This window comes from Camelus bactrianus, chromosome 13 (genome assembly GCF_048773025.1).
Source record: "Camelus bactrianus isolate YW-2024 breed Bactrian camel chromosome 13, ASM4877302v1, whole genome shotgun sequence".
In the NCBI taxonomy this organism is placed as follows: Eukaryota; Metazoa; Chordata; class Mammalia; order Artiodactyla; family Camelidae; genus Camelus; species Camelus bactrianus.
In genome coordinates, this window is record NC_133551.1 from 16,724,300 (window position 1) to 16,796,388 (window position 72,089).

General features: G+C 42.6%; 1 long non-coding RNA gene across 6 annotated transcripts; it reads left to right on the top strand.

The window, feature by feature from the left end:
* Positions 1-7,181: 7,181 nt before the first annotated feature.
* LOC141579562 (uncharacterized) lies at positions 7,182-58,669 on the top strand. Of its 6 annotated transcripts, none has more exons than XR_012511154.1 (6): positions 7,182-7,337; positions 39,644-45,069; positions 46,016-46,233; positions 47,189-54,906; positions 56,564-56,706; positions 58,181-58,669. It is a non-coding gene; the product is annotated as an uncharacterized LOC141579562 (long non-coding RNA). The 6 variants fall into 6 exon arrangements; XR_012511155.1 differs by lacking the exon at positions 7,182-7,337 and having other exon boundaries at positions 35,194-45,069; positions 47,189-53,774; positions 54,701-54,906; XR_012511156.1 differs by lacking the exon at positions 7,182-7,337 and having other exon boundaries at positions 35,194-45,069; positions 47,189-52,338; positions 53,647-54,906.
* Positions 58,670-72,089: the final 13,420 nt, after the last annotated feature.

Here is a 72,089-nt window from a genome sequence, read left to right on the forward strand (position 1 = left end):
GTTTCAGCCACGATGCACAACCTGTGCAGACCTTCACATAGCAAATATCCTCTCCACTCAGGGTGCTTGTGTCAGCAATTCTTGCTTTTGACTGTATCATCAGACCAGTGCTGATTAGGTAAATGCTGGGGGGCGAGGAGAGGGAGCTGGCAGGCCTGCGGAGGGATGAGGGATATTAGAAGCAAAAAAAAAAGGTAATAACTTCAGGACAAAGCTACCCCTCTGGGGGCTGGCAGAACACAGGGGAGAGGTTGGAGTTATCAGAAACGAGTAGCTCAGAAGAGTGGCCCCAGGGGTCTGGGACTCAGACCTGGGAGAATGGGGAGCTGTTTCCTCAGTGAGACGGAATGAGGCTGGTCCTGGGAGCTGCAGTAAAAGATCTGGAGGCTGGGAGGATGACTGCTGTGGGGTGGCGAGGCACTGCTGGAGTGCCGCTGCCGGGGAGAACAAGCATGTGGGAAGAAGCAAGTCCCTTCTCCGCCCGCCTCTTATCTGCCAGTCTCTACATTAGTCTGCTCAGGCGGCCATAAAAGTACCACAAGCTGGCTAGCTTCCACAGCAGACCCCAAGTGGGGTCTGTTCATCCTGTGGACTGAGTGGCATACATGACTGTGGGGGACCACTACCTGTTTCTGTCCCTCCTTCCCCCGCTGGAGGCCTGGCTCTGAGAAACTAGGATAGAAATGGAAGGATCCATTCCCTACCTGGAGTTACTTGTGGAGCCACAGGGTGATGGCTGTGGAAGAGTTGTGAGGGTCATAGCCAGGGAAACGCACCATCGAAGCAAGGCGTCAGGACCTGGCCGGGCGGCCCAGCAGCTGGTCAGCCGTGCAGTCTCCTAAAGCGCCCAGGACGGGTGCGAACATCGGGGCTTCAGGGGTGACTTCCCTGGGAGTCAGGAAGAGGCCACCTGGAGGGAGGCTGGCAGGCCCTTTGGGGTTAAACACAGGGACAGAGACAGAATGAGGGGGGGATATGGGCCAAAATCTGTGCTGGTGCAAGTGTTCCCTGCTTCCTGAAGAAGAAAGATGACTCTTTATTTCTCTTCTTCTTCCTCCCTTTCTCCTTTCCTCCATCCTTTTTTTCTTCCTGCCTTTGGCTTTTTTTTTTTTTTTCCCCAGTTGGCGTATAGTCAAGTTACAATGCTGGGTTAATTTCTGGTGTACAGCATAGTGATTCAGTTGTACATATATATATTCCTTTTCATATTCCTTTTCATTATAGGCAATGATAACCTTCCTTTCTTTTCAAAGAAGTTGAAAGAAAACCTAAGGTAGGTGCTGGACTCTGGAAAAAGCTCTGAGGGAGCATAGAGCTTAGAATCCTATAAATAAGCAGCAGCTATCGGTCTAGGGCGTGGGGCTCCTCGCCAGGTCATCACCACTGCTTCTGTATCACACAGGGACTGTAGGCACAGAACACAAGCCCGTCTGGGAAGAGAGCATTTAAATGTTGTTGTCTTGGCAATGTGATGAACAAAATGCATTATCAAAAGTGCTTAAAACCACATGAAGGAATCAGCTTCCCTTGGTTAATTTATTCCAAAGAGAAAACTTTGGGGCTAAATTTAGCGTCGGGACCCTTTAAGTCAGTTTGCCTTTCTTGAACTCAAGCTAATTGGTATAGTTTGGATTGTCCTGAAAGTTCTCTTTGTCATCAGTGACTTAAAAATACTGCTCCTGGGCAAAAGAAATCAATGATCTCTACATCGCTGGCTGAGTAATTACATAATAATGATTTGCATTAATGAAAAGACAAGGTGGTCCAGATCCAGATGTGCCGGTGACCACAGTTCCCAGCGACGTCGAAGTGGAATGCTGAGGTCGGAGAAATTTCGGCGTGAGTTGTGAGACAAAATGACTGGTTACAAAAGTCCTTCTTAATCAATGCCACTTAATAGCTCCGTAATGACTGACTCATCATTTTCCTCCAAGTCAAAGTAAATTTAAATTTTAAAATAAAGCAAATTTTACCTCTATCTGTGGCACAGACGCAGATGTTTCCCTGACATGTGCACACAAGCTGTTAGCTGTGACCTTGCAGGAGAAAGCAGTTTTGAAAATGAGCTTTTGTCTCCTGATCTGGGGAAAACAATGCTGCAGTGAAGATTTAATAAAAAAGTCATTGCTGCTCACAGAAGCTCATTTCAGCAAAGTAAACTATTAATTAAAATAACAAATGTCAGCTCTTTCGGAGGCTGACAGTTAACACAAAGCAGCATTTGCTTACCTTGACGTACAGCACGCGTGGGCCACTGGAAGGATCCGTGGTTCATTCGAGGTATGGCTCTCCCATGCCCTGATACACTGATAACAGAGTGATAAATTAGCTCCCATTCAGCAGTTTCGTTAGCAAAAGCACTTGAGGGTTTGGGGGATACGCACTTAGAGACAGCCTTTCGGCAGCTGAAGGAATACACACAGCTAGAGGAGAACTTTCATGGAATTCCTGGAAAAGCTGAGTACCAAGAAAAACAGGTGGGGAAAATGTAAAACCAGGGGAGAGGAGGAGGAAGAGTGACAGCGTTCAGAGCAGCGGCTTTAATCTGCTTTTGGCTAAAGTAGGGGAAAAAATCACCTCTGAAAACCAGGAACAAAGCAATGAGGGTCAGATTTCAGAGACAGAAGTGGGGTTGGGGAGGCAGGGAAGGAAGGGAGATTGACAAACATCCCCTGCCCACCCTCTCTCAAGTCAACAACTTAAAAGGGGCTTTGGTGCAGATGAGGCAGAAGTACGACCCAGGGGGACCTTGGCCCTAAGCTGTTTTTCTAACGCGCTTGCATGGGTGAGAATGATCAACATGAAAAGCCCACATGAGGCACAGAGGTGGGGGAGTCTGTTTTAGGGCTCTCTATTTGGACAGCTCAGTAATACATCTATTAGAATATTAAGGAGGGAAGAAAAGCCTCGGAGTTAGGGCACCTGAAAAAATGTGCACCAAAAGCTTGAAGAGTTGAGAAGTGGGAAAGGAAAGGTGACCTGGAGGAAATGCCTGGGCAGAGCAGGCTAGGGGAGCGGCGGGGGTGGTGTGGGCACGGTGGGTGGTGCTGGGGGAGAAGCCGGTTACCGTCAAGACAGGTGCACTTAGGGAAATGCAAACCCCTTCAGGTAAAAATAGTTGTAAACGACTTCCTAGAGCAAAGGCGTGTATCCCACAGCTCAGGTATCCATGTTTCTTTTCAAAAGAAAAGAAAAGAAAAGGAAAGGAAAAACACTAAGCAAGAACCAATTAAATGAGGAGCTGGCTGCATGACATTCCAGCTATTCATTTTCTCTTTAATAAAACCCATGATGGTCCAATGAGGGTTTTTTTTTTTCCATTTCTGGCACTATTTTAATATGTTGCTATAGAGGAGGCATTTGCATTTTAAAACTCACTTATTATCATTTTTACTGGAGTCAAAGTTTAGTGTATCATTAAGTGTGATGCAGGTCACTTGCTCAAAATGAGCCAATAACTGTTAGAGTCCAGAGCAACCCTGTGCATCATACCTGTTCCCCATTATTCTCTCTTTCCTCATGGGCTAGGAGGCTTCAGCTAAGGTCTGGGTTGTAAGTGAAAGTTATTTGGCATTCATAAAAATGAAGAACATCAACTTATATGTGAAATCTAAACAATGATACACATGAACTTATTTACAAAACAGAAACAGCTCACAGAGAAAGAAAACAAATTTATGGTTACCTAAAATAAAGGAAGGGAGAGATAAGTTGGGAATATAGGATTAACAGGTACATACTACTGCATGTAAAATAGATAAACAAAGACCTACTGTAGAGCACAGGGAACTATATTCAATATTTTGTAAAAACCTATAATGGAAAAGAATTTGAAATAAAATAGATATATACATATATATGTACAACCGAATCACTTTGCTGTATACCTGAAACGAACACAGCATTGCAATTCAACTATCCTTCAATAAAAAAAAAAAAAATTCTGCAAAAGAATGAAGACCATCAAAAGCATATAAACCAGTCTTTTTGTTACATGGGCTTCAGTCAAGCTAAAAACTTACTCTAAATTAATGACTGAAATCAACATGCAGGACAGAAGGCAGGTGAAACATTTTGGATGAAATCTTTCTGACCCTTTATTAAAAATATGCAGCAAACAGAATCTTTTCAAGTGATCTGAGAGCATCAGCAACTTTCAACGCAGTTATTTCTCATCGGAGGCAGAATTCTTAGGTGCTGGGTGATGCTGCCTTCGTAAGTGTGATGGAGCAGGCCCTCAGCAGAAGCAGGGAAGCACTTGCCTCCTCAGAGGGCCTGCTCCAGGCACCAATCAAGGCAGGGCCTGCAGGGCCACCTGCCCACCTTGGGTTCCTCCAGCTGGGAGAGCAACTTTTGCATCCAGTGTGAATCTGCCGAGGACTTTGTGCACATATTCCAAAGGATTGTATTGACTCATATCCCAATGTCAGAAACCCCTGCGCAGCCCTCACTTTCTCACTTTCGTGGTGTTAAGACCCACGGGAGTTTTAAGGCAAGTTGGGTCTGGACAGTATTATTATAAACTCCCTGAGCACCAGAGAGAATCCACATTCCCACACGAATCGAACTGAAAGCCACCTAAATCAAGGGCAGCTAGTATTAGACGATTTCTGCTTTTTCCTTCTTATTTTCCCTGCAGATGCTTCTGTGACACTAAGTTGTCCCCTTTGATGGGCAATTTGCTTCTGTGCGGTGCTGCCATTAGCACTTGTCTCCAACACGCTGCTTCTCCCTCAAGGGGCTTTTCCACCAGAGTTCAAATCTATGGCAAAGAGTCGGCTGCACTCCAAGTTCAATGCTCCTGTAAGATATGCAAAAAGGAGAAAAAAAAAAAAGGTGGAATGCCATTGAAAAAGTAGGACACAGCTATCTTTGTATTGGGTTTATTTAGGGAGGAAGACTGAATTCTGTCACTGCTGCAGTTTGTGGATGCTTTACTTCTGTGTAATTGCCGAGGAATTAATGTGATTTAATAGCCACAACAATAAATACAACCTTGACAAGGTGATTATCCCATAAGACTAAAATCATGATACAGCATAAATCAATACCAGCCCTAACTATGTCTCCGAAAGGGGTATATATTTCTACATTCACTGCTAGATGTTGAACTAATTTTGGAATTAGAAGCTGTATGAAATGCAAAAGCTATTTTTCTCAGTGAAAAATTACAGAATATGTATGATGATCACTCAGAATATATATTGCTCATAAAATGAGTGGAAGGAAAAGAGTAGGTGAAAGTCGCCAAACTTTTAAAGCTAGTTCAAGTGCAAACCTCTGCTCCACTCCACACTGACTTAGCTCAGCCCAGCCCCCTGACGGCCCTGTTTCTGCCCCACTTGTGGACCATCAGCCGACCTGAGAGACTCCTCTTGGGCCACTGGCCCTTTCAGCTGGCATGACCAGAGCAAGTCAGTTGATTCACCGGCTTGAGAGAGCTCTGCCTAGTGCAAGGACCACTTAGAGGCTCTGTGGCTGGAGCTGCGTTATACAGAAAACAAGGGAATTGATTAAGCAATCTGGCTTAGTTCGGTTGAGAAAGTTTCCCAGGGGGACACAGGCACTTCTTGATTTTAAAGGTCAATATTAGCCACTCTCTGAGCTGGGTTCGCTAACTAAGGCAATCCTGTTTGAGCTGGCTTTTCTGGGAGCCTGGCTCTGTGCCTATCAACCACTCCTCCCTCCCTCCCGGGAATCCAGTGGGAACTTGAACTTGGAGGTGAGCTCCTCCTCTGCCCTCAGTGTCAGGCCTGCTCCATCCCTGGGCCCTAGGAGACCCTCCTACCCTCACCACACCCCACCCTCCACGAAGCTAAACATCGCTAGTGGATACTGGGCCCCTCCCAACCTCCAGAGCGGCTCTTGCTTAGTAAAGAGGGTCCTAAAAAAAAAACAAAAAACTATTTAGAGCCTTAATATATGAAGTGCCTTCTCTCCAAGCTGAGTTTCCCACTGTCAGATAAGTGCCGTCTTAACTGCATTTTTGTGAAGCAGCTGCAGTGGCACTCGATAGCTGATTATGTTAATCCTTCAGCGATATTCAAGAAAATATCTGCAGATTCTTCCTATAGGATAGTAATCAAGATTTGATTCAGGTATCAACCGCCCGACAGGCCTTCTAACTTACATGTTCTCAGTGTGCCACATATTGTATTTTTACTTCTCAGCACTGTACATTTTTCCTTGAGCTCCCCCCACCCACAGTGCACACAAAGATTTCCTTAGTCACAAAGGATTGAATAATTCACCTATGAAGAATCCTTTTAAAGCATCAGTGCGTGTCTTGAAAATTGCTTCCCCTCCTTGCTTTTTTTTTTTTAAACGGAACAAAGAAAAGTGTTAATCTTTTGATAATTGACTCTATTTTTACTGGAATTTCTCTTGTGATTATTTAATACATCCCCAGTCAGTTTCAAACACTGTCTTTTTTGGCACACATCCCCTAACCAGAGACGAGTTGTCCAAGCAGGGGGGCTGGGGCGGGTTGGTTGGCGGAAACAAAACCCTAACACAGTAATGAATGCAGCCCAAGCATACTATTTGCAAACGAAATTGACATTACTTACTTACACCAAGACACAAATGTACTTGTAGCTTCATTTACCACACAGAGCTCTTATGGAGAGTCTGTCTGCAAAGGGATAGAAAACTTCCTACTCTGATGGGGTGTATCAGTAGGGATTTTATTTGTGTCTTCCTGTAAATGCAGGAGAGCTCAGCTATTGATGGCTTTAATTCTACAGGCACCAGTGGTTTGTATTTAGCCTGAGAAATAACATTAAGCGAGCTTATCTGATGGGCCCCGGAAGGTTTAGCAGCGCTTCAGATGGACCGGGATACAGTTTGAATATATGCTCCTTCTGGAACCTCTCCCCTTTCTCACCGCCCCCTCCCCCGGCTCCTGCCTGCCTGTCTTTTCACAAATGCAGAGAATCCAACAGATGTACATCACTACCTTCATTATTTAGGCTAATGCTACACTATTGATTCAGCCCGTGCTGTCGAGGTTGTGAAAATCTGTATTAACACATGGGCTAAATGGAAAAATATTTATTTAATGCTTTTGTTTACTCTTCCTCCTGCTCCTGACCCTGGGAAACACTCAGGGACCCGGAGAGGCCCCAGCCGGGCTCTGTCTGGCTCCTTCCTGGGTTAATCACATTTCACACGTCCCCAGTTCTGGCAGATGCAGCACCTGAACTCCCCTTTGTCCCTCTCTGGATGAAAGTGTGAGGCTCCACAATTTCCCTCAGGCAGGAGAACAGTTTGCTCTCCTGCTGGAGGTGAAACTGACTCCGGGAGAAGGCGCAGCTGGGGCTTTTATCTCCCCTTCAGTAAGTACCCGGCGGCTGAGCTCTCTTTCACTTTGCATGAAAATAAGGTTGAGGTTGGAGCGGCTCCGTTTGGCTCTTCACCACGTTGCGGGGCAGGGGCAGGGGTGAAAAGAACCTCGGGGCCGCGGTTCACAGTGCAGGAATTAGGCTGGGAGCGGAGCCCGCTCCTTGGGAAGGAGGTAGCGAGCGCTCCCGACAGGGGCCGCGCTGGGCCGCGCCAGCATCTGCAAGCGAACGAATCGTGCTTTGCAGGAGCGAAAGCGCTGGCACAGCTGTGAGCGCTGCAGGGACTGCCTTAAGGGTGGGAGGTGGAAGGGACAGGGCTGCGACAGGAACTTGCGGAGCGCAGACGATCGGAAGCGCGCTGCTCACCTTGGACAGCTCCGCGATTTCTCCGAGAGCCTTTTCTCTCCCCTGTCCCTTCCCACTGTTTTCAACACTGGTAGCCGGCTGACCCTTGCTCTCCACGGGACGGCCTGCTGCGAAATCAGTAGCCGTTCTCTGTGGGGCTGAAGTCAGCAGATCCGTTAGGTTGACTAATGGTGATGGAAAGCTCGCTGGCCACTGGTTAAGGTGACATTTATATTTGGACACCCTATTATTACTGGCAGGCCCCCGGGTTGCTTGGGAAATGTTCTGGGAGCTGGGGCTGCGGAGCACCTCTCCGGGAGGGTGGCAGGGGTGAGAGACGAGCCATGACAGGGACCGAGCCCAAGTGGCAGCCTCGCGTTGGAGGCTGTGCCGAGTGGCAGCCGCTCGCAGGCGCCTGGCAGCGGAAGGCCATGTCCTAAGGTGTTCTGCCGACATCCACCAGAGCAGCTGGCGCCTGGTGGCAGGCAGATGGTGTTGGATCCCCCAAGTGTCACTGTCTAGCGAGATGCCATGTCCACTGATTAAAAATAATTAAACATTCCTTCCTCCAGTGAAGGAGAGTGGCACGCACGCCAGGCAGGGTGGTTGACAATGGCATTACGCAGCAAGACATGGCAGGGGCAGTGAGCGCCCAGGGTAGCAGGTGCGCCTGGCTTGGAGAAGGTGGAGTGGGAGTGGGGCGCCTGGTTTAGCAGTGACAGCAGGAAGAGTTTAGTGAGGATGCATATGCATGAGAGAGGCATGAACAGGATCATACTGGATGACTGTCTACTGCTCAGACTAGTTTATGGAGAACATTTTCCAATTTCTGAATGAGCATAACACGCTTGACGTATATGACCTGGTGCAGGTCTCCATGCTCCGTGTGGCGGACAGCGTATGCTAATGGATGATGTTGTCCATGTCCTCTTTGTCCTTACTTTAGTTGAATTTACCCACTTTGTTTCTCCATATGTGCATCTGTTTTTTTTTTTTTCTTCTGCAGTAAGGAGCCCTGGAAAGAATTTGAAAAAAGAGTTGAAAATACTGACATTTCTCAGTTGTATTTTCATGTTCGATGACTCAGCTGTATTGTCATGAATGGGACCACTTTCCAAATCTACCCAGGCTCCTGAGTACCCAGACCCTGTCCCCTTCCCCACACCCTATTCTCATCCCTCACACCACCCCTTCCCTTTCACAAACAAGTATGTTGTCAGAGATCTCCTGAAAAGGCAGGCCACTGTACCGTGTATTTGTCAATTGGTTTGAATTTGTACGTTGCTAACGTGTTCTCCCAAGTTTAGAAGACATATGGAAGATTTCAGTGTGGATTGAATACATTTGACTTCAGGCCATTTGAAACATTCTAATTTCCTGGTGGCTCTAAAAGGAAGTTTCTCCTTCCTCGTACTTACTTGTGTTTGAAAGCATCAGTATTTATTGGATAAATATCTGTTGTATGAGTTCTACATGTCACGCCATTGTTGAGAGCAGGGTGGTGCCATATATACATGAAAGAAAGAGTAAATTCTTGTAACTCTGATTTGACTCATTGAGGAGGAAGACTGAGGGGTTTGGGATTGAAGGAATGATCACAGTATGATAGTGTTGCTGAGGGAAGTGAGGTATAGACTGGCTTTTGAAATTTGGGGTTGCACACATACTTGTGGTGAAGAATAGGAATGTTTCCCAAGGATGGAGGCGAGATCTCAGCAAAGGCACAGAGAAAGGAAGGAGTGAACAAGAAAGTTTGACTTAGTTAATGGAGAGAGCCCACATTTTTAGAAGGAGATCAGAAAGAAAGCACTTCCTTGAATATTACCTTAATAAGCACATCTGTTTGTTCAATAAGTCATTCTTTACAGCACTTTCTGCTGACAGGAGACCCTAGAATGCTGAAAGCTTAGAATTCCCTTGTGGTGAGCTCTGGAATTTGGCTCTCTCAGCATCCATTCTGGTTTGCGCCCTAGTTCGACTCTTAAATCACAAAAGCTTGGGAAAACAGAACTTAAAATTCCCCAAGTCCCTTGTAACTAAGGTTTTTAACACATGATCTAACTTCCACTGAATAGACGTCCCCTTGTGAGATGTGGACGTGGAGATGAAATCCAAGAGGCAGCAGACACTGGAGGTGAGGCCTGCTCACCAGGTGTGCCCAGTGACGGAGGCATCTGGTCCTGTAGCGAAGCCTGGATGGAACTTCTGGAGTTAGTCCCAAGTGGCCTCCATGCTGAGCAGTTGTCAGCAGTGGTCTTTTTCTAGAGCAGTCCTCAGTGATTGGATGTTTTTCCAGGCTGCTCTGTTTCTGATAGTGAATCATCTAAGCCTGATTTTCTGGTTCTACTTGAGATTTTGTAAGTTATCTAATACTAAAACTTCTACTAAAACTTTTTAAATTGTATTTTTTATTGAGGTGCAGTTGATTTACAATGTTAGTTTCACTAAAACTTTTTTAAACCTTATATTAGGTGAATTTTGTTGCCTACAAATAAGGACACTGGTTACTATAGTTCCCTTATGATTGTTCCTTCTACGTGGTTCCAGCTAAATGAAGAAATCGTAAGATACATACAGGTGATCATGTGACACCCCACCCCACCTTGGACACCATTGAGTGGATCAGGGTAGGGTGTCTGATCCAAAGGGGTAAATTGGTTGACTAGTAGCCTAAGAGGTGACCTTAAATGAGATCTTTGCCAAATAGGCCGAATAATTACATACCGGATCCTCTTCATCAAGAGTGTCAACCACAAATATGAAAAAGTCAGATGACATACAGGAAAGGAAATATGAAAGACATACAGAAAAAGAAAGCAGACAGTAAATCCACGTGTAACAAGAAACAGAAGCATGTGCAGAATATCGTGATCTTGGTTAACAGTCGCAGGATTAGTGAAAGAATGTTAATGGTTTTAAGGGTATGTCGAAATGACACCTGCTATACCCAACTTCCCCTTCTAGATGATTCTGCCTTGACCGTCGCTTCCGGCTTCAGGAAGCAGGGCTGGTCCTTTCTTTGCTCAGAGTGATCCATAAAACTGGACCAAGGAGCCCATTTGCAGGCTAGCGGGTAATTCATGAGATCACTGGTATGGGCGTCGCAGCCCAACAACCAGTAGGAACCTTAGCCAAACCCATCAGCCCAGTTTATTTTGAGTTGGGTTGGCAAGTCAGTAACGAGAGGAGAATAAAACAGACATGAAGCAAAAGCAGAGATTCACGAGAGAGAGCGAACCAGTGGAGCTGATTCCCAGGTAGGCTCACTTTGGCCTGGATTTTTCCCTCCCGTCCGCATAGACCTCTAGGATTGACAGTCCCCTCTGTGCCCCTGTGCCTAGGGTGGTACGAAGGAGCCTGCTCTTCTGAGGAGGTTTCCAAGCACATGACCTCAGCCTGAAGAGACGACCTGATTTACAGAGTGGCACTGGGTCCTGAGTAACCATCTAGTCCCCAGAATCATTTGGCTCAGCAAGGCCAGCTCCACTGTGCCTTCTCTTCCGACAAATTGCTTGTTCAACTTTCTGCATTTTTATTTGCCTTTTTTTTTTTTAAATTTCTGCTTTTTTGAGACCTGGCTACCCAACAGAGAGATTCTTGCTCTTTTATCAAGAAAATACCTGAGGTTCTGCTCCCACCTCACTCACAGCACATAAGATACCTTGAGCAATTGTTTCTTGTATCCTCAGGACCCCAGGTAACAGAATACATTCAACTTAAAAAAAATATATATAGATGATCATTCTTCTGCCCTGCTCTCTTGGAAATTTCAGAAATAGGAAGAAGAGCAAGGGCCAACGCCTTGACCTTGGATTTAGAAACGTGTGAAATGACTTGATTTTCATTTTTAAACATTGAAATACAGGTGAATAACCCTTGGAAACAGAATGTTGCCCAACTAATATGTGGGCCACTATGTAAGTCACCCCTTAAATGTAAGGTGTGATTGCCACGCCTTCTGAATAAGAGCTGGCAGCTAACGTTACCATCAACAGAAACCACACGAGCAGATCTCCACATGAGAGTGGTAATGTACCCTTAAATTAAACTATTTTGGCCTTTTTGAAAGTCAAACCATTTTTAGTAAGTGCTTTCTGAAGCCTCATTATTATTATGACTAGTACTAATTTATACATATATAATGCATTCTGCCTTTTTGTACTCTGAAAATTATACTTCAGAATCACTTTACCCACCTGGAGAGAGGCATAGCGGCTGTTCCACAGCACTCAGCAGTGTCTCAGACCTGGCAGCGCACAGAGGAAATGGACGTAAATATGCCACTTACCACAGAGATGTGGAACACCCTTTCCAAAGGGAGGTTGGCTTTGACAGTGGGGTCCAGCTCTTTGGGAGGCCTGTATTTCTTCATTCTCACCAATCGTTCATCCTGGCCTAGTTGGGTGCAGAAAAACACCCACCTTTGGCTGAACATTAGAATCTCCTGGGGAACTTAAAAGCCATCTATGCCGAGGTCTCACCCCAGCCAAACAGAATTATCTCTGCAGGTGAGGCCTGGGCATAAGTGCTTTAAACTTCACAGATTACATCAATGGATGACTAAATCTGAGAATCACTGGACTACAATGTTCATTTTCAAATTTTAGTTTCTATCATGTTCACTGGGGAAGAGCCTACTCACAGCCGCTGAATCCGGTGGCCCTGATGCCACCATAAAGCCTGCAAACCACAGAGTTACACAGAATGAGTTTGGCTCTTTTTCCCCAAGGCCTCCGTCCCCAGTCTATCCCAATATCCTGCTCCAGCCCTGGCAGTAACCACCATTATATGTCCTGGTTACCATGCAACAATGTTCATTGGAATGATAACATATCAGACTAATTAGTCATTCTGAGAGTATTCTTAGCACAGAGCAGGGCCCCGATGGAGTGGACAAAGGCTGGGTAAATTTCGCAGATAATAAGACGATTCTAACGCTCTCTTCTCCCGTGTCCATCAGATTCATAAGGCATCCAGCCACCGCTGTCCACCACAATCAAACACTGAGTCATAGGGCCCCTGGCAAAACATCAAAAAGAATGGTTATTTACCAAGAGCCTACGCCAGTCCTGGAGCACTGATGGCATTATCTCATCCCACACTTACTGTCGCTTCATGAGATGTGTGTAATTATTTTTGGTACCCGGATGAGAAATCTGAACTTCAGAGAAAGTAAGCGCCTATCTGAGGGCCTATAACCAGTGAGTGGCTTAGTGAAGGTCAGACCTCAAGCCCTTAGATCAAGGCTGCTGTCTTGACTTCCGTAGACTTGTCTTACATTGGCAGATATTTTAAATAGAGAAGGAATCTGGGTTCAGAACTTTGAAGGACTGTCATGTAACAGACCTAGTCTGTGTTGCTGCAAAGAATAGAATATAGCTTAGTCAGGAGAGGTTCAAGAGAGACATATTTCACCTCAATATATTATAACTAATCTTAATTAAAATGCTACTGATAGCTATTTCTTGAACACTGCGTGGCCAGCACTGAATTAGTGCGTCTCATCTCATCGTGGTAACAACCTGCACTGACACAGGTGCTGTTATTAACCCTATTTTATAGGTCGGCAAACTGAGTCTCAGAGAAATGAAAGAACTTGGCAAAGGGCGTAGAACCCACGCTTGGTGGCTGCAGTGGCGGAATCAGATGCAGCGTGAAAGAGAAATAGAGCTTAATCCAAGCTCTTCGTGAGCTTCCTATCGGTCACTGGACACACTTGAGGGAGGATGGAGGGCCATTAACCATTCTGGCTTCACCTCCTTGCTGCCTCCCTCAGGTCCCGCACATAGGTGACTGGACTGAGGTTGGCTATCTTCCCCAGGAGTTTGGAATTCACATTGAGAATGAGTTAATCTCTCTGAAATGTGTGAATTTGGTTGCCGTGGGTGCCTTCTTCCAATTACCATATAGGCTGAGTATTCCTGCGATGGGTCCCCCCTTTTTAAATCTAGCCAGCTCAAAGCGACTTCTGCTTGAACCAGTCCATAGGTGCATGGATGTCATGAAACACAAAACTAAAACTAAATATAAGTATGGTGGCACCTTGTCATAGGCTCAGGTCAAAGTGGCCGCCAGCTCACAACAGTGTCAGCCTTATCTACTCTTTCTGGTAACAAGCCCCGCTACCCTAAACACTGGGATCATAGTAATTTAACCCTCCCGACCTTGGTGATCAGTCCAAGAAGTGGATACATTGCCTGGGTTGGGCAATCCTTCGCCAAGAATTTTTAAAACAGCACTCCTGGCTCAGGTTATGACAATGAAAGGTCATAATTCCGTGCTTGCTTCCAACTCTGTTCTCTACCACGAGGAGAAAGCCCGTCCACGGTAAGCTGTACGTGTAGGGGAGCAGAAGGGAGAGATGGTGGGAGACGGATGGAGGGTGAGGGGGGAGTAGGCAGGGGGAGAGCAAGAGTCTGAGAACACTAACTCCACTGGAGGTGGCCGCCCAGATGGAGAGAACGGGCCAGCAGAACTGGCCGCTGTGCTCTGGTAGCTCCTGGTTCCCCAGGGCGCCGTCCCCGGTTTCTGACCTCACACCAGTTCTCTGGCGTCTTCTTCCCAGGCTGCTGAGTCCTTTTCACACCCTACTCTTGGATCTTGATTTTTCATGTCACTTTCACAAATGATTTTCCTTACGATTCCTTGCAAAGGAAGTTCTGTCACTTTGTTTGTGACCCAGACTGCTGTGGCCTGGGAGAGCTATCCTATTCAGAGAGTCCAGCAGCGTTCGGGCCCCTCAGCAAGTGGGGCATCCGAGAAAGGGTTCCCTCCATTCGTGTTCACTCCGGGAGCAGGCGGGATCATTCTGTGAGCTGGGGAGCAGGCAGGGCAGGAAACGTGATGGCGGGACCCAGGGGCATAGAAGAGGCACCTGCCCTCCTCGCCCACCTTGACGCTTGGCTCTAATATCCTGCTGCAGAAGCTTCCAATCCACTCACTCAGGGTTTCCAACCTTTCCCGTGAGAGTACACCCAGACGAACAGGAGAACGAGTGACCCTCAGTTCCTGCCTCTGCAGGTCAGATTTTTTTCCCCAAACCCTGTGTTTCATTTCAAAAATTCTTATCGAACTTTTTGTACATAATATGTCTACATCTGCTTTATGATGAAAAGAATGTTCTTTTCTGCTATTTACGAGTAGGATTTGTGGGTCAGCATTTATGTCATGTTTACTTTATGACCAGTGTGCCCCCGACAGGCCAAAGCTCAACTTGGAGATGACATGCAACTGTTTAATTTACCTTGTGCTGAATATCCTTTTAAAATGCTAAGTTTCTGGAGGACTCGCCATAGTAAGCCATTAACACCTTAGCCTAAAGCTGCTTTTATCTTCTAAAATAATTTTTGCATTTATCCAAATAGTGTATGCATACCATTAAAAGTATGAGCTACCAAGAAGGTCCCTAGGCCTTCTCTGCTAAGGGTTTTCCTAAGGCAGTTCTGTTGATTCTACTAAATAAAAAGCTCTTGAAACTATTCCCCTGTAACGGGGTGGCCGCACATCCTGGGCAGTCTTGATTTATGTCTTATCCCCTGTATACATTATTATTATTATTATTTCACTCCCAAGTATCTTGATTTGGATGTCAAATTTCATGGTCACCGTACCTACCCAGAGGCTGCTACTTTTGACGCTGTTCGTGTTTGTTTTCTAGCAGTAACCTCCATCTCTTAAAATTTATGGTCGTGTCCTTGTTTCTCGATAGTGTATCTAATTTAGACTTTTCCCACTGACTTCCTGCTATCATGATTAAGTATTTAGCTCACACAGATCCCCGTCTCTTTTTCCTCACTCCCTTTAAATAAACACATCGCTCTTTAGCTCCTCTGCCGATTACCTCTGTACCTGTATTTGTTGTTCCATTAATTGTAGGTAATTTCTCTTGACTTTCTAGTTCATAAGGTAAAGATACCAGCGCCTCCCCAACGTTCTCTACCTGCTTTCTCCCTTTCGCCCCGATCCTGCCCTTTTACTTTTAGAGTGTCAAAGTGGATAACGTCTAGGTCCTGTCCTCTAACCAAATTTAATCTACAGGATGACTCTGAGTGTTGAAGATCGGTTGGTAGCATTTGTCCTATTCTGTCCATGTATTTATTCACTGCTGAGTAAGACAGCCATATGCTGTGATTCACTCCTTTAGTTTTAATAGCAACCCTGAACTAGGGGACTATCACAGAGAAGAAAACTGAGGCACAGAAAGGTTAAGTCTTGCCCACGGCCAGGCAGTTATTAGCCGGAGTCAAATGTGCACGCAGCAGCTGGTCCCAGAGCCAGCGCTCATTTTGTCTCCCTCCTGGGACGCTGCTCAGTGGCTAAGATGTCTTCATGCCCCGCTTTTCCTCCGAATCCAATATTGTGCGTGGAAAGTCGGATACCAGCCTGCTTGTTGCTCCTTTATCAGTGTACTTTTCTCTTCCAATCTCCTCTCCTATCCCATGGGCTGCTTCAGACGTTCTCTTTTTTGTTAGTATTTTGGAATTTCACAATAAATTGTCTAAGTATGGGTCTCTTTTTCATTCACTGGTCATTGTCACTAAGTCCTTTGAATTGGAAGATTCATATCCAGCTTTTACTCTGGGATGTATTTTTGACTCTTCTCAGTGAAGGTTTCTTGCCCTCCACTTCCTCTTGCGTCTCTGGAATTCTTATTAATCACATGTTAAATATACCATGACTCTTACATCTCTTATCTTTTATCATATTGTCTCCTCATTTTCTCATTTATTTTAAGTCCAGAAATAGTCGCTGGACACTGTATATTTTAGTGAAGGACACAGAAAATAGAGAAGTAAGTAAACAAATAATCTGATTTCAGAAAAAGGTAACTATAGAGAAAATGAAGCACAGTGTTTGAAGTTCCTTCTTTGTTTTATCAACTGTGAGGTTTCCTACAACTTATCCATCACTCTATGGAATATTTTGTTTTGATAATCAATTTATTCTTCCTGTACTTTTTTCAAAGATACCTATTTTTGTTTTATGAATGTAACGTATTCTTGAATATCGTGATGGCAAATCTCTGAGGATAAAAACTAAGGTATAATGAAACCTCTTTTTCATCCCCAAATCATCTTTGCTTGCTCTGTTTTTTGTTTGTTTGTTTGTTTTTTGTCCTTTTATTTATTTATTTTTTGGTATTTCTTTGTCATATTTCTGGCTTTTCTCAAATGTCTTGGCTTTCTATTCATATTTAAGAAAAAGGCTACAGAAAGGCTGCCTAAGGGCTCTGTGTGTGGTCAGGGATTGTCACCTGGCAGACCACACTGGAGAGTCAGCATAAGTGCCAGGATGACCAAGAATTTTATCTGGGACACTGGAGCTCATGTCCACCACCCTAAATCTTTTCAAGTTATTTGTTCAATTTATTTCAAGAATGTCCCTGAGTTTTATGATGACTGGGGTAGAATTGTGTGGCTTTGAATCACTTTGCGTACGTAGACAAGGAAGTGAGGTCAGAAGTGGTTCCACTCCAAGTTACCCCCCGTTCTCTGTGCCTCTTCTGACTCCTGCCCTCCGCTGTCACTGCCACCTCTCCGCATCAAGCCTCAGAAGGATTCTCTTCCCTGTGCCTTCACATCAAGGAACTGCAGCTTCCTTCACTCTGTTTCCAAGTTCCCAGCTTCCAGTACATTCGAAAAATCTCTCATCTTCTTACGGCCTCCCGCTTTTGTTAACTTTCCCTTGACCACAGGTGTATCGGGATTTCAGGAGCTTTAGGATAAAAATATACCTGCTCAGCTTACCATCAAACTCTCATAAATATTTTTAAAGACGATATTCTGAGGGTGGGCTTTATGAGTACAGAAACATGATGGAATCATCCTGGGAGAGGACGATGGGATGGAAAAAAGATAGAAAGTCAGATCTGAAGAAAGACTGAGAAGGGTAAGCTGGTTTTAAAGGGGCTTCACGGTTGCCGAAGAGTTAACTGAAATGGACTGAATTGTGTCCCCCACCCCAAATCATATGTTGAAGCCCTAATCCCCAGTGTGATTGTATCTTGAGATAGGGTCTTTAGGAGGTAATTAAGGTTAAATGAGGTCATGCCAGTAGGGCACTAATCTTATAGGACTGTTGGCCTTATAAGAAGAAGAGAGGAAGGTCTCTCTCTTTCACTCCATCATGTGAGGATACAGGGAGAAGGCGGCCATCTGCAAGCCAGGGACTGCATAGCCTGGCACCTTGATCTTGGATTTCTTATCCTCCAGTTCCATTAGAAAATACATTTTTGTTGCTTAAGCCACCCAGTCCATGATATTGTGTTATGGCAGCCGGAGCTGACAAATACACCAATGATTAGCACAGAGCCCCAGGGAGAAGGCACAAGAGGAGTTGCTGATGTTTGCTGAGTGTCAGGGTACTCTTACAGCATTGAACTTGAGCCAGGAGACCTGCTGAACAAAATTCTGGCTCTGCCATTAACCGGAGTGACTTTAGGCAATCACTTAATGCAGTGGGCCACAATTTTCTAATGTATAGAATGGAGTTAATAATTCCTATTCCTCGAGTCTTGGTGTGAGTATTACATCCATTATATTTTACCATGATCATTTATTGTACCTCGTCGTTTATTCACAGTTGGTTTCCTTGACTGATCTATAACCTTGGCGGTTGAGTCTGTGGGCTACAAAAGGCAGATGTGAATTAACAGTCATGGTGCTTGGCATTCAGGAGGTGCTCACTAAATTCAAATGTGAAGTCTGTGTGTGACCAGCTGGTTATCAAATCTATGGCTTTCTGATTGTGGTATCCCGCCGGCAAGGCTCATGGAGATCTTGGAAGCAGCCATTCTTTGGAAAGCTTCAAGGTCCTGCTGCTGTTTTGCTGTTGGCCAGTCCCCGTGCACAGCGCAGCACCACCAGCTTTACCACACAACTCAGCCTTCTGCCTTGCTGGGAACCCCTCTCTCTAATAGTTAACCTTTTTAATCAAAATAATCTGGTTAATATTTATGTCTTCCTTTCTAGACTGAGATCTTCTCAAGGGCATGAACTTTATCTGAATTGTTTTTCTTCCCAGCATTTAACAGTAGGCATTCAGCATACATTTGTTTCACTGGGAGTTCTTATCTGGGAGACTTTGGGCTTCTGCCTTCCATCAGCTTGTCTTTAGAACCGTCTGAGGTCCTCCTGTGCTCATCCATCTTTCTGCGTATGTCTAGGGCCAAGCGTCTCATATCTAATTGTAGTGACTTTAGTGAGATCAGACTGTGTGACTCTAGGGCCATGTTGCTGCCATTTTCAACTTTACATTTGATGTGAATTATGGCACAAGGGGGGATGCTGATGAAGTTGGTGAAGAAGCTATATGTGTCATGCATGGCAGCATCCAGTCCCATTGCCATAGACCATACAGAACACGACTTCTCTGCGGTTGACTTTTAATCTGAGTCTGGAGATGAAAGCCACGTTGACACTTTGCTTTGTCAGCCTTTCTCCCAGAGGACATCCTGGTCTAGTGATACAATTTTCCACTTTGAATGTAACATGCAATCTGTCATTGCTCTCTGAAGGGTGAGAGTTGTAGCAACAATTTCACATCTCTATTTCCAACAGTGGTACCGGGTCTCTTTAGTGCTAAGTAGCACATGGTGTGAGCTTCTTAGATAGTCAGACCACAGTACTGTACAGAGTCTGCAAGGTGGTTTAGAATTTACCAGTTTGTCTGTGGTGTTTATGGTTTCAGAGCATTACAGATAACCGTAATAAATTAAACTCCTTTTCATTTGGATTCCTTTATTCATCAAACATTTATCAAGGAACTTCTCTGTCTGGTGAAGCTACATCTCTAACTTTCTCATACTCAAGTTTTAGCTAATGATGCTCCTAAGCTACTAAGCCAAAAAAATGGAATTATATGTGCTGATTCTAATATTAGCTTCTAGGTAGTTTGCTGCATAGTAATACTGATATGTTGTATATATATACACATATATGTGTATACACAAATACATGTGTGTATGTGGGTATTGCTAATACTAATATCTCACAAAAGTGAGTGGTTTTTTTTTTTTGATTAATAAAGTACTTTAGCACTGTGAAAAAAAAACTAATTTGATCATCAGTAGCTCTGAAAAGTGTTCAGGATATGCATGGCACTTCCACATGTCTGAAGTAGGTTTCAGGGTAGATAAATAAATTGCCCAAGGCTACAGCACCAGCAAAATGGACAGATTGATGACTAAGGGGGTCTTCTTTTTACTTAAGGCCTTTGTCCTCAAGGAGTTTATGGCTTCGATATTGTTAAAGGAATGCATGCACACACTAACGAGTTAACACTGCCTGCTGGTGTGTATCTATGTGCTTGCTGCAAAGCAAAGGCAATGCTTTCAAAGACAGAGTAGCACTGGCTGGACTAATTGAAGAGCTTCGTGTTGAAGTGGTAGATCATAGAGGAGAGATATACTCAGGAGTGAGGGAATGAAATTGGATAGATTTTTGGATAAATTGGAGAAGACGAAGTGTGCAGTTGTAAATTTCAGGTTGAGAACTATGGGACTTTATTCTGTAATTAGCAGCGACACTTTAAATTATATGAGTAGGTAAGTAGCTTGTCATAATAAGCAGTTTCTCCATAATGTTTTGAAGAAAGGATTAGAGTAAGAAGATTCTGGAGATTTTGAGTTTTATTATATTGGAGAGTGGTGGCAATATTGTGCTGGTTAGTTCCTCAACTTCCCTGTCTTCCCTTTATCCACAACTGGGACACCGGGACCTACTGTGTCTGTCAAGCTCTGTGTGGCTCCAGTGCAAGGCTGCGCCTCGGGTCCGCCCCCTTTGAGGGCATCCACTCCTGGGCAGTGAACCAGAGCAAGCCTCTCTCTGCCAGGAATATGGCCGTGCCATAGACTCTGTCCATACGTGCCAGGACGGCATCAAGTCTCAGTGTCTTGAAGAGCTGCTCTGAGCATCCAGCCTAATTCACTAGCTGATAGGTTCTAAATCTACCAGTACTGACAAAATCTGACAAGTACACAAGCTTGAACACATTTCTGGTAGGTCTTGATTAAAATGAATCCTAGCAGGAAGTTTTTAAAATTTAATATTTCAGGATTTCCTCCATATTACTTCAGTCAGCTTAATTTGCTCTTTTCTCCTTAACGATAACAATCTAATGTTCTTAAACACTGAGGGCTTTTGTGTTCCATTCATTTGTTGATGAGCAATCAGAGCATATATTTAAGTGGTCCCTTTTAGTTTTTCTTGGGAGCTTCAATTGGTAGAGATCACTTGTACCAGATGGAGATGTGGCTAGGAGAAGGGAGCTCAAGCGAATAATGATAAAATTACAGTCCTGGCTGATACGTACTGAAATTGACTCATGTAGGAAGGACCTGTTTGCAGGCTTCAGAAAAAGAAATGATGTTTGGTTTACATGGGGAAGGATGGCGTAAACTGTGGAGGTGATAGAGGACCACGGGCTTAGGTCAACGGTGCTCTCAGGTTGGATTTTAGAGATCACTCAGGATCGTGTGGAGTAAAGCAGGTAGGAGGAATGAGGAGGGGGCCTGGAGGCAGGAAACCAATTAAGGCCTGAGTTAGGGTTCTCCAGAGAAACAGAACTAATAGGATAAGATGAGTGTGTGTGTGGGTGTGGGTGTGTGGGTGTGTGTGTGTGTGTACACAGGGTAGGCCAGCAGGCTGGAGACCCAGAGAAGAGCTGATGCTACAACTTAAATCCCAAGATATTCTGGAGGCAGATTTCCTCCTTTTTAGGAGAACCTCAGTCTTTTTTCTCTTAAGACCTTCAACTGATATGATGAGGTCCACCCACACTATGGAGGTTAATCTGTTAATCACAGCATTACTGATATGAATGTGAATCTCATCCAAAACTACTTTCACAGCAACACCCAGACTGGTGTTCAACCAAACAGCTGGACATGTAGCCTAGCTGTGTTGATGCAAAAAAATCGACCATCACAGAAGCCAATGAAATCTCATCTTCCAGGTGGGAGAAGAGGAAGAATTACAGCAGAAGTTAAGTGGGTGGACTTGCTGAGCAATGGGATGCATGTTGTTAGAGGGCGCCATCTGAACATCTGGGGCATGGATGCCTAAAATAGATGTGGTCCTGCCAATTCATCCATAGAGGTGGGCTGGCATCCCTTCTCCCTTCCTCCTTAGTTCACTTATTTTACCCATTTATTGAGCAACAGTGCACCAGGCACTCTGCTGGGAAAGGGGGACACAAAGGTTGATGGAACACATCGTTCAACTTAGAAAGTCTCCCAGTCTGTTCATAGCTCTGCCCTGCAGATTTGTAGACAAGGCTAAGAGCCACTTCAAACGTTTAGTCCATTTTTCATGTCATCCAGGCCTTTCCTGGAAATGAGGACAAATATGCATGGCAAAAAACCCCAAAAAAAACAAAAAAGAAAACAAAATTTCTTAACCTTGTTTATGTTGCTTCTTGTACTTTTCCTCATTTCTGACGGGGGTGAGGCCAGCTTTTCTCTGCTCTTAGTGAGTCCGTCATACACTCATTTAGTCCGGCAGAAAAGCCTAGGACGTAGTCTGCCCCAGCATTACCTCTCCACATCAGACACAAAAAACAGGCTTCCTCACTTCAACAAGTGTCATGATGGTGGATTCTATACATTTCCTGAAAAACCCCACAAACTCTTTTGTCCTGGACCCCAAGACACTGGCAGAAGTTGCAATCAGAATGACAAGAATAGAAGCCAGAAAAAAAAAAAAAAAAAAAAGAGGCTTCTCTGAGGAAAGATATACCTTCCAATGGTTAGTATGATGTTATATGGGATTCCACATCGGGTTTTTCCACATTTATCATGCCAATGAAACATGCACCTGTTCGCTTTCCATCACAAGCCGTATTTCTCATCTGTCTTGTTTGACCTTGTCACAAGACATTTCCCTTTTAGCACTCACTTGGATTTTTGTTCTGAGTGTAAGTTGGAAGTGATTGCAAAGGAAGGAGATTTCTTTTGACATCTTGTGTATGACCCATTTATCTCCTTATAGAGTCTGGGGAAGTATTGGAGGGTAGTAGGAGAGAATAAGAAATATTTCTTCAAGTAATAGGACTCCAGTTTCATCTTAGGTCTGTCTTAGTGACTTTAGCCAAAGAATATGCTATAATTACGTGGGTGTTTGGATCTGGAGATGTGGGACACCTGCGGGAGGCGGGGAACAGAGTAAGAGAAAAACCATTTCTTAGATTCCTAGGTACCAGCCTCTTTTTATTCTGTTACTTATTTTTATTATGGAAATTTCAAATGTATAAGAAAGTAGACAGAAGACTACAAAACCTTTGTGTACCCATCACCTGGCTTCAACAACCATCAACAAAGGGACAAAAATGTTTCATCAATACCTTCCTCTCCCAAACCCCTTTGGATTATTTTGAAACAAATTCTTGATACACCATTTCATGTAAAAATACTTCAATATGTATATCCCTAAAAGGTAAGTATTTTTTATAATATAACTATTATCACACCTAAAACACACCTTCTTTTTTCTTTATTGAAGTATAGTTGGTTTACAAGGATGTGTTAGTTTCTGGTGTACAGCAAAGTGATTCAGTCATATATATGTATATATACATATTCTTTTTCATTATAGGTTATTACAAGATACTGAATATAGTTCCTTAATTTCTTAATATCCTTAACTATCCAGTCAATACTCAGATTTGCTGGATTAAAGCATTTGCTCAAATCAGAGTCTAAACTAGGTCTGGATAGATCATAGAGTTGATATTTCTTAAGTACCTTTAAATTTAACCTCTTACTTTTTTGAACCTTTCAACTTACATATTGAAGAAACTGAGTCATTTGTCCCAAAGAGCTACTCATATTCTTGATATGCTAATCGAATCTTATAACGTCACATAACATATTTCTCTGTCTTTCCTCCCCCTTAATCTATATTCTGGCAACCTAGAGATCTAGACAAGATGTTCAGGTTTGGGTTAGATTATTTTGACAGGAAGGCTTCATAGGTGGTTTGGGGAATGTTCTAGTGCGTCACGTCAGGAGGCACATACCATCTCCTTGCCTCTCTTTGGGTGATGTTAAGATGGATCAGGGTGGTTAGGTGTTCGAATGGCCCATTATTGTCCAATTCCCTGTTTAGCAATGGTTGAGGATCATTGCCTAGAGCTAGGTTATTTTTTCTCATTAGGGGTTGCAAAATGATTATATTGTATGTTTACCATTCCTTCTTTGGTCAGTGGGAGACTTTTGGTTGATTCCAAAGACTTTTTGACAAAACCAGAATTTTTAACATAAAATAAAGGGTTAAGTATTTGTAAAAGATGGAAGCAAAATTCAGCATTGTCACACTGAAGGGGAATTCGACAGCACTGATGCTTTTCTTAAAGCAGTGGTTTGACTTATCAGGACTGAAGGGAAATTCTAATAGATGATTGTTTCACTCCGCAGATAAAACAAAGGACAAAAAAATGGGAAGTAAGACGCCCACTGAATAAGAGTAAAACCTGAGCCATAATCCTAAGGCAAAGTGCCATGAAAAGTAGCCCCAAATTAAAAAATTAACAACTTAAAATGTCTAGCTCGTAACTTGAATTCAGGATGGTAAACCAAATTAGAAAAATGAATATAAAACTATCTCTACTGCTTTCCTTTTGTCTGCTTATGTCTGGACAAACTGTTGATGTCAGGATAACTCCAAGACAAAGGCACATTTTACTTTGGTATACAATATATTGAGCACCGACATGTATATATTTAAGTGCTATGTACGATATATATCCTATACAGACGTGTCTATATCATACATATATTAATGTGCAATATATGTCATTCGCTCTACACCTTTCCCAGTGATGTCGATAATTGTATCTTGCAGACATTTAATCCTTTAGAGTGATTTCCCAGGGTTCATTCTCCTGATTTGGTACATTTTCCTCTGAATATGACAGCTGTTTATAAGATCTGTCCGCGTCACCTTTTGCTAAAAGGGAGCCAGACCTTATCTGAATGCTCCTCTTCTCACCTACAGTTTATCAGATGTGGGACAGCACCTCAGATCGCTGTTTACCGCCAGGCCCCGGTGGGCACACCTGTAGTGTTAGGGAGCTCGACCTGCTCACTCTAATCGCGCGTAGTTGGGAGGTGAGGAAAGAAAGTGAAAGGCAGAGAAGCCAGTCAGCACCTTTTCAGTTCCGTGCGTGTTGTACATCCATCCAGTTCCCCCTATCTGAGGAGCTGGGGGATGCATATGGATAATTTTTTATAAATATCATTCGACTCCCACCCTCCCTAGATAGCTCCACCTGGCTAAGTTTTTAAATCAGCATAGAGCCCTGTTTGGTAAATATCATTATACTCATTTTGGAGACAAGGAAGCTGAGACTCAGCACATAACCTGTACAAGTTCAAACTGCGACCAAGGAACAGAGCCAGATGGATCAGAACCCACACATCTGTCCAGCTCAGAGGCTGACTCTTCCCCTTACGTCACCTGCCTGTTAGCCATGTCCCAAGAGGAAGCAATAAGCAGACTAGCTCAGTTTTCAGAAAATGTGCTGTATCAGTCATTCAGTACAGATTTTACACCAACTGGATGCTACCATATGCTTTTTTTCTTTTCAAAGAATACACCATCTAGGAGATAGGGTCTCTCAAGAAGGTGCATACTGCCCGGGCTGTCTCCTCATTGGAAACAGTATAGAATGTAGAACTATATAAAATAGAGTAACCCGGTATGGTGTTAGCAGAAGTGGAATTCTGAAAGCTCTGGCTCAAGCAGAAAGTCAATACATTAAGAGCCAGAAATCACCAAGGAGCAATGTGCTTGGAAACTCAATACAGTCCTAAGTAACTCAGTACTGTGTCTGTGAAAGGTCCCTTCATGTCCACCAAAAATGCTAATGCACTGCCCCTTGGTGTCAGTTAGTCCTGTGCTTTAAAATATACACATAAAGTAAATCAATGCGAGGATCTTTCTCTTCTTTGAAGTTTGCCTCACGGTCTTGATGATATTATCAAGGCAAAAACTCTGTGGGACTATTTAACACCCCTGGATGCTTTTGTTGTAAAACTGAAATTAAATTGAGTACATTCAGAATATGCATTTTTATGTGAGGCTTAAAATCACGTACATGTAATTAAAAACTAAAAGAATAAAAAAGAACTAAATTTTGTCATTTGCAATAACATAGATGGAACTTGAAGCCATTATAGTAAGTGAAATAAGTCAAAGAAAGAAAAACACCATATGATCTTGTTTACATAAGGAATCTAAAACAAACAAACCAAGTTCATAGATACAGGGAACAGATTGGTGGTTTCCTGAGGAGGGGTGTTGGGGTGTGGACAAAATGGGTGAAGGTGATCAAAACGTACAAACCTCCAGTTATAAAATAAATGTCATGGGGCTATAATGTACAGCATGGGGGGCTATAATTAATAACAGCGTATTGTATATCTGAACATTGCTAGGAGAGTGAATCTTAAAACTTATCACAAATTTAAAAAATTCTGTAACTGTGTATGGTGACAGATGTTAACTAGACTTCTTGTGGTGATCGTTTTGCAATATATACAAATATTGAATCATTGTGTTTTACACTTGAAAGTAGTATAATGTTGTATGTCAATTTTACCTCAATAAAAATTAGAATAGATGGTTCTCTCTGTACAAATTACTTTGTCTCTATTATCAAATCATTGTATTAGTGGCTGATTGTGAACACAGCCAATGATAATAGACACTCTGCTTTTCATAGCTTTGTATGGACAGACGCCAGCCTACCTTAATTAAGACTCTTGATAACACCATGTGTCTATGGAGTACCTACGATATGCCAGGTTCTTGCTAGGCTGTGGAGAAACAATGAAGAAGAAGACAATTTGCTTCCTTGTCTTGGATCACGTATTACAGGTGAAGACAGACAAATGAACAATCAATCACAATACTGTGTCATAAGTGTTTTGACACTTTCCAAAGCATATAACAAAGCCATCAAATAAACATGGCTAGGAGCAGGGCTGAGGAGGGGGCTTGTAAGAGAAAGTGACATTAAACTGAGAGAAGGGTAGCTTGGATTTAGTGGAGGTTAGAAGGGGTAGGATGCAGGAGGCATGCGTGTTTCAGAGAAAGTGAATGGTACCTGGGGAGGCGTAGGGGCTAGAGAGAGCATGGGCTATCTGACAAACTGAAGGACACTCAGAAAGGTGGGAGTGAGGACAATGGGAAATACACAGGACTGGCCCAAGAATGGTAAGTGTTATGGTTACCAAAGGAGAAAGTGTGGGGAGGGATACATTCGGAATTTGGCATTAATAGATACACACTACTGTACATAAAATAGATAAACAACAAGGACCTACTGTATAGTGCAGGGAACTATATTCAATATCTTGTAATAATTTATAATGGAAAAGAATCTGAAAAATAATATATATGTATGTGTATATATATTGCTGAATCACTTTGCTATACAGCTGAAACATTGTGAATCAACTATACTTCAATTAAAAAAATAAAAATTAAAAGACAGAATTGTAAGTGAAAAGCTGAGGCAAGAGAAATCATGAAGTCTTGGAAGTCATGCCCGGATAGCTGGACTTGACTCTGAGGACACTTGGGGGAAGTGAGGAAGAAAGTGAGATGGCTCAGTTTGCAGTTCAGAAGGGCCGTCGGCTGCTGGGGGAAAATGGATGGGCGTAGGTAGAACCAGCTGGGAGGCTTTGCTGTGATCCAGGTGAGAGATGATGGTGGCCTCACCTGGAGGACAGGCAATGGCAGAGATAAGGGACAGAAACGGACAGGTCTGATGACTGACAGGACATGGTGATGGTTGGGATGAGTGTGATGAGAGAGAGGCTAGAAGTCTGGGTGATGCCTCATTTCTGGCTTGCCCAACCAGCTGAGCGAGGAGCAGATAAAGATTACAGGATGAGGAACTGGTTTTCCAAGGGAAGGTGACGTGTTCATCTCTGGATATCTTGGGTTTGAAGTCCCAGGAAATCAATCTTCATTTTCTAGCATTTTACAAAGAATCAGCTGCATTTTCCCTGTGAAATAACTGAGACAGACAAGCTCCCCTGTCTATGTGGGTGCAATAAAGAGCTGACTCTCTCCTGGTGGTACTCTTTTACACTGACCGCAGGTACACACATAGGCCCTCAGCACTCAGGGAGAATACATTCCAGGGGTGTCTGTGATCATCTCACGGATGTTGGTTGAATAGGTGACTGTGGTAGATATTACTGCATCTAGATAAGAACATTTTAAGTCAAAGACATTAAGTCATTTTTCCAAGTCCTTTTAAGAACTTCCAAATCATCTAATAAGTGAAGAAGCCGGGATGTGATTTCATGCCTCTGGATTTTGGTTCGGCCACTATGCAGCTGCCTCACGTACATTCCCGGAAACCCTTGTTTGACACCCTTTCTCAAGAGGAAGGCCCAGTCGCACCACATGAATAAATAACCACATTCTCTAGGACTCCAAGGAAGCCTCTGTGATGTGTGTGGGTATACCTAAGAAATCAAGACAAGAAAAAGTGGTTCTATAAAGGAGGGCATTGGATGAGTTAAAAAGAGAAACCAAGGATAAAGACTGTTAAGCAACAATGAAGAAAAGGAGGAAAGTAATTAGAGTTCAGTGAACTAAAGATAGAATTTAAGACTTTTCAAGAAGGAGCCAGGTCGGGAATGGAAGAGATTAGATGGCATGGTTTCTAAGGGCTGCCAAAAGCTTTAGGGTAAATCAAAGGACTGTTACCGATTCAATAGAATTTTATATTATTTTAGGAAATTGAGTAACAGTCCATTAGCTGCAGCGCCCAGCATCAAGAAGAGAGCTAAAAGCAAGTTCTGGAAGCCTCATCTGTCTGAGAGTTTTGACCTAGCAACATGTTGACTCTGGAAGGGTCTCAGAGGTCATCTCCTGTGACCTCCTCGCCCTGTAGCTGTGGAAACCGGGGCCAGAAAGACGGTATTAATCCTGCATGTGACTGAGTCTGCTGCTCAGTGAGGACTTGATTATCATCTTCCAACACTCAGTTCAGTGCTCTTTGCAAGAATGTGAATTTCAGATCAGGGCACAGGTTTCCTAAAGTGGTGAGAACACCAACCTTCTCTATTCTCAGGCCAATCACAGAACGTAGGGTGTAGAGACAGGGATCTGAACTGCAAAGAACAAGGGGAAGAGAAAGAAAAGTGTGACCTGGGAATGAAGGCACTAGGAGGAGATGACACTATAATAGGAGATAGGACATGAGGAAAGATGGAGTGTTGTCAGGAAGAGGCTGGAGAAACACAGAAGCAAGAAAAGGGCTGGAATATTATCAGCAGATGTATTGGTAAGGCTTTTTAGTTTGGTGCAGAGTAAGCCCTCACTTATGTTTTTGTTAAAACATTTTTAAAAGGTTAAGAGGTGGCCATTTCTTCAGGAAGGCAGTATGGTATACAGATGGCAGGGTGTGCGCTTTGATCTCTGCCAACCTTGACTTGAAATCCCCGCTCTGATTCTGTGTCAGGGTTCTGTCAAGAAAACAACGTGAACCACCAAGTCATTTTGACCGAGACAATTTACTTTAGGAAAGCTGCTAAATGCTATTGACAGATGGAAAAGAGGAGAAGGCACACTGAGGAGACACTAAGCTGAGGGCAGCAGCTACAGGCCCTTGGGCTGGGGAACAAAGGGAAGAGGCTGGGGTTCTGGAGCTTAGAAGCTTGAAGGAGGGGACCTCCAGCCGGTGCCCTGAAAACCGGGGCTCAGACCACGGAGAAGGAAGGGCCACCTGCATGGTTCTGATATTAGAGAGGAGGGAAAAAACAGACAGTAGAACCAATTGCTGCCACTGGGGGAAGCCACTGCCAGCGTGAGGAAGCACTGCTGGGCTGGTGCTAATGGAAAAGCAGGAGACAGGAAGGCATCAGAGCCTTTTCCCCTCCTCCAACCTTCCAGACTCCATCTGGAGTCCCCTAATGACAGAACACAACAAAGAGCCATCAGAAATGGAAAGATATGGTTTACAGAGTCTTAGTCCCAAATTGAAAAAAAAAAGCAGAGTATAGAAAGGTAGGTTTGGAATGCAAAGGCCATAGCTTAAAATCAAAACCAGCTGTCATTGGCTTGTAATCCCCATTTGCATAGATCTCTCTTTTTCAAAATTTTTATTTATTTTTAAAATTATCTCCATTTGGTGGGAGGTAATTAGGTTTTTTAATTTATGTATTTATTCATTTATCTTTAATGGAAGTACTGGGGATTGAACCCAGGACCCTGTCCATGCCAGGCACTTATTCTACCTCTGAGCTATACCCTCCCCCTGTGCACATCTCTGATCCTAGAAATGAATCAACCCTCCTTGACCCTAGAACCCCTTCTTGGTTCTGACTCCCTTTTCCTGTTCCTTTTATGGGAAAACTCCTCAAAATGGCTTCAATGTCTCTACTTCTTCGTCTCTTGTTTCCTCTTGAACCTTTTCCCAATGTGGCTCTCGTCCCTAACGCTCCATGGGAACCCACCTGTTTTGCATTCCAGGAAGTTATTCTTCCTTTGGTTGTGGTTCTAAGTTTTATCTAGAGGATGGTTTTAGAGGGATATTCTTCTAAAAACTCATTTGCTCTTAAAAAAAAAAAAAAACAAACTCTACAGACCAAAAGTATGGCTTCACCAGAAAAATCTCATGGAGGAAAAAAGAAAGATAAACCCACCCATTCTTATTCCAAAACCAACTTTTTGGGCTGGCAAAACATAAATGTAGATAAAACATTTTTAGTTACTAAGGATATTATTGTGAGGAGAATTGAGCTCCAGCCCTGGCTTTCCAAGGGGCTCATTTGAAGTGTTGATTTGGGACTCAGGGAAGTGAAGAGAAATCTGACCAGCTTTTTGGAGAGAAATTATGGATAATGAAATGTGTCCTTCATTCTCCTCACTTCCTTTGACATTCCTACCACCTCCTCCTTGCTCTCCAAGTTACAGTGCAATTTAGGATGGAGACAAATCAGAGTGGCCATTTTGATTTCATAAATAACTATTGTCAGGGGTAAATCCTAGTTTCAGTCTCTGATCCAGAAAATCCCACGAGGTCTGAGCAGCTTCAAAGCTACATTTAATCCACAAATAACACTAATCTGAGCTCTATATTCATGAGGAAGACACACAGGCACCCTGAAACTAGAGCAATGTGTATTTTCTTCCAAGTGGACAGTTTGAATATGAGCTTTGAGAGGCTGGAGAACATTTCTTTTGAAAGAAATCTTACAAGCATCTTGTCTGCTAGAGCAAGCCTCGTTCACTTGCATCCTTTAAACCCTTCTTTAAACTAACTCTTTAACCTCCTCTTCCTGTATCCTTGATTTAATACTGTAGCTCAGAAATTTACCTCAAATTTTGGAAAGCTGGGTGCACGGGAGCCTCAGATGGCTGTCTAAGGAGAGCCGGGTCTCCTCTGCATCTCCAGGGAGTTCCATCCTCTGCAGGGATAGATGCTATTAGACTCAGGGAATCACCTGGTCCTTTCTGCTTCCATTCAAGGCATTAGGTAAGCTTCCAAAGGACTCTTCAAACCACAATGAGCTTTCACACCCCTAAACAAACTGGCCAATGATTAATTAGGAAAATGGGGTAACTACAGCAGTTCTAATGTTCTCAAGGAGGTAATTGATTGGTAAGATGCAAGGTTGAAGATGAGACAATGGAACAGATTAAGAATATGCATTTATTTATTGATATGGATATGGACACATATACTCTTAAAAACAAGGCTAAATTCTGGCTTGTGAACCATAAGAGCAATGCCAACGAGTTAGTATTAAGAAATATATAGCAACCAGCTACTTTTGCATCTATGTTCATCAGGAATATTGGTCTGTAATTTTTTTTTTTTTTGGTAGTTGCTTTGTCTGGTTTTGATATCAAGGTGATGGTGGCTTCATAGAATGAGTTTGGAAGTACTCCTTCCTTTTCAATCTTTTGGAGCTTGAGAAGGACCAGAATTTCTTCTTTGTATGTTTGGTAGAATTCTCCAGTGAAGCCATCTGGTCCTGGACTTTTGTTTGTAGGGAGGTTTTTTAAGTTGCTGATTCTATTTCATTTCTAGTGATTGGTCTGTTCAAGTGGTCTATTGCTTCTTGATTCAGTCTTGGTGGACTGTATGTTTCCAGAAACTTGTCCATTTCTTCTAGGTTATCCAATTTGTTTCTACATAGTTGTTCATAGTATTGTCTTATGGTTTTTTTGTATATCTGTGGTGTTGGTTGTAATTTCTCCATTTTCCTTTGTTATTTTGTTTATTTGCTTCCTCTCTTTTCTTCCTGGTGAGCCTGGTTAGAAGTTTGTCAATTTTGTTTACTCTTTCAAAAAACCAGCTCTTGGTCTGATTGATTTTCTTCTGTTTTTAAAATCTCTATCTCATTTATTTCCTCCCTGATCTTTATTATTTCCTTCCTTCTGCTGACTAGGTTTTGTTTGTCCTTCTTTTTCTAATTCTTTTAGGTGATAGGTTAAGTTATTTTCCGAGATTGTTCTGGTATTTTGAGGAAGGCCTGTATCTCTATGAACTTCCCTCTTAAAATTGCTTTTGCTGCATCCCATAGATTTTGTGTGGTTGTGTTTTCATTGTCATTTGTCTCAAAGTATTTTTTAATTTCTTCTTTGATTCCATCATTGACCCATTGGGTTTTTTTAATAGCATGTTGTTTAATCTCCATGCTGTCATTTTTTTTCTCCTTTGTTTTTCTGTGGTTGATTTCTAGTCATGGCATTGTGATCAGAAAGGATGCTTCAAATAATTTCTAATCTCTTAAATTTGTTGAGTCTTCTTTTGTGCCGGAGTAAATGATCTATCTTAGAAAATGTTCCATGTGCACTAGAAAATAATGTATATTCTGTTTTGAGGGCATGCAGTGTCTTAAAAATATCAACAAAATCCAACTGTTCTATTGTGTCATTTAGTATCTCCATAGCCTTATTGACTTTTTGTCTGGAAGATCTGTCCAATGATGTTAATTGGGTGTTAAGTCTCCTACTGTGACTGTGTTCCCTTTATGTCAATTTCTCCCTTTATGTCTGCTAGTATTTGCTTTATGTATTTAGGTGCTTCTATTTTGGGTGCATATATGTTAATGAGTGTAATATCCTCATCTTGTATTGTTCCTTTAATCATTATATAGTATCCTTCTTTATCTTTCTTTATCTTTAAAATCTATTTTGTCTGAAATCAATATTGCTACTCTTTAAAGTCTATTTTGTCTGAAATCAATATTGCTACTCCTGCTTTCTTGTTGTTTCCATTTGCATGATATATCTTTTTCCATTCTCTCTCACTTTCAATCTATGCATGTCTTTCACCCTAAAGTGAGTCTCTTGTATGCAGCATATTGTAGATTCTTGTTTTATTATCCAGTCTGCCACTCTATATCTTTTGATTGGAGCATTTAGTCCATTGACATTTGTAGTAATTATTGATAGATGTATGTTTATTACCAATTTGAACTTAGTTTTCCAGTTGATTTGATATTTCCTCTTTGTTTCTTTCTTTTTCTTTTTGTGGTTTGATAAGTTTCTTTTGTATTATTGTGGTTTCTTTTTGGTTTTTGTGACTCTATTGTATGCTTTTGATTTGTGGTTACCCTGTTTTTCAAGTATATTAATCCATTACTATATCTGTTTGCTTTAAACTATTAGTCATATGTTCAAACACATCCTAAAAAAGAAAAAAAAAGATAAAAAGAAAAAAAAATCTATATTTTCTTGCTTCCCTCTCCCACCTTTAATGATTTTGATGTTCTGTTTTACATTTTCATGTTTATTCTATTGCAACTCATTGTAGTTACACATTTCCAGTTATGGTTTTCTTATTCCTGCTTCTTTTCTATTTAGAGAAGAGCTTTCTATATTTCTTTTAGCATAAGTTTAGTATTGCTGAATTTTTAAAGTTTGTATTTGTCTTTGAAATTCTTTATCTTTCCTTCTATTCTAAAGAATAGCCTTGCTGGATAGTGTATCCTAGGTTGTAGCTTTTTCTCATTCAGAACTTTGAATATATCTTGCCACTCCCTTCTTGCCTGCAATGTTTATGTTGCGAAATCAGCTGAAAGCCTTATGGGTGTTCCTTTGTAATTAATTCTTTGTTTTTCTCTTGTTGCCTTTAGCATCATTTCTTTATTTTTAAACTTGGTCATCTTAATTATATATCTTGGTGTAGGTCTATTTTCTTCTTGTTGGGGACCCTCTGTGTTTCCTGTACTTGGATATCTAATTCTTTTTTTAAGTTTGGGAAGTTTTCAGTCATGATTTCTTCAAATCCCTTTTCAATCCACTTTGCTCTATATTAACAGAATAAACTTGTTGTTTATCTATTTTACATATACTAGTTAATATTCACAAATCTTAAACTCTCATTTATCCTTTTCCACCCCTTTCCCCCAGTAACCATAAGATTGTTTACTATGTCTATGAATCTGTTTCCGTTTTGTAGATACATTTATTTGTGTCCTCTTGGTTTCTCTTTTTTTGGATTCCACATATGAGTGATATCATATGATATTTGTGGTATATTTATACAGTGGAATACTACTCAGCCATAAAAAGAATAAAATAATTGATAATTTAATTACCACCACCCTCATTTGGGTAGCTGGAAATGTAACTTTTGTGAGTCTCTTTAAAAAAGTCTAGGATTGACTACAGTTATGTTGAAAGTCCTCTTGGGCAATTTTCTTTGACCATATTCCACAGGTGTTTTAATCTTGTCATTTTTGCTCAAGGACCAACAGTGGCTACCCATTGATCCTTAAATCTGATGCACGTGTCTTCACCTACTGCCAATCATACAGTCCATCTTTCCAATCTAATTTTCATTTGTAACTCAACCTTAACACTCTGGTTTGTCAAGTTAACTTGCTTCTTACTTTCCTAAAAGCAAATTACACACTTAAAGAATTTTTTGGGAAAGACTATCTCATTTACTCCCTTATTTTCAGATAAAGGCAGACAGAGATTGACTAAATCAGATGGCTGGTTATTAACAGAACTGGAATTAGGCCCTGGTCACCTTACCCTCCCCTTATCTTTCTCCCAGACTACTGCTTCCTGACTCTTATTTTCACCTTTATGCCTGATCAAGAATGTCACTGCCCAGAATGCCATGCACTTTCCTTTTTAAATGTATGTCTTTCCATCATTCCAGAACATTGCTTCAAAACTCAGCTCCTCTAGAACCCTTAGCCCTTACCTCCAGGTAGCTCTCACCTGCCTTCATCTCATGTCAAAACCTCTTTCCAAATCCCACCAGCCCTTCCTCCTGCGTACATGCATGAATGCATTCAAGTCAAATTAATATGACTATGGGTTTATTGCACTTCCTGATATTATTATGTGCCTTTTGATTCTCTAGCCATGAACTACTTGATAAAGTTTTCCTCATCCTCTCCCCCCACCTCTTATCCTGGAGCTAAACACAGTGGTTCTTTAAACAGACAGAAGTTCAATATCTATTGGCAAAACAGCAGAAGTGGGGGAGCAAGTTGCTTCATCTTGTTTACATCTTATTGCTTTTAAAACACACAGAATTCTCTTTCTGTTGATGGAGTGCCTGTTCAAAGCCAGCTGGACTAGGCCAAATACATTCTATGTCAATTCTTCTTGGCCTTGGAGCTGTGACATAGTTGAAAGGTATATTGCAAGTAAATTACTTGCAAGCAGTTACTAATAATGGTTATAGCACTGACATTTGGAAATAATTTACATTTTTTTTTAAAGTGGAGAAAATTCAAAGATATCCCTTAGAATATCACACTTATCATTTAAATTCTTGAATGTTTAGGAAGGGGTGGGGCTACAGCTTTATATTAGCCATACTTTTTTTTTTAATTGAAGTATAGTTGATTTACAATGTTGTATTAGTTTCAGGTATACAGCAAAGTGATTCAGTTACACATATACATATATACATATATTCTTTTTCAGATTCTTTTCTATTATAGGTTATTACAAGCACATGAATATAGTTCTCTGTGCTATGCAGTAGGCCCTTGTTGTTTATCTACTTTATATATAGTAGTGTGTATATGTTAATCCCAAACTGCTAATTTATCCCTCCCCTGCACCCCTTCCCCTTTGGTAACCATAGTTGTTTCTATGACTATTTCTAGTGAATCTATTTCTGGTTTGTAAATAAGTTCATTTGTATCGTTTTATTTTTTAGATTCCACATATAAGTGTTAAGGTGTTAGGTTTTATGTCTTAGTAGATGAAGAGTGATCACTAGTTACCTGAACAGGATCCCCAAGAAAATATTCATTGGTTCACAGTCTTTATGAAACATGTTCTATGGGCCAGGCACTGTACTAGACACAGAAGGCAAAGGTGGAGATTTCAGCTCTTGGGGACAGTCACACCTGAACAGTCTCCTAATAGGTACTGTAATAGATGCCTTCATGACTTCTGCAAAACTTTACCCAAGGGCTGGTGATTAGAAGATCAATGTTTACCTAAAAATATATTGAAAGTGACAAGCACTGATATGTTTCCTGGTTTTCTCTTTACCTGCCTTTTTGTTAGAGATACATATCATGACAATGGAGAGATGGTTATATTGGTGGCTGAATCCAAGTTGGGAGGGATGGTAAATATGGTAAATAAGATCAACAACGATCTTTGTGGGTTTTTTTTTTTAAATAAACAAAACTCAATATAATGAATGTAAAGTTCTGTACATTAATCTCAGGGTCCAATGTTACTAGGTAGAAGCTAGAGCCAGACAAACTCCAAATTAATACAAGAAAGAGCTTTCTAATAGTCAGAGCCATTGTCCAGAGATGGGACAAACTGTCCCAGGAGACAGTGTGTTGTCCTCACTGGAGCTTTCAAGGAGAGGCTGGGAACTCCCTGGATGCATCCTGGAGGAGGTGACTGGCCAGCCCAGGTGATCCATGGCTCAAGGGTGGATAACGAGGAGGGTTACAGTGGAATGGGATTGCTCAGACCTGGGGTCAGAGCAGAGCTGAACTCCCAGCAGACAGGATAAGCTTAGGCTCAGAACACCAGGAGGCGAAAGAATCTAATGATGGGGCAAAATATTTCTGAAAGCATTTGATAGGAAATATTTCCAAAAAGGCATTTAAAATGACTCCTCCTGGGAAATGTCAGAACCTCATAGTACCTCAGACTTTCCTTAACGTTTCTCTATTGAATGACATATGGGGCTGTCACCCTAATCTTTTTAGAAATTACTAGAATCTCCGAAGGCCTTTATCTGGTCCTCATTTGGAAATGTAGGTCCTGACTCTGGTTCTATCTTTGATTCGCTGTGGACTCTGGGCTGCAGTTTTCTTTTCTTAAAAAGTGGGAGTTTGACTAGGTGATCACTCAGAGGCTGGGATGGCCCAAGTTGCTGTGTTTTTTTCTCTTCGTTTCCCCATCACCTGGCCTAGTTGCCAGGCATGCCTTTCCAAGCCCTTCATCTCTGTGGAATGCCAGCAGCTCTTAGGCCTGGGCTGGGTGCCTCCAGCCTGTGGTGGGGAGGAGCAGGCTTGCCTGGCTCTGCCAACCCTCTCAGCTGCACTAGACATTTCAGTTCATATTAAAAAATAAATCTGGAGCTGTTTAACATTCCCTAGCTGATCGTGTGCGTGTGTGCACACGTGCGTGCATGCTTGTGTGCGTGTGTTTCTGTGTGTGTGCACAACATGGGAGACTTGAAAGCAGAGAGTCTCATCTGGCCCAGAACCTGCCTTCTCCATCCAGCTGTTGGCCTCAGGCCACCCAACACACTTACAGCGCATGTTAATAACTCCTGCAAAAGAGGCCCCATTCCCTCACCCAGCCAGCGAGATTCCCCACAGCTGGAGGGAACGTGTTTTGACCCAACTGCAGACAAAGAATATTCTTCATCTGCTGGGGGACTGGGAACCGGGGTGTGTGAAACCACACAGAGATCCTTCTTCTTCAGAGGATCAGTGTCAGCTGGTTCATCAAGGGGAAAAAGAAGATTCTACCAAGATTCCACAGCAAATGCAAACATTGGTAGTTAATGTTTTATCCCTCAGTCACCAGGCTCCTTGCTCATAAAAGTCATAGATGTGCTCAAATCACGACTGAAAGGAAAGGACCACAGAATGGTAATGCGCCCCTTTTCCAGCTGCAAGCTTCTTTTAGGGAAACAAGCTGTGTTTTAAGTGGGACCGCTGCGTCCGAGCTTTCAGTTTAAAATGATGAATAAGAGGATGTGGGAGGCAGGGGGAAGGGTGTCTTTTTCATCTCGGCTGTTGCTCTGCTGTCGTCTTGGCATGTTCGGAACCCCTGTTGATCGGCTGGCCCTCCACAGACCACGGGCTTTATTCCGTCAGGGAACTTCATCGACTTTCAACAGCCTCCAGTCCAAAGAGGAGCATTTCCTTCTTGGCTTCTGGAAGAGTGTCTCATCGCTAATAGTTTGCAGCTTTTTCTCCGTGTCCGCATTTTCTATCTTGCCCACAGTTTGGAGATGGAGCCGAGTGAAATGTCTGCACTTGCTGAAGATCTGAAATCAAACAACACATTGGGATTTTCTGACTAGGGCCAGACCCCATCAGACTCATTTGCTCGGCTGCTATTAGAGAACCGGAAATACATCTGAACAGGTATTTTTAAATCTTGATGGAAAACTTTTCTCATCTTTCTTCAAGGGTCTTGATTCAATTAAAAAAATAAACACGAAAACAAAACTCCACCTGGCTCCTCCTTGGTCAAAATCAGACTTATTGTTACCTTAAAACAATACAGTTCTCACCAATTGTTCTCTGGTTTTCAAGCTGTTCGGTATCTGAGTGCAAACATTTGTTTTTCTGCCACAGATAACCTCTTTATATTTGGAAGACTCAAAAGGAACATAATTAGCTTATATACTTTTACTTTTTAACTTAATTGTGTATCAATTTTTGTCATTTTCAGAATAATGTCACAGTAAATCTGAAATGATATTATCAGGAGTTTGTTGTTTGGAATCCCATGCTATATTTCGGTAATTATGCAAATTAATGAAGTAAGGCAATCTTATTTAGGAGCAATTCACATGATAAATGGAAAATAAAACACGAGAACATAGTTAAACTCAATTCTCATTTTTACAAGCTGTGTCTTATCATATTACTGGACTAAAACACATTGAGGCTTTCATTGTGAAGTGCTGTATTTGTAACAAGTAAGATCATTATTAAAATTAAGCATTAAAGAGCATATTCTTTGCTCTTTATGCAGCTTGAGAGTATAATGTGTTCCTCAAATTGCTACCATACTGTTTCAGAAATGTTTATCAATGTGAAGTGTCATTCAATTTCACGGACTCCTCTGTTCTGTCAATTGTAAACCAAACGAGAAAATAGATGTGTAATTGCAGATCTTTTGAGTATTAACTTTCAAAAAGATGTGCCTTTCCCCAAAATTCCATAATTTTTTTTAAATACCCTCCTCATTCCAGCTTTCTGTGACTCGGAGAGGCAGTAGTCAAAACCACACATGAAAACGTATCTTCAGAACTAAAAGTCTTCTCTTGCCTCTTGGAGACTTTCTCCAGCTTCAGGAGCTCTGTGCTGTCTCCTGTGTTCTTCCAACTATTAAAACTGGTGCCTAGGAAAGAAGCTAATATCAATTACTCCCTGATGTGATTCCATATATGAGAGCCCAGGGGTATTTGTGTTTCTTATGCAGCAAATTAGAAACTCTACTTTGGAAGAGATCCTAGCAGCCTGATTCAGCCATCTTGCTTTTGTTACTTCAATGTCAGAAAGTTCACTCTTTTCCTGCCATTGCTGACGAGTTCTGTTTTTCTTTTGGTGAGCTAAAATCTGCTTCTCTCTATAATCATTGACCTTAATTTGCCCTCTGGGGGTAATACAGAACGAATGGAACTACCTTTTCCACTTGACAGCTTTTCAAATATCTAAAGAGAAGAACCATGCTTTTAGTCCAGTTAATCATTCCCATTTCTTTCATTTGTTCCTCATTTGACACGGTTTCCAGATCCTGCCAAGCATCTCCCGTCTCCACTGCTCATCTTGATCACCAGCAGTGAACAAATTCTCACTTCCCGGTGTTTTAAAATATGGTAGCCAAGGCTGAACACGACACTCCAAGGGTCCCTAATTGACAGCGGGACAACACGTGACATATAATTTGGTATCTACACTTCCCTTGATGAGGTCTTCTGGACATCCCAGCTCTCTTTCACTTAACATGTTCTAGATCTGCTCTGCATCAACTGGCACTGGAGAGACACGAGTGAACAAACACGAAAGACCCAGTCCTTGTCCGCGAAGAACTTATAATAAAGATTCCGTCATGTAAACAAGCAGTTACAACGTGGAGGGAACACACGGTGACAGGCCTGTGTATAAGGGGCAGGGCTGAGAGGGAACCGTGACTGGCTCTGGGCGGCAACACAGAGGACGTGGTACTGAGCAGAGAGATTCAACTGCTGCCAAGCCAGGCCTTTCCAACTGATATGTGATTTTCAAATGTAAGTGAGCATTTTCTCTGGCACCTATGGAACCATGAGCTCTGTTCATTGTTAAAGAACTTTCAGGGCTTCCTCTTCAGTGACTCTGAAATTTCAACTCCACACTCTCTGTGTAAGACCAGCATAGACGTTGCACCTGGAATTCTCAAGGTAACAGGCACAGATCTGGTAGCAGGTGTAGCTTTACTACCTAAAAGGTCTGAAATGATCTTTTTGGCTTTTGGGCATCCTACCAGTAATCATTAGTTTTCTAAACGATGATAGCCAAGGTTTAACTCCACAAACACAACCATGTCCTTAAGAGAGACACAGATGCCACTTTGGAAAAGATGCACACATGGACTTTTAAAAGCAATCAAGAAAAAAAAGAAAGAAAGAAAGAAAGAAAAAAAGATGCACACATGGATTTATAGCAAGGGCATTGTCATCAAATTTGGGCTTGATTTCTTCCTCCATGAATTGGGTGACTGTTAATAATTCTCTGCTTTCGTATCGAAGGCCAGTAGCGGGGATAAATAGGTAAGCCTAACCTTCCTTTACTGTGGGCCCTTCTGGGAGAACAGGAATCGGTTCCATGTATATCTTTCTTATCACCCCTGTTGATCTGCAGCTTTTTCCTTCTTCTCATTAAATTTCCAGGCCCGAATACAGTGGTCCAGTTTGTTCTCAGCCTACAACATCACTTCTCCTTGTTAATGGCTCAGTGCAGGTGCAGAGGGAGGGTTGATGAGAGATGGTGGAGAAGAGGGTATGGGTGGAGAGGAGGTGGAGAGAGGCCTTAAAATTACCTCGAGGGTAAATACTGAGTCTAAAAAGACTCCTGGGGATTGCAGCTCAGCTTCTTTGCCAGGGAGCAGGGAAAAAATGTGCTTACTCTGCTTGACAAGGTCTGGTCTACGTGAGGCACCACGAGAGAAAACATTGGTCGGCTGCCTTTCCCACACAAGGTTTCCTGTACCTTTTGCTTGAACTCCTGCTGATAAAGTGTAGATGACCATCTGGATCAAACACAAGGGGATAAACAAAAGCACTCAAGGAAACGCTTTATTTATGCTGCCATTTACCTCTGTAATTATGGGCATAGATCTTTCCTTTCGTAGGTCTGAAATACAACTTCATCGTCTGTTGTTAATCTCCGAGAGATTGGAGTTTTATGGCTCTGAGCTTTAATTCTTTAGCTTCAGAGGTGACCTTGGCAGTGCCCAGTTCTTTTTATGATAATGCCTTAAATTTGTACGATGCTTTACAGTTAAATCCCAGTGCCCATGATCCCACTTTGAGTTAAATAGGAAGGTGTTATTTCTATTTCGTAGAAGAGGAAACGGAGGGTCAGAGGGGATCCGAGTTGCTTCAGGGTCACAAGTAGTAAGTTATGAAGCTGGTCCGTATATGCCAGTCTTTGTCTTGTGACTCCAGAACTTTCCGGACTGAACACCAGCCTCCAGTCGCAGTGGCGGTTGTAGCTGATCGGGTCCTGGAGCACGTCTTACTGCCAGTGACCCTCACAATGGCCCTCCAACTAAGGGGGGTCAGGCGGAGATTATAAGGCTTACTGTTTCCTTCACTCCTTTCCAACAAATAGGCTAAATTAGAAGAGAATTATGCTTAATTGAAAAGCACAGAAATCCTTGGCTATCCATGGTATTTTATCTTGCTTCCTAATCTCTAAGGCTCTCTTGTTCCCTCCTTCATGCAGCACATGTACCACTATTTGGGGAAGTTCTTGTGGCTGAGTGCAGTTCAGCCACTGTGGCTATTATCAGTTTTGATGAAAAGAAAGAGATGCCACTAAACACGAATGGTCACTCTGTGGTCTCTGGGTACGACTCCTGGCTGAATGTTGGCTGGCAAAGTGTCAAGTCACCTTGTTAACCTTTCTTTCTTCTCTTCATCTTTCTTGCCTACACTCGTTTCCAATAACAAGCTTGGTCACCACCAGCAGCTTGTGACTTGTCTACACCTTGAGACAGTCACTCATCACCAAACCACCCTGGCTATCCCTGCATTTGCGCACGGTGACCGCCGGCCACCCTCATCTCTGCAGACGCTCCTCGTGGGCGTGGCACCTGTGCCGTGAGTGGTACAGGACGTAACCCTAAGAAGGGCCTTGTGCTTAGTTGAATGCTCCTGTTTTCACCAACCGGTAAGTCTTTTTAATTTGTGAACAAGGGGCCGTGCATTTTCATTTTGTCTCGGATCACACAAATGTCGTACCTTGTCTTGGCTTCCCAACAAAACTCACTGCAGCACGCAGCTCCTTTTCTGCATTTCAGAAACGTAGACTTCTAGCCAAGAGGCCACATCTAGTCTTTGATTAAATTTTATTTGAAGCTGAAAACATTTTCTAAAATACATGGACTCCTGTCCATATTTTCTTATAAGAAAACAGATTTCGGCAGATACATACTTTTTAAAAATTCTTACAGTACAAATTGAATTTCTGTTTTACAGGAAAATGCTCTATTACAGAGATGTTCTCTTGACCGAGAATGAGAGAGAGAGAGCTGTGCATAGTTCCAAATAAGCTTCAAACTCCTGGAGTTGGAGGCTGAAGAGCTCAGAAAACTGGAAATAATGGGATATATTCTTATATAATGAGAGGGGAAACGCTCATCTATCAAGCGAGACAGTAGATAAAATTTTATGTGGCTCTGAATTTTGAATTCTATGGAGAGGGTGGCTGAGTTGGGGAGGATTAAGGGGACAGGAGATGTGGCACTGTCTCTCGTTGTCCCATCCCTTGCTCTGGGGCTGACTTCTATATAATCCCTCTACACTGTTTTTTCTTTTCCCGAATTCTAGCTCCTCCTCATTTCCTTGTATTTTTGGTTTCTTAGCCTTTTTTCTCTCCCACTTCCTCTCTCATTATGCATGTTATTCAGTTTATTGGCTATAAAGGTATGTCCTTGGTTCCTAATTTTAAAAGCAATTGAAAATTTTATACATTCCCATACTGTTTGCCTTTTAAAATAAAACACAAGCTGGGGAATGAAAAATCTAAATTTCAGTGACATTGAAAAGACATGCTTTAAGAGCTGATTAGTTGAAGAGTCCATGATTTTCTTTGTTTCCTCCCTAGATAATTACCAAAAAGTTGAAATTATTAAAAGTATTTTTAAATGACCCTTAGTTACTTTCCTATTTGTCAGTTGTCCCTGATGAGTTATCAAGTTCTCCAACCCAAATTTATTTAATGATTATATGGATATACTTTTTCCCTACATTAGACTTTCCTGTCATTAAAGGAATTTGATTATAGAATTAGTTTCAAAACTTAAACTTGGTGCATTATCTACGTTCTAGAGCCATCTTTTGAACTGGAATTTAATTCCTCCCTATCTCTGAATGGGCACAGAGAGAGGCATTGGAGGGCAAAGATGAAAAGGCGTGACCCTCCCTGAAGACGAGCACAGAGTAGTGGGGAGAGAAATGACAGCAATCATAGTATGAGAATGGCTGCCGGGAGGCGGGCCCGCAGCGTAACAACAGGGCTTTCTAAAGCGTGAGGCTCACCGAGGGCTTGTGTGAGATCAGAGAAGGCTCTCAATCAGCCAACTAGTAAACTTTTGTCACTTTTCAAAGCTATGGAAAAAATACTCTTGAATTCTGAAAGGAATAGACTTTTCCTTTTGCCAGGGGTTTGGAGAGATTTGATAATCCACGGTGTAGGAGATACTTGGGGGAGAGAGGTGGAGGGGCCATAGCCAGCTGGCCCTCTTCCTGAGACAGCGACAAATATTAGGAGGTAATATGACTTAGGGTAAAATACCCAATCATTTTATGCCGTTGTTTCCTTACCTGTAAAGCAGGTGTAAGAACAGTACCTATCTCGTGTGGAGCTGCTGTGAGGATTAAGAGAATTCGCATGCTTCGCAGAGTCAAAGTGTCGTAAATATTGACATTTTTATCTTAACAGTTCCAAAGAAATGCCCACATTTAAAGGGATTTTCTTTCTAAGCAATCAATCCAGATACAGATTTTCTTCTCATGCATCTTTTAAAGCTGAGTGTCAGGCAGGCAAATTAGGGGACAGTTTCTTAATCAGTGGCATTGATTTTCACTTTCTCCACATATCATTGCTCATTTGTATTGAGGTATGCCAGTGAATGCTACAAAAATGTCAACGACTAACCTTGATTACAGAGAGCGTCATGGAAAGAGGGCCAATGATAGAGGAGGCACTGGGCTTTGGGTGCTGAACCGGGCCATGAGAAGGGCATTTCCCACCCCCCTCCAAAAAAAGGAGCACTGTCCATGGTGCACATGCGACTGAAAAAGCATGGATTTCAGAGCCTAAAAGGACTTCGCTGCTTTCTAGCTGTGTGACCTTGGGCAAGTCACTAGGCATCACTGAGCCTCAGCATTCTTTAAGTGGGAAATACAATTTACAGAAATAAATAAATAAATAAAAATAGAAAAATAAAAATAGAAAAGAAAAAATTTATTCTGCTTTCTTGGCAGAGCTCTGTGGATTATGTGGAACTTTCAATGGAAAGATGTATGCAAAATTAGTGTATAATTTCGCATTCACATTGTAGTTTTTGTTTCTTTCTTTGATCAAGACTGAACCTGTGTGTGAATAGGAAAAATATGTTGACCTTTTTTGTGTTAGGTGTTTCTCTCCCTGCTTCTTTCTCAGTAATAGATGATCTTGGTCATCGTCCTGCTACCCTGACAGCACATTACAGTCACCTCAGGGGCTTTTAAGAAACACAGAGGTGTGGGCCACCCCACTCGGCATCCTGATTTACCTGTTCTGAGTTCACTTCAATCACTGGCAATCACAGATCAGGAGGAGGAATAAAAGAAGTATTTGCAAATGATTTCTGGAAGAGGCAGAATTGGAAAACGGCTGAAACTTTTGCTACACAAGAATTAACAATCATCGCCTGCCTTAATTTCCCACAGCATCTTTTCAGAAGCATGAGATGTGAGTGAAATTGGCTTGGCCATGGACGGTTCCCCCATTCTAGCATGCTTTGGTTTCTTCAGCTTCACTTTTCACAATTCTGAGGAGGAAAATATTTTTTGTCTATATACTTACTTTCCATAGATGAATTTAAGGAACTCTACATTAGCTACTTACTTTACATGAAGTCTTTTCCTGTTTCTTATTCCTGTTATTTGTTTTGATTTAGAATCTCTCCATCTCTCCCTCCACTGGTAGGGACTGCTGCCTGTAGGAACCTTTGTGAACGTCCCAGAACCCTGTAGCTCGGGCCATATTCTCCCTTCTTTGTCCTCTGCCCTCTCCTCCCTGCTTCCCATCCCAAGAGTGGAGCCTGGGAAATTTCCTCGGGCCCAGGCATGGGCCGAGGTCGAGTGTAGAGGTAATCAGTAATAGATTTGTAAGCCCCAGTTCTGGGATTGGCTGTCATTTCCTGGAACGAGAAATCTAGGGGCCATTTCCCTACAAGGGACAGGGTTTTCTCCGGGTAGAACTCCTCAGAAAGTGAATAGTCAGCAATTTATCTCTGGACTTGGATGCGCAGGAAATCTAGGAGGTCTTCTTTGACCAACGTGATTTGTCATCTGGGATGAAATACCCTTTTATGGCCCTTAGACCTCTGCTCTGAGAGGATGGCTCTAACTTTCAGGAGGAGCTGTGTTGTGGACCCAAAACAGGTCAGTTTCGACTTGCTAGGAGAAAGAGGAACTGAGCAGAGGAAACAAACCACACCTAGAAGTGGGGAGAGCAGCTTCGAGCCAAAAGGCAGCTCAGGACGGTTCTCCCCGTCACCGGCTGTTGTCTCACAGAGAAGAAAACCGAGGCCGAGAAAGTTCCACCCGCTGTGCCAGGATCACGAAGCTAGTTAATGGCAAAGCTGATCTCACATTCGTCTTCTCCTGACTTTCACTTTTGTGTTCTTTTGCAGAGAAAAGGGAACTGATGGGCTCATTCATGCTAAGAAGGCTATTCATTCATTCATTCATTCATTCATTCATCGATAGTTATTGAACCCCTACTCTGTGCCAGCCACTGTCCGGTGTCTGGAAATAGCGCTGAACCACATAGGCAAAGCACCTGCCTTACGGAGACGTACCTCCTAGCTGAGGAGACAGATCATAAACAAGCAGCGAAGAGTAAGACAGAGTAAGTACTGACTACTGCACATAAAATGGATAAACACGTTTCTTCCGCACAGCACAGGGGACTCTATTCAATATCGTGTAGTCACCTATAGTGAAAAAGAACATAAGAATGAATACATGTGTGTATATGTATGACTGAAACATTACGCTGTATGCTAGAAATTGACACAGCATTGTAAACTGACTCAATAAATAATTAAAAAAAAAAAAAGAAGAAAACAGAGTAAGGATGATAGAGCTACTCTGTATAGGGAACACCCAGAGAAGGCCACCATGAGGAGAGGAGATTTGAAGGAGCTAGCCACGGGACTTTTGGAGGAAAAGCATTCCAGGCAGAGCGAAAGGCCAGTGTAAATGCTCACTGAGTCCTAATGTATTAGATTTTGGATGTGCATTCTTGCTAATGCAAAGCGAGGAGGAAGGTCAGAAAGGGAAACAAGCAAATGAGCAGATATTTTGGGCCCCACAGCGAGGAGAACTACTTCCCCCTGTCCGTAAGGCGAAACTTGCCAGCAGCTATCAATGATTAGAATCCTGGGCGAGACATGCCTGGAAGACCGTGCCAGCTCCCGTCCTAACTCTCTGCTGAGCAGTGTTATTCTAGGTTGCTCATCTGGAAGGCTGCCTCGGAATGATCTTCACTGTCCTGTGATTCTCCCGTGCTGATAACGCAGCCCCCTCTCCGAGCAGGGGATGCCCTGCGCGCTAGGGGCGAGAGAGTCTGAAAATCCGGAAACCTGTTTTATTGCTTGTTGACTGTCATCCCTTGTTAGTGAAGGTGTCACAGACCCGACTAGATCCTGTCGGGCATTTAGTCTGTTTGTAGTGAATGCTTGTGTTCCATTGATTTTGCATCGCCCACGGTATTAAGCGGGTAAACAGCACAGCTTTAGAAGAAATCCTCTGAGCTTTGGGATATTAAGATATTCTGAACGTCTGCTCTATTTTTGTTACAGCAGAGTCGCTGGGAAGTTCCAAAGGACGGTCTAGCCTGGCTCGTCATTAGGCTCAGGATCCATAAAACTTGTGTTCCGAGCTAGTTACTACTGTCGCTTCAGTGTGACACGAGGACCCGCGCTGCTGTGAGATTTCGGGGAAACGGCACATTAAGAGCTAATCCGCTCAGTTCACCTGGAGGAAAGTCGTTGGGCAAGAAGTGGGAGAGGAGCGATGCCAGGGAACATTAACTTGCGCAGCGTGGTGCTGAGCCAGTGTCTGCCAGGGAGGCTGCATAATTAAGGTGCGTGGACTCTCCTAACCACGCCAGGGGAGGACAGGTAGCGGGGGCTGGAGAAGACCTGGAAACGGCCTAGCTGTGTGTGTGCCTTTAGAAAGCACAGGTGCGGGAAATGCCTCTCAGAAGTAAGGAAAGAGAATTGAGGTGGTTAGTCACATTTCTGTCTTCCCTCCATCTCTCTGGGAAAAGCCAGGGAGAGAAAAGGTGGGGAATAAGGGGCCCTGTGAACTAAGAGCATAGGCAGGGCCGTGGGTGCGGGGCGAGCGTGTCGTGCTGCCACTGATTGCCCCTCCCTGCAACACCCTTTAACACGGTTCTACCCAGAACACAGCAGGGGCTTGTCGATGGAAATAAACGCACAGCCTCGAAGTTGAGAGTTATGTTTTATTTGGCAGACGTTTCTGAGGACTCGAACCCTTTGGAGCCCAGGATGACAGCCTCTCAGATCGCTCTGAGGGACTGAGAGGTAGTGGGGGAGCCAGGATATATAGGAGCTTTACAACAAAGACCAGGTAGTCGGAACATTAAAAGATTGCTTGTTAACTAAAGAATAACAGGCATCTCAAGTTAAAGAATTTAGCGCTTTTCTGTGGATGGGAGGAAGCAAACATTTGGGCTCATTGAATTCATTCCTTTGACAAGCACCTAGCTATCTAGGGCCAGCATCCTGTCCTTTCTTATTCTGAGTGCCCTCAGAGGGCACCATTGTGAGTGGCTGCAGAGGCCGGGCTGCAGGCTTGTCTTCACTGGGGGGTGGCGCAGATGCCTTGATGGCTTCAGCATTCTTTGTTTACTGATATGGTTTGCAGTATTTTTCGTTCACAGGCTTCATTCTTATTTGTTGAAAAAAAGAATCAATGAGTCAATAAATGTAGGAGATGTGGGTTGGGTACCTTGACTCAAAGCCCAGTGGTCTTTTCAGGACCTACCTGATAAATTGGCATTTATTTAAAAATGAATTGTATAAAGAGAAGCTATTTAAGTGAAGTCCATTCAAAATCACATTGTATTTGATGGGGTGACTTTGAATGTACTCATCTCATGCTTTCAAAAATTTTAGAGAGGACCATGGCCATTAGGCAGAAGAATAAATATAGAGTAAATATGACCCTGTCCCTAGGCACTGTAACACGGGACCGTTTATATGAAACCTCTCACTGTAAGGTTTGTCACACCAGTCAATTTACAATGGGTAAAATTTTACTATTTATGCACACCGTTGATGCCCATTGGCTTTAATAGGAGCTTCAGAAGTGCCTCAAAGATCTTTCTGTGTTACACATGATCTTTGGGACCAGGCAGGTCTTATCCTCAGCTTCTCTTTGGCCAGCATGTTACTTATTAAAACTCAGTTATCTTAATATTTTTTCTTAGTTGTTCACATCTATCCACCCAGTCTTCACCTTCCTACCCATGTATATACATATATCCATCCGTCCCTCCACACAAGTTCTCCATTCATGCATCTGCCCAGCCATCCATCCACATGCCCATCTGCACATCCATCCACACATCTATCCATCTCTCTACCCAATTTCTATTTATGAGCACATGCTAGGTGCCAGGTCGTGTGTGCTGGGGATAGACGTAATGAAGGTAGGGTCCTCTGTCCCTGCAGCTTATAGTCATTTTGGTGATTAGCTATTTTGGACTGACCCAGCACACCACGTGAACTTCCTTTGTTCCACTGAACTCTAATGTCGGCACACTTATCTGTTTTCACAGCTACAGAATTGGCTCATCAAGGCCATGATTTGTTCCAATCTCCTAATTATGTAGATGGGAAATCTGTGCAGCAGGGAGGGCATGTGATTTGTGTTGGTGGCCAAAGCAGAAACTAAGGCTCAGTGAGAGTGTCCTCTCTCAAGTCCAGGGCCCTTCGCCTTGCATCACGGCAGTTCTGCCTGCGCTGGTGCCCCCGGGTGGCGGGTCTGGCACAGATGCGGAAGCCGGTGTCCACTTCCTGAACTGAATGTAGGCCCTGCGGGGAGTCTGAGGTTCAGCGTCTAGCTAGTTAGTATTCAGGAAGACCCTGCAACTAGTCTCGGGAACCTAGAAACTAAAGAGTCCTCAAGAAACCAAAAAGAGATCAGTGCTACTGTGTCTTTTAATTTTTCAAAGAATATTTATGATGTGTCATGAGAGGCCTTCAAGCCTCCACAAAATACTGCATTTACAGATGACACCCACTTCAGTGGGAGCCGGAGGGGGGACTCATTAGCAGACAATTAGTTATTCGACTTGTTAAACATTAATTTCTCTCATGCCTCTGGTCTGCCTAGCGCAAGCTTAAGAAGGGGAAAAAGAGCAAGCTCGAGTTTAAACAAGTTCCCCAGCCCTTGCCAGCAGTCCTGCTTTTCCTCTTGTGAGCTAAATACAGCTTTGTTTTCTCCTTCACTACCCTGGGGGCTCACGGGGCAGGAGGGCTTCTAAAGAGTGGGGCCAATCTCTCCTGCAATTTTTTTTAAAGTTATGAATGGACGCACTTTTGCATGCAAGTAACATGGTGGCCTCCTGCTGCCACCACAGAGGGCAAACCCCAGATGTCCTGGATGCTCAGGTTCTCAAGGCAGTAGACATTTGTCACCTGTAGGCTGTCGGTGTCTCCTGACGTGATGACTATCCAGTGGGAGAAGAGAGGAGCCCCTAGAGGGGGTGCAGCACAGAGAAAAGGAGCAGCGAGCACAGATTTTTGATTCCTAGCATCTGGGAATCTTTGGGCAAGAGAAGGAAAGGAGCGTGTGTAGGGGGGAGAGAGAGGTGGAAAACTAGCGGATCAGAGATGCTGTGCTCTGGCTAGGGGCAACACTGGTCAGTAGCACAGCTCCTCTGAAGCCCGGTCCATGGTGGGGCCGACATGCGTCAGGCAGGGTGTCAGGCTTGGGCTGCATGGCACAAGTTTGGGGCAGGACTTGAGAATCAGCAGTTCCCTGCCACCCAGAGCACGGTGACAGAGAAAGTCAGCGAGGGAGTGTGTAGAGAAAGACCAGAACCTGCAGGACCTGCGCATGCCCAGACCTGTCCCTGGACCTCGCGCAGCAAAGCGGGCTGCAGGGTGAGGACACCTGCACTGGCCAGAAGGGGACCCGCACCAGGTGCTCGGGACAGTGCAAGCCAGGGCTTGCCACCGTCTTCCCTGATCATATGAAAGAAGCCAGCAGTTTGGGGACAGACACCTAAAGAGAAGCAGAGCCAACAAATGGGAAATGGGGACAGCCCGGGTGACACTGGTGGGACCCTCTCCTTAAAGTCTCCTGTGCCCCTGCATGCCCTACCAGACGCGTCAGTCCATTCTCCTGTTCTGCTTAAGCCACTTCTCCTGACCTTCTGGTATCTGCTACAGAAGCTGTCCTAAACTGCCCAGTTCTGGTTCTGTCACTTAGGGTTCACCTTCAGCTAAACCTCAAGAAGTAATTGCTGTCATTGTCTGGGCACCTCCCCCACCACGTGCCCCGGTCACCCTCACAGCTCCTCACGGCTGAGACCCTTCTTCTCATTTTACAAATGGGAACACGCGGACTTAGAAAAGTGGAGTCTCTTGCCTAAGGCCACAAACCTGGTGAAGCTGAAAACCTAATTTGACTGACTCTGAACTTCAGACGTTTTCCAGGCTGCCATGTCACCCCCAGCTGGTGGGGTTGAGCCCCGAGCTCTCCCTGAGCCCCTTTACAAGGCTCTCTGCCGTCCTCGGCGCCAGTACGCTTTCTCCCCGCTTTGTTGCTTGCAGCTCTGCAGGCTTCCTCTACACACATCAACATAGCTGGGGCTCAGAACAGGCCCCCAGGACCTTGCTTCCAGCCGGGAAAGGCTCGCTAATTATCTGTGTAGAGCGTGCTGACGAGCAGACACACATGATGTATATATAGAACTTCTGCTCAGGAGACGGTCATGCTGTAACTCAGGAGGGGCCCATATTTGCTCTTTGCAGACATCTACTTAATCCAAAGGAGTGATGCTCCTGCAGGCGAGGCCAATAGCGTTTGGAGGGGAACCCCGTTTCCTTGCCTCTCTCCCTCCCGACCTCTTAGGCGGCGGTGCTGTGCCCCACGTGCCTGCCTGCCAGCCTGCCAGGTGGGTCTTCCCTGTTAGTGCCAGCATGTGCTTTCTGTGGCACCGAGTGCCTGAGTGCATGACCTGTGACCCGACTGTCCCTCTGGCCACTCCAGAGCTCGCCTGGCAGTTCATCTTTTTTTTTTGCTGTGACTGGATTTTCACTGCTTCTCTCAGCATCTGACTTGCAAACCACTTGGCTCCGTCTGTTAAGTGGATGAAAAGAGAGGGTGACCTCCGGCTGCCAGTTCCGCCCTGTGCCCTCCCTGTCTTCAGTCGGCCGCACCTGGGCCTGGGAGTCATCTGCTTTCTCCGGAACCGGCCTGGGCTGCCCCAGCCTGCCGTGTGTGTGATGCTCTGTGAAAGGAGAGACGTTTCATTTGGTACTTGGCAGGCACTGAACTCAACTGGACAGCGAGACCCAGGAAATACGACACCATCTGCTTTCTGCCATGTTCTGGCTCCAGTGCCCGATGTCGGGGCAGCCGCTGCTACCTGAGTGGTCTGGGTCCTGTGAGCTGAGCCACTCGGGAAACACCTTCGTTAACACTTTCCTCAATAGCACCATTCATCCCGGCCAGGCCGCCCTGCTAAGCAGTTTTTTGTTTTGTTTTTGCTTTGTGACTCCTAAAGTAAAAACATCTTCCTGCTTTCTAAGTTTTCCAAAGAAAATATATATACAATATACAAATGTTAGCTTACTCGCCACCTTTCCTAATGTGTGTATTTTTCTGTTCTAAAGGTAGTGTTCCTGCATCAGATTCCGCCTGCCTTGAGCAGCATCCAGCACTCTGCGCTCTGATTGCCTCTGCCTTCCAGGTGGGGGCGATGTCCTCAACTAGTGGTTAAGTGAGGATCGGGTACTCCAAGGGGAGGATTAACAACAGTGTCGTAGAAAATAGGAAAGACCGGTTGGTCCTCCCCGTGCTGGGAGTGCCCCATCCAGCTGGCAGCATTCTGGGCTAGCGGAGGCGACAGGGGCACTCCATCCCTCATGCCATGGCCCCTGCAAATCTCAGATTTCCCGGACCCTCCGACCTGCTGCCAGGCAGGTGGCATGGAAAACGCCTTGAAGGCTGAGTCCTTTCCTGACTTAGTGGTTGTCTTGCCTTTGTGCACAGACAAATCAAGCCACCTGCGTGGAGTATTCAAAATGACAAACACACACACACACACACACACACACATACAACGCGTCGATCTGGTAATGAAATTTAAGACTCAGAGCATGCCATCTGGACCAGACACAAGGGCTTCTGGAATCTGTGTTGCTTCTTTCTTTTTTCTTCTGATTTTGACATGGTTTTGGTTAGCTGGTCTAATTTTGATGCCTAAAGAGTGATACTAAACAAAATCTGAATCTTAATTGAAAATGTGTGCTTTTCTCATTTAAACATATTGGCTCTTTGAAGAATTATGGCATGGCAAAGTTTTGCTGGTGGGGTCCCTGGGAAAACTCCCTTTGGTCACCAGATTGTTTCTTAAATTAGTTGAAACCTTCAAGTCTTAGGTCAGAAGAAAGATGAAACAATTTGTCACAGTGTTGGAGTATGACGGTAGAGTGCACACTATGTTTGCCTTTAAGAGTGGCAGGTTTACGTGAAAGTCTGAAAGAATGGGTGGGCTGCACAGGCATGTACACTCCAGTCTGCACAGCCTACCCTGACCCTCACCATGACTTTCTTGAGACCAGTGACTGCACTCAGCCAGCCCTACAACAGACAGCCCACTGGCCTTTGCTCTGGGAAGACTGATAAAATGCATGTGTGCATTACATATGTGCACGTGGACACACACACACACACACACAATTGTCTATGCCAATGTTGTAACACCTGCCAGAATCTATGGACAGAATTGCTGTTCTCCCTCTGACGAGGTCAACCCAGAGCGCCTTCCCACTTCCCGTCCTCGGCCTGGCTAAGCTCTCCCCTGTGTGGAGCACGGAAATCTCTCACCCATACTCTGCACCTAGAGGTGGCAGAGGAGGCATTAAAAGCTTGCTTATGTTTTAGGCTCAGTGGGTTGTCTAAACACGATGCCTTAGACTATGGTTTACTCAGTTATTAATTTCCGGTGCACTCATGTTCTATTGTTTAGTGTATCTTGGCCCTTTGACATTTATAGGAACATCTATGTGAATAGCCTTGTAGATCTTCAGTCTTTGCCTTCTCCCGCTTTCTTGATTGGAGTCGGGCTGTGGGGATGACCCATTCAGCCCTTTAAAGAATCAAGAAGACTGACCCTGCACTCCAGTAAGTAAATCCGGCTCCGACTGGGCTCTGGCCGAGCTCGGCAAGCTGAGGCCCTAATAGCCTTACAAGCAGGACTCTCTGCGGCAGCGGCCACTTTGTCGGCAAGGAATGGTGACAACCTCGGGCATCTTAGACGATGCCACGTTGTCTTCAAAGAGCCCTCCACGCACAGAGAGGAGAGGATTAGCACTCCTGCAATGGAGACCCATCACACATTGCAGTGTTAGCAATAATTAAGCAGCGTTTTATGATAGTACCAGCAGGCTAGTCAAATGAATAATTCTTTTCAGGGTTTGCTCTCTCTATCCGTAGGTAAAGGATTTAGGTGGATTTATGACATTGGCTGAAACAAATCAGTGGATGAGTGATTACGGGATTTGAGTGTGGTTAAGCCAAGATTAATGCCACTAATTCCCGGGAACGAGGGAGACGACTGTCATCCGTGTACGTGAACTTGCAGTTCAAGACGGGCAGACTTATAGCCAGCGGTTCAGATCTTCTGGGCCCACACGTAGACACACACTACCTCAACCCAAACCCGGCATTCCCACATCACCCTGTAAAGGGTGGTAAGCAAGCAACAGTAATGCTAGAGGGCTTGAAATATGGTGAATAAAATACTCGGTGTGAGTCAACTGCTGCTGACTGACGTTCTCAGGTCACCAGGGTGCCATTCAGGCCGAGGCCTTAACGAGGTCATTTACCTCCACCTCCACCAGAACCATTACCTTAATTGCTACTCAGCCTTCACGAATGTGTTTATGGGTAAACAGTTTTCACCAAGGGAGTTATTAACTGCCCCCTGGATTACCACAGGATCAGGAATCATAAAAATAGTAGCAACTGTAGTCATAATAACCTATGTTGTGTAAGTATGCATTATAAATATGCCTTAAATTTTCACCACCACCACCACCACCACCCAGAGCAGCTTTAGGGCGAAGCCCAGCATAAGAAGCACTGATTATTGAAGAACGTGATGGATAAGGAGGCTTTCCTCATTCATCGAGGCTGGAAGACCTGGAAGACCACACCCCAGCCCATCTGTGACCTACAGTGTTTCATACTTGTGCTGAGGAACGGCTGGTAGACATGTGAATTCTGCTCACCTTAAAGAACCAACTGAAAGCAGGTATTTCAATCACGCCTAAGAAATCATTACCTAAATTAAATTTGGGGGCTGTGAAGACCTAGCCATCCCACCCTGTGGACTGCTTCTCCAGACCCTAGTCGTGTGTCCAACTAACAGCAGATTTGTTGCAAACTGAGAAATTCCAAGACTGAGTTCTTGATTGAGTTCTCCTGGAGATGCCTTCCACCTCCATCCTTCAGTGTCCTAAGCTGATATTCTCCATCCATATGGCTTAATCAAGTCCTCCCAGCTTCTGGGCTATTGGGACATTCCTCCTGTTTCTCCTTAGTTGTTTGTATCCCCTGCAAAATAAAATTCAATCCGAGAGAGTTGCATTTCCGACTCTCTGCCTTTGGTCCCGGACCTGCCTGTCTAGTTTTGTCTCGCAGCATCCCTACACAAGTGACACTTTGGATCAGTAATGCCCACTCTTTATTCCTGCCTGGTCCGCAGAAAGCAACATAATGCAGCTCTAATATTTCTCGAATTGAGCAACACAGAGACTGTCTTTAGCAAAACAAATGGTCATGGATTTCCATACTGATTTGTTAGTTAAATCAGTAAGAATATAAATGAGGTATAAATTTCCTCAAGGATTCTATAGACTGATTCTCTTTCTTGGTCAGCAAAGAGCAAGACAGTTCTTCTTCCAAACGGGAGCCTTTGAAATATTGGAGAAAAGCAATCATAGATTCTTCAAGTAAGTCTTTTCCTTGTTAGGGTAACATTTCATGTTTCTTCAGCTGTTACTTACAGGAAATGGCTTTAAATTCCCCCCATTCAGCTTACTTCTCAGATGAGATCCAGTTGCTTAATGTCTTTCTTAAAGTGTAAATGGTACAGCACGCAGACACAGCATTCTCTTGATCTGGACGCCACACTTGAGAGTTGTCACCACAAATTGTTAAAAAACTTTTTTTTTTTACAGTCACATCTTCTGTGATTGACTTATGTTGAGCCTGCTGTCAACTAAAAAGCCTACATCTCTTTAAACACATGCATGCTTACTTTGAAACCATTTCTCCTTCATTCTGTATTTATGCAGCTGGTCTAGTCAGCCTAAGTGAAGGACTTCATATTTATCCCTGTTAAAAAGCCCTCTTGTTAGTAAGCCCAACATTCCAGCATCTCAAAGGTTTGGATGCTCCACATTTAGTATTTCAATCTACTAACTAGTCGTCTTGGGAAGATTTGGTCTACCTACCATTTTGGTACTTGGTAAGATGGTAAGACGTCGCTGTCACAGCCCTGTACTCTTAACCCACAGAGACCTGCCTTGGTCTAGGTTAATAGGTGCTAATAATTCATAACAGATGAGAGGGAAGAGCTAGGTACTAGGGAGCGGTGGGGCCTGTGGTCAACCAGTGTGTGTTCAGGTGTTTCAATTCGTATTAATTAAGAATATAAATAACAAGAATAGAGTGCTGGCCAACAGCACAAAATGAACGTTGGTCAGCAGTGAGTAGCAGCAACTTTGTTGCTAAGGTGTCACACTGGGGTGACGTTTAAGCCAAACGGCCTAAGATTAAGCTGCTTTTGCTACTCTTGAGCTCCAGCTGCAATAATGTACAGTCTATTTTTCATCTTAAAAGTGTTCAAGATGCAAACTAATCAATATAGGGCACAACGAAACCATCAAATGAATCTCCTCTCACAGGAGGACACATACCTTGCTCCCATGAGATTCTGCCCAGCAACAACAGGAGAGCACAAGAAAAAAACACCCCTTAGAGCACAGCCAAAACTCCTTCCTGCACTGCCGGTGGTACATGCGGCCTGGAAAAGGACCAGAGCAATTAGGTAAGTGCCCAGACACGAGAGCAGGGGGGCAATTTCTCAGGAAAACAGTAATAACTTACCCACACTGTTGTTTTTTTAAACAGATTTTCCCTCATGACATACACACAAAGACACACACACACACATAGACGTCTTTTGCAAAAATGGAAACATTAAATATTTGAATGAATAAATGGATGAAGGAGGAAAACATTTATCCACAATAACCTGGGATACACTCACTGCTGTTTTCCCAGGTAATAAGGATGGCTATCTTTGTCCAGAACAGATGCTATGAGATCATGTCTCCAAGAAATGAACTGAGAATGAATTCACTTAAATTATGGTGCTCAAAGAGAGGATTTTAGCTTGAACATTTGTTCATATGATTTATGGCACCCTCCATCCGGCGGAGTCAATGTGGAAAAAAAAAAAAAAGAAACTTAATTACAGCATACAGACAGCAGTTTGCTTAAAAGAGAGCTGAAAGTTTGTGGGGATTTGTGTGTGTGTGTGAGAGAGAGAGAGAGAGAGAGACAGGAAACTTATCCTAAAAAAAAAAGCTAAAAGCTCTATACAAAATTTGCAACTCATCCAGTGGGAGCCTGAGCCTTGTGTGGGGGCAGGGGAGGCTGCTGGCTGTGACTTCACTTGGCCTCCAAGCAGATCACCCTCATCTCGAGGTCCCTGCCCAACTCCTACCTCTTCCAATGCTTGTGTTCCAGGATTCCCTCTGATTTTAACCTACTCTTCCTCTTTAGGGAAGAGAGTAGTATCATTGTCCTTTTTCTCTGGCAACTCAAGTCTGGAAATAAAAATTTATAGTCTAAGAACAATTCTGGTGTATATGTGGCTCAGAGGGTGTTATTAACAAATCCAATTAAAAATATTCCTTCTGCTAATAAAAAAGTCAGCACCTTCCCATTAAACTAGGACCCACTCTTAAGTTAGTTAATGACCATAAGCACTTATTTGCTTTCAAGGGTCTCTTGGGTACCAGGCTTCTGAGTCAAGGCAGATTCTAGTTGGTAGGACTGTGGCTTTGTTTGATGCACATCCCTTACCCCCAACTTATCCCACAGCTGAAGCTGAGTCTCTTAACCTCTCTGTGTCTTGAGATCTCCTCTCGAGATCCCATCCAGCGGGGCCTGGTTAAATGGTATTTTTTTTGGCAAATGTTTTTAAGATCTAGTGATGAACCTGACTGGTGAATAATACCAATGCTTGTGACAGTCCTCGAATGATAACTGGCCCCCTTTGGACCATTTAGGATTCAAGTGCCTCCACCCAAATCATTACGTGAAAGGCAGCCAGCTTCTGAGGGTTAGGTTTAGCTTTTGCCCTTAAATTTGCAAACCGGCACTACTTTCATCAAGAAAGAAAATATGACAGTGAAATGATACCACTAACATTTGGATAGCGTTTTGTATTTTCAGCATGCTTTCAGGTAATACATTATGTAACGTGCAAGCAAACAGCATTTTATCTTCTGCAGGCATGCGGAGACAGCAGGATCCCTGATTCCTCAAAGCCTGATCACCAGCACTCCTGGGACTGCCTGTTGGATCTCTTTTCAATAGATTTTGCAGTTAAAAAAGTGATCGATGATTCCATTTCCTCTCCAAGAGTTAAGTGAATTTATCAGCTTCTGAGTCCTTCATTCACCTAAAATGAGGCGCTGGTCTGGGTACTGAAGCTTGGATTCGAGGGGCGCCCATCCAATCCATCCTTTTCCTTATTACTCACCTACCAGTCCCTTCTCGGGTGCTGCTCCAGTAGCTTTAACGGTGGGCATCAGCCCCAAAGAGCGGCTTTACAGATGGAAGTGTCTTCTGTGTGCAGAGGAAGGAGGAGCCCCTATCACTGAAGGCTCACCCAGAGACAATTTATCTAACAAACTCCATTTCCTGCATGCCATTTGCTGGTATTTATCTTGTATGCCAGTTCTCATGGAGGATTGCCATAAAGGATTGTTCTGTTATAACCCAGAGTCATATTTTTTTCCATCTAAATAATGAAGCGGCCTCAGGTCCATTTCTCTTTTGTGTTCCACTGTCTAGATAAGATGTCCATATTCAGAAGCCTTCGTTAATAGGAAGGCTGTCACCTTCTTTTTGCCCAGAGAGGGGCCATCTTTGTACTTTCTTTACTTCAAAAAAGATCTGTTGAATTTGACAAGCAGGTTTATTTCCTCCCTTCCTTTCTTCCTCCATTCCTTCCTTCCTGCCTGCCTGCCTTCCTGCCTTACCCCCTCCCTCCCTCTCCTTTTTTAGACACAAATTGCCAGCTTTTTCCATGTCAAATTGTCTTCCTTTAGAGATTAAAATATACAGTAATAAAAAGCCGTTCATATAATCACTTGACAGGTAAACTGTGTTTTTCTGACAATGTTTTAAATTAACAGCAACCTAAATAACGCAGAGGACTCTGCATTAGGAAAGTGTCTTCCCTCTTTCTTCTTTTCGCAATCCTCCAACAGCAAGCCACTCATTTTTACATTTCCATGTTAAAGATACAACACTAAAAGTGCATTACCTTAATAATCAATAACTCAGCGGGGGGTCCTAATAGGGAGAATTCACTGGGAGCTGCATTCCAGTTGAAGTAGCCCATAGGCCTGCGGGCTATAATTAGACAGCCATAAAACTAGGAGGTAAAGGGTGGCAGACTACATTAGCAGGAAAGTGCTAACTTGCAAGTAATAAGTCTCGAATCTTTCATGTCTACTCAAGTGTCACTTATACTTGAACAAGGAAAATGTTATGTTAAAGAACAAATTTACATTTAGGATCCCTAAAGCTTAAGGACTGGTGAAGGTTAGTGTGGCAATGAGGAAACAAATGCAAACAAATCTGCACGCTTCACCGTTTTCCCTCGCTGCTCCCTTTGCCTCTCCCTTACTTTTCCATCCACCTGTCTTTTTCTTTTTCTTTTTTTAATCCTCCCTCCAGGGTTTGAGAAACATCACAGAATTTAAACACAGGAAACCAATATAAAAACCCTCTCATGCAAAGAAACAGTGTGGCTGACATTACATTGTTTCTATTCATGGCTCGCTAGCTTTACATTTTCTGATCAGTGACTGCCACTGAGACCAGGAAACCGGTTTCTTCAACAGCATCGCTGGCCTGTCTGAAGGCCTTGCATTATTGACTTTCTGCTCCTAGATTCCAGTTGCTCTGTCAATCACGGGCCGGAATACAAGATGGCAGTCAGTAAGCAAAAAGACTCAGCTCCCATGAAGACAGCAAAATAGTTCAGGAGATCTGACTGTGACAGAAAGTGCCAGAACCCTCAAGGGGAAAGGAATCAGATAAGCCTTTCAGGAAAGAAAAGCCCAGTGTGCCCTCCAAAGACACATTATGCTTCTAAGAGAGTATATTCTTGCCAAGTGAGTCTGAAATTTTCTTCACCAAATTAATTCATTAACGAAAACATTTATTAAGTGTCTGTTAGTCACCCCGAAGCATGGATGACACAATGAGGAATCATATTCTGCTCCTATTGGATAGAAATTTCCAGGCTATTCATGTAGTTGTAAGAAAACGTGCTGAGTTCTGTGCTAGAGGTGAGGACAAAAAGCTCTGTGTATGCAGAGGAGGGGGGCCCCACAGCCTGGGCGAGTCCGGGAAAAGTCCAGGAGTGACAGTGAAGTTGTGTCTTCAAGAAAGCCTAGGAATTCTACAGACAACGCGGGGACAGAATGCTTGTGGCAATCGCCCTACACTTGTTCACTATCACTCATACAAATTTAACGGACATATAAATTATCGAAAGAAAGCATTCTTTAAACTAAAGGTATGAACTGAACACTGTTACGTTGGCTTTCAGTGGTTTAACGATTTTATTTCCCTCATCCTCCACAGCTGACATCCCACAGTGTTTAACTCACCCTTTGTGCAAAGAAGCTGCTCAATAAATATTTGTTAATGGATTGATTAGAAAGAGAAAGGCTGAGCATGAACCGAAGGAAGCAGCAGAATATCTTTAAGGAGTTATTAAATGTCTTAGGCTCCCTAATTGTGATCTTAAAAATATCAAAATTATTATATTGGTAAAAAAAAAAACGACAACTGTGAATTCTACAGTAAAGAATTCATTACAAATGCAATGTTTGGATAATGGGATTTTCTGGTTAATACAATTTTCTGGTTAAAGAAAAGCTATCTTAAGTCATTAAAAGATTGTCACAAAAATGTTAAAGCTGTGCTTGTCCAAGTTGCTACCATACCTAGTAGATAAAGCCCTAAGGGCTTCCATCATCCCCTGAATAACCTGACTCCACTGCCTGGTGTCCTCTCCCACCTCCCCTCTTATGATGCTCCAGGCATGGTGGCTCGCCCCAAATGCCAAGTGTCTTCCCACTTTAGGACATTCTAATACGTTATTCTTTCTTCCTGAAACACATTTCCTCCCCTACAGGGCACTAGGGGCTCACATCACCACGGGAGGGCTGGGGGTCAGTCTCACCACACCAAGCTCAGCCTGCGGAAGTAACCTCTCGGAAGTTGTCATTAACCCTTGCAGCGGCTTACAGCACTGATGCAAATGATCTACAGGTGCTCACCCCAAATCCACTGCAAACCTCCTCTCTACAGCGTGACTATGAATCTTTGGAACTGCTGGTGGAGAATGCTACCATCTCCTTCTCTACTTTTCTGCCTTCTGTTCACTTTCAGACTCTAAACAGGAACAACCCAGGACAGAGGATTCTGGGAAATGTAGTTCTCAGTTCTTCTAATCTGCAGTGAGATTGCAGTAGAAGACTGGATGGTTAGGTTGAGTTGACTGCAAACGATTCAGCACCTGGGCCAACTTCTACACATACTTCATTTTCACTATTTCCTGACTCCTAGACAAGATTATGCTCCTCTGTCACAGTACCTTTTTAAAAATCAACAGCACAGTTGTAATATTAAGGTTATATGTGTAGTTATGGGGTAAATATTTTTCTTATCCACTAAAAGCACTAGTTCTTTGTGTTTATCAAAATATTCTCTCACCCTCTAGAACCTATTAGACTCTCAATAAATATTTGCAGAAAGAATGAATGAAGTATCTCAATATTTTTCAGCGATTTATGCTCTTGCAAAGCCTGAGTGTCATCCTTTCTGCATATTGTTACAGAGGTGAGGTTTTGCTACGGATGTGACAAGGGGAAGAGACTGGGTTAAATCAATCATTGCAGGATAAACTTGAAAACTGTTTTAGAAGTCAACAGCAGGGAGGACAATTTGGCATTCTCTATCAAAAGTTGTTAAAATATGTCTATCCTTTGACCCAGAAATTCTAAGGATGTTTTCCAATGACATTTTAAGCTGTGAAAGAGATTGATGCATAAAGATTATTCACTGCATGATTTATTGTAACTTCTGAAAAGAGTTGTCCTTAGTCATACCTCCCACGCATTTTTTTAAGGCTTCAGTCCCCATAAACCCACTGAAAATGTCTGTCTAAAACCTCTTCTCATCAATAAACCCAATGGATACTTTAGTTGGCATCTTCCTTGACCTCTCAGAGCACTTGACTTGTTGATTTTTTTTTTTTTTCTTCTTTAAACATCCTGCCTCTCTGACTTCTAGTGCCTGGCTCTTCTGTCTCTCTGGCCATCCTTTCTCAATCTTTTGTGAGCCTTTCTTCCTCTATTTTATGGTTCTGCTCTAGGTTCTTGCAGTCTTCCTGCTATCTCTGGGCAAACTTACCATTATTTAAATTACCATTCATATGCTAAACAAATCTCAAGTCCATCTCTAGGCTGAAGGGATCTTATTATGTGCGTTTGGCTACTGGACACTTCAACTGAGCATCTGAAACTCAGCTTCTCTAAAACGAAACATACTGTCATTCCCAGAAAATGTGCTTCATTCAATCACTTATTCAATCAAAAGTATGAGCCTGTATGTTTGTGTGTGTTGATGGAAATGTAGGTGAAGATCTTTTTACTCACTCTCAGGGAGTGAGCCAGCATCAAAGCATAAGTAGTCTGTGATTATTATTTTTAATCCAGATCTCCTTTCTTCACAGTTAGAAAATTCATTTTAGATGTTGGCAATGGAGTTACTATCAATTCCTCATTTAGAGTGCTTAGGTTTTAGGCCACCCTCCCTCTCTTCCTGGATCCTTTTGGATATCTTAGGTAAGACTAAGAGAGCTTAGTGCCATTTTGAATGAGAATCCATAAAAACCATAATTAATGGCTGCATCATTCCATCACATGGAAGCATCAGGGTTATTTAACCATTCTCCCATTGCTCCTTTCTAACAGGAGAGGAATGCAGAAGTAATCTAGTGAAGTGAGGGTCCAGGCTAGTTAGACTGCAATCGGTGTAGGCTTCACTGTGTACCAATGTTCATGAGTCTAAAAAATATTTGGAGTTTAATTTGAAAAAGAAATTCCTAGCAGCAGTATATTAACCTGCATTTCTAAATTCCCTTGAGAGAGATTTGACTCCATATTCTGAAAAAAATGTCTATCAGAAATAAAATGGAATCTCCTCTTTCAGAGACTGGGGGGGTTATTGCATACTCTAGGAAGGACCCTCCGCATACTCTGTAACTAGAGTTGTGCTTTGCTCTGCCTTGGTTGGCCATTACAGAAGGAGAGCTTTCAAGATGCTTTTGCAGTACTGACCTTTCCCAAGTCAGGTCAAATACAAATAAATGCCTGCAAGTTTGAGGAGAAAAGGAAGATGGCAGACTTATTTTTCAGAGGATTGTAGCTTTAGTTTGATTCATTTGAACAGTGAGTGAAGTTCTAGGATGATTTTCAGTGTTCGTCCTGTCCTGTGGCCTGACTTCATGCAGGCTGAGGAAACACCAAATGCCTGCCTAAGGTTTAACATGACACTAAGCTCCTTGCTGCCCCACTGCCTCTCCCTAACCCTGAAATTTTCTCTGACTCATCATAGTGCCTTAATTAATGAGCATGTAAATAATAAAAGTTTATTCTCTTACCCAGACTGGACATTCGCCATGTGGTACACAGGAGAACCAAATTTAGGTTATTCTTTAAGGAAAAAATGATGTTATTAAGAAGTATGTGTATTAAATAAATAGATAACTTAAATAAATTGGAATTGTTGAGCCTAGAGAAGAAAAGACTGAAGTGATGGGGAGATGGGAAGGCTTGGCACAATAAATATCCTAGGAATGCCATGAGAAAAGTGATTTAACCTGCTCTGGTGAATACCTGTGCAACTAGAAATGCAGTGGAAGTTATAGCAGGGCATCTTGGAATTTTAAATCATAACTGACCTGGGAACAGAATGGCCTATGTTGAGAGAGTGGGTTTCCGGTCACTTAAGTCATTCAAAGAGATGCTGGATAAACACTGATTAATGCTGTTCTGGGAGGGGTCGGAGAGCAAGATGGGAAGATGGACAGAGGAACCTTAAGATCTACTCTGACTCTGAGAGTCTAGGTACAATTAACATGATTTCTAACAATTATAGGTTTTAACATATACAGTATAACAAATATAGATAGTATATTATATAGAAAATGCCAAACTGGACATTGTTTCTGTAGACTTGGATGAGCCATTTCTTTTCTAGAAGTAACGTGAATGGGTCGGTATATGCATTTTTCTAATATTGTGCCTTCTGCCTTCATGTGATCCTCTAAGATGCTAAGATCCCAGATAATGTATGACCACAGCAATAGAGGGCCTTGGCTAAGGAAATTAACACACACCCTTTGTGGTACTTCAGTGGAGAGTGAAGCCTGATGTGGCTATTACCTAACACAAAATAAGGTCTAAGGGACAAAAACATAGGACAGTTAAATATTGATAATGGGAAAAAGAACAGAAGGGAAGTCTTGAGACTTAGGTGTGGTGCCAGGTGGTAAGGGGATTATGGAGAACTGGTGGGGTGTGATATTCTTGTTTTGACTCAAAACTGAAACCACCTTTATCCTTCCTCAGAGCAGTTCTCTGTCCATTACCACAAATCACACCACTGTAATGCCTAGTTTCTCCAGAGAAACAATCAAGATGATGTGTGTGTTTGTGTGTGTGTGTGTGTATACGTTTATATGAGATTTATTGTAAGAAATTGATTCACGTGATTTTGGGGGCTGGCAAGTTCAAAATGGGTAGGTCAGGCTGGTGGGCTGGAAACCTGGTGAGAGTTGATGCTGCAGTCTTGCGGCAGAATTTCTTCTTCTCTAGGAAATTTCAGTTTTTGTACTTAAGACCTTCAACTGATTGGGCGAGTTCCATACCTATCATCAAGGATACTCTTCTTAACTTAAAGTCAGTGTGTTGTAGATGTTAAACACATTTACACGATACTTTGACAGCAACACTGAAATTAGTATTTGATTAAATAACTGGGTACTACAGCCTGGTTAAGTTGACACATAAAATTAACCATCACAAGCACTATGCTAATATCTTTCAGTCCAGAAAACTTAAAGTTATCATTTTTCTTTCTGATGAAATTTAATTATGCTTTTCTCTTAAGAAGGAACATACAGGAAGTCTGTTTTTAATGGTGCTGGAATGATGGTGAATGGAGTCCCAAGAAAATACAAGAAGCTTCCCTCACAGTTGTGTCTAGGACTGGCTTTGATAAATGCAGTTGACAATTGCTAAACTATTTGCACCATATTCTGAGGAATAGCAAGGATTTGTCCTTATGATCCCATTTTATTTTTGTGAAATGGATGGCTCAGTTATGCATAAAAATTTTAGCCAAGTGATATAAATCCTACTAAGTTTTCAAGAGGAATGGCAAATATTAACAAAAATTTCTTAATTTTGTGTCTTTAATATATCACATTAATACTTGCAACAGTCAGTTACTGCTGCATAACAAATAATTGAAAAATTACTTAATTTCACTCATGTGCTTCTGAACTTGCTTAAGTTTGGCTGGACGTCCTGGGGTTGCTTCATATCTGCTCTGTGTTCCTACATATTTCTGCTACTGGTGAACTCTCTGAGATGCATCCATCTCAGAGTTATAGCAGACAAGCAAGGGAGGAAAGTGGAAACATGAGATATCTCTGAAAGCCTAGGCTTGGAGACGACATACTGTCTTCTTTACCTATATTTTGTTGGCCAAAAAAAAAAAAAAAATCACATCAATGGCGTGGGGACATATAGCAAAAACTGCCAAGTCATATGCCAAGATCATGGATACAGGGGGAGGTGACAAGTTGGGCCAAAAATGTAATCTATCAAATTGATGATAGTGTTTTAGTTTACTATGGCTGCTTTAACAAATTACCACAAACTTGGTGGCTTAAACAACAAAAATATATATTCTCTCACAGTTCTGGAGCCCAGAAGTCTGAAAGCAGTATCACTGGGCCCAAATCAAGATGCTGCAGGTTTCTCTGGAGGCTCTGGTGGAGAGTATGTTCCACGACCTGCCCAGCTCCTGGTGGCTGCTGGCATCCCATGAGTCCTGGCTGCATCACACCAACCTTGGCCTCCATGCTCACATGGCCTTCTCCCCTTCTATCTGTTTCTTCCTCTTCTGTTTATGTGAAATCTCCCTTTGCCCTTCTCTTTAAGGATACGTGGACCTCAAGATTGTCATTCTAAGTGAAATAAGCCAGAAAGAGAAAGAAAAATACCATATCATTTATATGTGGAATCTAAAAAAAAGACAAATGAACTTATTTACAAAACAGATACAGGGTGGTTATGGTTACAGGGTGGGGGAAGGGAGTGGGGAGGGATACATTGGGAGTTTGAGATTTGCAGATACTAAGTACTACATATAAAATAGATAAGCAAGTTTATACGGTATAGTACAGGAGACTGTATTCAATATCTCGTAGTAACCTATAATGAAAAAGAATATGAAAACAAATATATGTATGTATGTGTATGACTGAACTATTACGTTGTACACCAGAAATTGACACAGCATTGCAAACTGACTATACTTCAATTAAAAAAAAAAAAAGGGATACATGTGATTGCCTTTAGGGCCCATCTGGGTAATCCAAGAGAATCTCCTTATCTCAAGATCCTTAACTTAATCATATCATATGCATATTAAATAACATTCAAGATTCCAGGGATTAAAGGCTGATATCTTTGGGGGACATTCTTCAGCCTATCACAGATCGGAATAGCATTCCCAGAATGCTCTCCATCCACAAGACACTGAACTAAGCCTTTATAGCTATTAACTCATTTAATTCTCAAAACAACCCCTCTTTTTAGATGAGGAAATTGAGGCAAACAGAAACTTAGCAACAACTTGCCAAGAAGTAGAGGCAGGGTTTGAGCTCTCCATCTGCCTCCAGAGTCTCTCTTAATCACTATTTTCTCTTGCTTCTCCACTCTGTTTATAAATCAACAGAAACATAGATGGAAACCGCAGCATCTAACTCGGGGATTTTTAATTCTGGTTTTTTAATATCACTGGGCAGATTGGCTTCTTACACTGGGAAAGGTGGACCGGGCTGCTGAGAAGTTCAGAGTGTAGCAACAGAGAATATCGTGGATGCTTTTGGCAATCATCCCAAAGCTGTTGGGCTGGGATCCATGACCATGTTCCTGGACGACATTCCAGTGGCCCCGTTCTCAGCAGAGCGGCTCAGTTTGGATTATTTCTGCTTTACAAGCTTTCTTCTCAGAATTACTAAGCAGCTGTAACTGGTGCTTGACAGAGTTTGTGCTCTTGCTTCCTGTGGAGGCTGAAGCCAAGGAGTCCTAATATGCACAATTTAATAGGAAAAAAAAATCTGAGTGGTGATGATGGTTAGGTTATTTCAAACTAGTCACTCAACAGAACAATGTGTTTCTTTAAACACACAGGCATCTTTTATGACAAATGCTAAGCTTTCTTAGCATGGCTTCTGATCTACCCTTCAAAAGGGATATATTAGCTACATGTATCATTATGTTTGCTATTTGGATTTAAATACTGAAAAAACATAATTTATGATGTTACCGATAACCCCAACATTGCACATGGAAGAATGAATCCAACCACATATGGAGTTAGCCAAGTGTCTCCAGAGATTTTTTATTCTTCATATGCTTTACCAGGACTTTGCTTCCTTCACTCCTTACCCCACATGGTTTTTTGAAGGTCATAATTGGCACATAGTTTAGTCATTTGTCCCCAATCAATCAAAAATATCTCGTATATGTAAGATATTTATTTCCAAATGGCTTTGTTGGCTTTTCAGGGGAGCTAAAGATTTTTCTATCACATTAAAACTCACTATTATTATTATTCTCTCCAAGAGTAAATAAATGTAGATCCATGATTTTTATAGAGGTTCCAAGCTTTTCAAAACTACATTCTTAAGTCTGCCAAAGTGACTAAACAGTGGAACAATACATTCTCACTTAAGCTTCTGGAAGCTGGGACAAAAATCAGTTTCCAAGGTACAAATAATAAAACTCAAAACAAGACTTTCTCCTTCAGTTTTTCACTTTTTATCTCTTTGTAGAGAATTATCATTTGGATTAATCCTAATGAAAAGGAGGAAAGAAGATCAAGGCTAATAATTGAATTTCTGCCATTGATGGAATTGTCAAAAATTAAACGTGGTGTGGTAATCAAGGAATCAGAGGCAGTTTTATACCCATCTCTTCTCTGGATTTTATTGCCAATACAGAGGGGGGAAAAGCCCAAAATATTAGAAGGCTCAAGATACTTGTGTGTAGTAGAAGGTCATAATTAGGAGTTTCAGGAAAAACAAAGAAGATGATAATAATATGTCAAGACTAAGTGTGTTCCCCTATGAGATGTTAGCACTCATCCTCCTTCCTCCTTTCCTGGCTTGGGATGACTTTACGTCAGAGAGTCACATGGCTTGCCTTTACTTCATTCAGACCTCTGCTCAAATCCCTTCTCTTCAAAGACTCCTTTCTTGACCATCCTATCAACAGTAGCAACGCTGCCACTCTATTCTTGTCTCTGTCATTTTTCTTCTTGATATTTATCACCACCTCATTTGTTAATTGTTAGTTTGTTTATGGTTTCTCCCCACCTTCCCTACCCAAAATAGTGCCTGGTACACAGTGGGTGCCAAGGACCTATTGGCTATCCCTGCTGAACCCCCTTATGCCACACTTCAATTATAAACACACACTGTTTATTGATTTGTTTTTAATTTAGGGCTTATGCACAGATACTTTGGAATTTAAAAAAATTAATTTGAAATATTTCCAAATATTTAAAAACAACAGGAGGGCATAGGGTGTGAGAGGTCATTTTATAAATAAAAAACAAGCTCAAAGAGAAAAAAATGAATAGTTCCAGGTCACATGGTTGTCAAGAATTATGGGGATCTGAGGTTTTACCCTACTGGCAAGCTAGCAAATTACCCTTCCCTAGTTTCATGGATGCTGACAGAGACACGAAACTCCTGGGCCAGAAACAAAGAGCTTTATTCTCATGGTACTGCTCACAAGACATGAAGAGGGCTGGAGATCCATGGAGAATTGTCTCTCAGTATCAACCAGTTAGTTGAAAAAAATGGTTGCTACGTCTCAACTCTTAATAATTATCATTTTATTAAATTGCATAAAACCTGTACAGCACTTAATACAACAGTCAATAAAAGTTAATTGTAATTAACTGTTACCTGTAAGTAATTTCCACAAATTCCTTTTCATTGTTGGGTTGTACGTGAGAGTTCTGCTTTATTTCTGATTATGTGTTATGGATATTGGGATAGTTCTGACTTGGTAAAGGGATGCATTAGAAAAAGAAGATCAGCCATAATCTCATCAGTGCTTAACTCTATTCTGAACACATCGACGGAGGAAGCCCATTACAACAAATCATTAAATGAATATAGACACTTCATGGGTATTTCATACCTTGTAAAGCATAATAAATATATGGGATCAGAGTGGAGATCTTAAAGATTACCTTGCTGAATTTGCCCTTTTTCCTCAGCTTTGCCAATTTACTGGTGAGAAAGCAAACTGAGGGGCTGAGTAGCTTGTCCACAGTCATATTGAGTTAACAGCAGAGTAGGGAATGTGACAGTCTTGATGTAATTGTGTGCCTATAGCAATAACTTGAGTCTTATCTTCTCATACTGCTTTTTAAAAGGGCATTCACAGTATGAGTGGTTTGAGTTAATTGCCTCCTTAAGCACTTATCCAGGAGAATGAGGGGCTGCCCAGACCTGAAGGTGATGAACTTGAGTTGTATTGCAAGGGAAACTAGAGGCTTTTTGAAGTTAAGGGTAAAAGATTAAACGCTGTGGAAAATCTTAACAGCATCAATTAATCAGTGCTTATCCATTGACTGGAAGATGGTTCATCATAGCAGGTATAAACTCTAGAGTCAGATTTGGGTGTGAATTCTACCTCATTGAGCTTTTTAAAGCTATTTAACATTGCTTTGCCTCAGATCCTTCCTATATGGTCTGAAGATAATAATTGTACATTTTTTTTCATAGAATTACATGATAAAGTGCCTACATTGTATTTAGCACAGTCCATCTATAGCAAGAACACAGTAGTATTAGGATCATTTAGACTGCTTTGTAGCTGAGATTTTATAAATCATTTGGGCTGGACAGGATCTGTTGGCCCTTCTAGATTCTTTCTCCGGCCTTCACCATGCTCTATGTACACAGAGAATGAACCGTATGGGTCATATCAATGGACAACCTTGGTTAAGCCAATGGAGAGCCCTGGCAGGGAACTGGAGGAAGGGAGGAGAGAACCACTGGGAGCTCACTGTGAAGTCCACCAGAAGCCTCAACTCCTATCCGGCTTCCCTCCCCACGTTGCCTCTATACTTCAATGTTCTGGCAGCTGCCCTTACCTCCTGGGCCATCATCCCCTAATACCAGCCATGAGTACTGCTTTGTCCCTTGTGGTCTTCTAATATCTTACTTCCACTTTTAAAAAGAGTACCTTTGTTCAAGTCTTCTCACATTATGAGACCTGAATGTGCCCTCTAATTCTTGCTGATTCAGCATTTCCCCGCTTGATTCTTACAACTCTATGAACCACATATTATTTCCATTTCACATACGATGCTACTGAGGATTAGGCAGTTATACTAATTTCCCAAAGTCAGTTGCCTAGGAAACGACAATGTCAAGACCAGAATCCCAATTCTCTGGCTCCAAAGCCTATGGTCATTCTAATATGCCATGTTGACATGCTTCTGTGGCAGTCCCTAGGTCGTGTTCCTCAAGGTCAGAGCCACGGTTGATTCATCTTAGTATTTAGCTCCATTTCATTCCAGGTATACAGCATCTACTCAATACACGGTTTCACAGATTTCTATCAAATGGAATGTGAATTTAAAGGTTATTTTTAGGGAGGCATATAGGACTTACTATTACTTTTCACATCACACAATTTGAACATCTTGTTTTATTGTATGATGATAATCGTCTGACTCACTGACCCCGAAGACAGCGCACGGTTGAGGAAGAGCTGTTGGTGGGTGGCTGGGGAAAGAGAAGGATGACTTCACGAGTCAGCCTGGGAAGCCGTTCTGCTTGAATTCTTCCGTGTTTTTCTGGGCCTCTCTCTGAAATGCAAAGAGCTCTGGGACTCTGGCTGCAGATGAAAGAGGTGGATTTTTTGTTTTGATAGAAGCTCAGGGAGGTGGGTGTGTTTTGCTGTGTTTTGAATTTAGTTCTTTCCCTTCATTATAGAATCTGATTTCCTACAGAAAAGTTTTGCATCTTTTTTGTGATTTGATGAATGGCTTTGAGCTGTTAATTTAATTGCTTCCTAGGAAGACACTAATGACCTTTTTTGTTCCACTAAGTACTAGTGTGTTTAGTTAGAAATTAAGCATAACTAAACACTTGGAGCTCCAGCACTGACAACTCACAGTGCTCAGGTTCAAGTTGTAGCAACCGGAATTAGTATTACAGATGGCCTGTGGCTTTTGCTTCCACACAAAGCTGAAAGCTTTCTTCTTTTTTTTAAACAACCGTTTTGTCACTGTGTTCCAAATAGTTGAAATATTCTATTTAAAAAGTCATTGTGATATCCTATTATAAATAGCTCCAGTAAAAATCATGAGACGTCATGGATGCTGAATGTTTGCAGGAGTGTTTTGGAACCATCACAGGATTATTTAAATGCAGCATATTTTCATCTAAAAACAGTAAGAAGTTAGGAATTATGTTTTATGGGTGAGTTGTACTATGATTCAATTTGCTACCTCCAATATGGAAAATACCAAGTCCCATGGGTATGAATTTAAAAGACTAAGCAGATGTATTTTCCTTCCAGGATCATTGTATCTAGGGCTTAAAAACTTAGACAATTCTCTGGATGTGTCTAAACTGAACAAAGAAAACACAGGGAAAATAGGCCTATAAAGAATAACATTAAAATTTTTAATTGAGCAACTTTGTTCAAATAATTTCTATACTAAGAACTCAGAGTCATCTCAGTGGAACCAATTTCATTGAAATTTGCTTTGAAGGACAGATAA